Below are 72,089 nucleotides of genomic sequence, written 5' to 3'. Positions count from 1 at the left end.
TATCCAGACTATTGTCATAAACAAGTACCCAGTTACCTTTCTCGATTGCTTTTGGTCTCAATCGATGTTGCTTATCGAATCGCGCCTTGTTTTGTAACCTTGCTCTTTTTAACCTTTCCAATGCTATCTGGACATCTTCCGTTCTTTGCTCCAATTGTCGAATCCTAATAGCCAGAAGTTCTTCTCTTGTCAATCCATCTTCCCATGGTAGCATACTCCAAGTAAGTGTCTTTTCTTCAATCGGCATAATTGGTTTTTGACCTGTCATAAGTTCTACTGGCATATATCCTGTCACCAAACTATGTGTTGTTCGATCAGCCCATAATACAAATGACAAAAGCCGTGGCCACTCTTTAACTTTCCCATTACAAGCTTTAACCAATGCTTTCACAATCGGCGAGTGACCGCGTTCGCTTTTCGCATTCCCTTCCGGATTATAAGCAGTAGTCAGTGATAGTTTAACTCCACATTTTTCAAAGAACTTACGAGCTTCTTGTGTATTTAATTCTCCACGATCTGCAGTGATTTTTCCTACGCACCCGTAACGGAAAATGACATCTTCAAGCAAAAACCTACAAATCCCCTCAGTAGATTTTGTCCTCAATGCTCTTCCTTCTACTAGATTTGATAAATCTTCACGAGCTAAAACCAAATATCTCATCTGCCATAACCCAACCGGCATAATAACCAAATCAACAACCCATTTAAAATGAATAGCCAGAGGATACGTAGGATGAAGACCATCTCGATGTCGGATATTAGAATACGATTGACAGATTTCACATGACTCTACAAATGAGAGCACATCTCGATACATATTTTTCCACCAATATCGTTCCTTGAGTTTAGCAAAAGTAGCCCACATTCCTCTATGCCCTACCCATAAACTATCATGAAACTCCTTTAATAATTTTAGTTTTTCTTTCCTTTTGCCTATCACTCGTTGTGGCATCCCAATTCCTTTCTTTGTTCTCTTCCATAAGAATCCATCTCAAAGTAAAAATCCATATGCTTTTTTTCTTATTTGTTTGAATTTTTCTGTAGACCAATTCCCCTGCTTAGACAAGGTATTCAAATAATGACCAATATCCAATAATTCTCCTTCATAAGATTCTTCAAGAAATAGCTTGTCTTCTCTGTTGAGATTTGATATTGAATAGAATTTCAATCCGACATCATCAATGTCTTCAACCATTTCGTCCTCCCTCTCGTATCTTGCTCGAGATAGCATGTCTGCTACTAAATTGTCCTTTCCAGTGATATGCTTAAATTCTAGATTTAGTGACTTAATATAAGCAATCCATCTCAACATTGCAATATCTGGCGTTGAACAGTTAATAATCATTCCATGCAATGGCAAGCAATCTGTTTCAATTACTACTACTGCCCCAATCAAATAGTCCTTTTCAGCTTTCATAGCCGAAACGACTCCCCAAAGTTCTCTTTTGACTTGCGAATATGCACGCTGACGAATACTTAAAACTTTAGCCCCAAATCGAACTGCAAATCTACTCCCATTCGAATCATCTTAACCCACAGCCCATCCAACGGCAATTGGACTAGCGTCTACAGTAAGAATCACTGGTCTATTGCACTTATAATCAACCTTCCTCAATATTGGAGGTGACATCAATAATTTCTTCAATCTTTGCATTGCCTGAATATGCCTTTCTTTCCATTCAAATCGGTAATCCTTGCGTAATAGTTCATATAATGGATCCGCTATGTGAGCAAAATGAGGGATTTAGATTCGATAAAATACACATGCACCCAAAAACCTGCGAACCTCTGTTAAAGAACCACAATCCTCTTTCATCCTTCCAATTGCATCAACTTTAGTCGGATCTGGTTTTCTTCCCTAAGATCCGCATAAATGTCCAACAATTACAACCTCTCGCACTCCAAATACGGACTTCATACCCGATAATGTAAGATGAACTTCTCCAAGCCAAGTTAAAATCTTTTCACAATCTTGTATATGATCAACAACATATTTGCGACACCCCCTCGTATCTTAAGTTTCATCCTTGTCTCCTTCTCTATACTTTTTTATAGGAACATCATCCAGAAAAGGCATAGTCTTTTTCGGAATAAAATCTCTCAATACCTTATTCATCCCATTCATCATATGCGCAACTGAGTTGGTCGGGCCTTGAGGAAGAGTGCACATTCTAACCAATCCAAGCGGTGTCCTCATCGTTGTCATATCTCTACTTCCTTCAGCAAGTTGAAATTGATCATAACTTGAATATAAATCACCCATTGAATAGATCGCCCTTCCAGCAAACGCCTCAGCAAATTCATCCACAATAGGTCCAATTCCTGCATTCCTGACAGTTACAGCATTCACCGGCTGCATATCTTGAATAAACAGTAGTGACCCATTCTTTTTAGGTACCGTAAACCATCGACTAGAATACGGCGCAAATGAAGGTTCCAATATTTTCATCTTTATCTTTTCTTTTAATAGTTCCACTAATTTAGGTAAATGTGCCCTCGGTACTGGAATCGGTCTTAGATTCCAAGGTACATGCGGTACAGTGAAGATAACCATAGGTGTTATAATATTTGGATCCACACACCCAATTTCATGAGATTCGAAGACAAACGATCTACCTTGTTTAGCCAACATCTTTTTGAAGCAAGTAATTTCCTTCGGCAATAAAGAACCATGAGAACCAATCTTCAATTCTTCAAAAGTCTCTTCAGTAAACTGATGTCCAATACTCATTGGATCTCTTAAACTTGCTTCTTTTGATGCTTCTCCCATTTGTTCTTTAGAATCCTCTGGTAATGGTCCGGCAACAGGCTTTACCTTCTTATCTGCCGTTTTATATCTCGTCTCTACTGTGACTTCTGGTGCTTGAAAAGATTCAAGCATGGTATAAACCTCTCTCGAATGAATCTCAACAATCTTATCATTATCCCCTAACCCAATAGATGTAATCAATTCCAATGAATCTTCCAGTCCATTTTCTTCATAAACACCCAAAATCCTCTCATCATCTTGCAATGTACCTATCTTGTGTAACTGTCCTTCAATATCATATAATCTTTTTCTTTCTTTTCTTTTAAAATCATCAACTTTCTTATACATAATATTTCTATTCTCCAATATACCAATAAAACTCGCATCAAAGGCTCCTTCATCTCGCGAGAGTACCTCCTCTTTTGTACCTCCATAATCTCGCTTTACAGTGGTACCTCCCCAAAATCCTTAAATCCTTCAACAATCTTTGGCAATGGTTTCTCCCTCAACTTATCTCGATTCCGTTCATGGTTAGGAGGTACTGTTAGAAATTGTACAGCTTTCCTCCCATCTTCGCTCCGTACCCTTGTATAAGCAGAACCATCGTCAAGTACCTTTGTTTCCATCCGTGTTGCCGTGATATAAGGTTGTCCTAAAATCAACGGATAAGACGTTGTATCTTGAACGAAGAAATGTTGCTCCGTCGCAACATCCCCAATCCGAATTTTGACATCTGGACAAGCTCCATATAATTCGCCTCGTGTATTATTAGCTGCTCGTATTGCCCATCCATGTTCCATATCAATTGGCCATTTTTGCTTCTTATAAAGATCTTTAGACATGAGATTTATTTCAGAACCATGGTCCACCAAAGCAACTATTAGTTCTTCTATATCTCCTACCTTCACCAATACCTCAGTAGTTGCACTTGCCCAATGCTTTCGAGTATAATGGCTCAAAGTTTCCATTCCCTTGTCACTAGAATCTTTGAAATGTACTCGCTGATTATACCCATTCTTTTCATTTGTTGGTTGCTTGTAACCAATATCAACCTCTTCTTCATCTCTACATATTCTTGCATCAATAGCATGACTCATTCCAGTTTCGCTCATTAATTGCCTCTTTCGCTTAATGTTGTCAATGATATCATCATGAAACTCCTTCTTTGCAATTCCCAAGACTTCTTTCAATGTGAATTCCACCTTAGCGTTTAATATACGTTCTTCCAACACCCCTTTCAAATTTGTTGCCGCTTCAATGTCAGAAAGTAGCTTATAAGCAATTGATTTGCCCTTATCTTTTGTCTTTGTTGTTTTTTCTCCCAATGATGCTGAGGTATCTTTTACAGGCAATTCTTGTGAAGTTGCCTCTGGAGCCTTGTCTCCTCGAGTTTGCCTCTTAAAAGAATTTCCTTCTCTAGTATCATCAAAATTTCCTCGTCTTTTTTCTTCCATCAAAGCTTCATGTTGGCTCTTAGCAATATATGCATGAACTGAAAGAGACTCAACGGGATCCTTCCAACCTGTTCTTCCTCGTATTGTAGCTGCAGTTCTCAATAACGCTTCTCGAGGTAATTTCCCTTCTTGTATTGTAGAAACGGCAGAAGCCCAAAACTCACTAGTTTCCGTACTTCCACCAATTTCATCATCTATTCTAGCACCATAACTTGCACTTTCTCGTACTACTGTTTCATGCTCTTTTAAGTAATCTTGAACCAATGCTCTCATTCCTCCCTTGCCAAAATTGGTTTGAAGAAGATCCTCCCTATCTTCCAATGCTATCTTTCTATCTTTCTAGCAAATAATTCCCTGCCGTATCATATTATTAAATTCATTGCAATCTTTTCTAGTGTGTGAAGCATCATCACACCAAATGCATCTTTGTACATATCCTTGTTTTGAAACATTCTTCGAATTGTTTATAGAAGTATTCTCTTCAAGTCTTGCCAATTTGATTTGAAGATCTCGCATTCCTTGTATAATTTCTTCCATACCCATATCTGCTTTCTTTGACAAGGATGTCGAAGGTTGAACTGTAGGCATTGTCGGTGGTGTTGTACGTACTGGAGCTTTGGGTGCTTGTACTGTTTTCGGAATATTGCTCCTATCCTTCCTCCTTTCTTTTTTTGTAAGCAACCCCACCGCATCTTCAACGTTCTTCCACTTCGTTGTCAATCCTTCATCTTCTTCTTTGTCTTCAAGAAGGGGTTCTAATTTCTCTTGCAATTCTCCATCAGCAGCTTGAAGAAATAGATCAACTTTGTTCGGCTCCAATGTCAATTTTTCTACCTTCGATAATTGAGAGTACTACCTCTCAAATTCTCTTAGTAGCTCTGTTGCTTACAAATTCTTATTGGGCCATTCAATCCATCCCAGAAACAGCTTCTTAGTAACGCGATCAGCATCTTCCAAGAAATATTCGTCTTTCAATGCATGTGAAAAATCCTCCCATGAATTCCCACAACGATCCGTAATCGATGTAATGTGGTCCCTTATCTCCGGTATCGTGGCAAGTCCAAATAGTGCAACCATTTTCTTCTCAGAAACGCGATTTAATTCCATTTCACGAACATAACATCTTAAATACCTTGAAAGATTCCTCCCATCAAATTGATCAATTTTATTGATCACTGCTTGCAATGCTTTGGTTGCCAAAGCTTCCTTTCGATCATTGCTTTGCTGTTGCTGCATTGACAATGAGAAGGCTTGAAACAAACTAGCAATAGACGGATCCATGTGCATACCTTGTCCTTTAGAAGACTCCCCACCAGAAACTTCTCTCAAAAATCCTTCAAAATTTTTATTTTCGTTTTCCATAAAAATAAAGATAAAATCAACCGAAATCCAATACCTTCCACCTCAAGCTTTCACGTCGGCTTCACCACTTATGTCATATTACGTGCTTTCCTGCTCGAGAACGCGCCGGGCGTCTAGCTGTAGAAGGTAGTATGGAGATTCGCCGATAGTCAAGCAGGCTATCAGTTTTTGACTGCTGGAATATAAACGACTGCAACAATGTACCGTAAATCTATACGGATGCTCTTCGACTGCTTGTCGAAGTCTTTTTTTTTTGCCCCAGTCGGTAGGTCTCTAGACATTACAGAGAACCCCGAACAACCCAAACTGTTAATCTTCAATACCCCTTTGTACTTACCATCTTGTATCCACTCACTGTCCTATTAGATTAACCCTATAAATTTCATTCACTCCGCATACTCACTCCTATAGACACCCTTTTAATCCTTCAATCACAGACGTAACTTGATTTTACAAAACAGTCAAGAGTATTCAAACCCACTTCATTTAAAAATCTCGATTCACCATTCCAACATTGACTTCAGCAGCGATTGCCTCAGTCTTCCCAAAACTCTACGAAGAAGAAAAATCCAAATTCTATGTCTTTCCTTCCCCGACCCGAAGCATGAAGCTCCTCTCTCTAATTCCCTTGATCTTCAAAATCCTCCAATGAAAACTGAACTGGTAACCTTTTAAAAGCTTGAAAACTAGCTCCCCCCCCGATTCCCCCAAAAAAAAAATTCCCCTTTCAAAACTATATCCCCCCTAACCTTATCCTCTGAATTTCTTCAATCTTCCGTCTTAGATCCGGAATTGGCTCCCACCTCAAGCTTGGATCCGAAATTGGCTCTCGCCATCAAGCTTGGATTCAAAATTGGCTCTCGCCGTCAAAGCTTTCTCCTCTGTTTTTACCTTTAAGAAATCCATTTACCAAAAATAATGTTCCCTGAAACGGCACAGATAACAAGACAGCCTGAAATAGAATCGAACCCCGTAATCGGGACCACATTGAGTCGCCCGACCAATTCAGGTCCTATATTGGGAAAGATGCCCGTAGTAACCTGGATGTTCCCGTAATTGGGTCAAATTGGTCCTCGCATCAGATTGGCTAAGACCCGTAGTAAGACCTGGATTTCCCGTAATTAGATTGCATTGGGTTGACCGGCCAATTCAGGTCTCATATTGGATAAGAGGACCCGGATTGGATTATCGAAATTGGATCCAATTGGCTCCTCGAACCCGTCGTGTGAATTGGTCCTTCTCTTCCTGCTGACTCCCGTTATTAGAATCGAACGGAGCATTTCAGTATGCCCCGGCTGACTGTAACCGAGTGACTGAACCTGACCACTCAGTATTTGTACTGGAGTTGGTCGATGCTCCCAATATTCGAGGTAACTGAATATTAATAAAATTCCCCTTTCTTTTTATTTTCACTGTATACTCGTGCTACAACACGACACTGTGCGAATGAACAAGATATTCCAGCTTATTTCGGCGCCGCCTTGAGTCTAATATCTCTTCCACCTCAAATTCTTCATTATTATCTACTTCTATAGGAGGCGGTGGCATTTGTCTTCTTTCTTGTATATCCACTGTCTTATATGATTCAAGAAGAGACACGTGGAATACAGGATGGATCTTCATTGACTCCGGTAGATGTAACCGATATGCAACTGGGTTGATCTGTTCAGAAACAGAAAAGGGGCCAAGCCTACAATAGTCCAACTTGTCACAAGGTCGAGTAGTCTTGATATTGCGACGAAGTAGCCATACCTTATCACCCACGTTGAGTTGTGGTTGCTCCTTACGATATAGATCTGCGTTTATCTTTTGTCGTTCTTGAGCTTCCTTCTATTGCGTCTTCATTATTGCATGTAACTCTGACAACCGATTTGCCATATCTTCAGCTGCAGGATTATCAACTTTTGAAAAATCAAAAGTATCAAGTCATGGATGATAGCCATAATTAGCAAAGAAAGGTGTTTGTTGCGTGGAAGAATGTACCGTATTATTATAAGCAAACTTTGCCAATGGCAGAAAGGTTGTCCAATCATCTTGTTGATAGTTGATAGTACACCTTAAATATTGCTCCAAGACTTGGTTTACGCGCTCTGTTTGTCCATCAGTTTGAGGATGGAAAGCCGAAGATAACTTTATGTCCACTTTTAAAATCTTGACAAGGGTCCTCCAGAATCTTGACCCAAATTGAGTTCCCCTATCTGATATGATATCTTTAGGTAATCCATGATAGCGATAGATATTATCAATGAAAAGTTTAGTTGTTTCTTCACCTGTGATAGATTTTGTACATGGCAGAAAATGTGCCATCTTGGTGAAACGATCTACTATCACAAATATAGAATCATAAGATCTTGAGCTTGGAAGATCTGTGATGAAATCCATAGAAACAGAAGACCATGGTTGTTCTGGTATAGGTAATGGCTGAAGAAGTCCGTAAGGTCGATGACGAGGAATTTTTGATCTTGAACAAATATCACATGATTGTACAAAGTCTTTGACTGACTTCCACATTTGTGGCCACCAAAAATCTCTTGATATGAGTTCCAAAGTCTTATTATATCCAAAGTGCCCTGCTGCTGGAAAGTCATGACGTGCTTGAAGAACACGTAAACGTGCTTCTCCTTCTGGAACATATAGGCGTCCTTCAAAATATAATAGATTATTCTTGAACTCGAACTTAGAAGGATCATGAGACTTGAAAGAATTATTCTCGATATCATAAACAAGAGGGTCTGAGGACATACTGGACTGGATTTGCTTGAAAAAAGTTGAATCAACAGTCAATGTTGATTTCATTGCTTGGAGATGAAATTGCTCCGGTTTCAAGAGGACCGTTCTTTGTTGCTCAAAAGTTGCATCTCCTTCTTTTGGTGCAAAATAAGAACGTCTAGATAGGGCATCGGACAAACCTTGTTGTTTTTCTGGCCGATAAGTGATAATGAACTCGAATCTTGACAAAGACATACTCCAACGAGCTTGACGACGATTCAACACGCATGCTGACATGAAATACTCGAGGTTCTTGTGATCTGTATACACAGTGACTGGGCTAGAAGCGCCTTCTAGATAATGACGTCATTCTTGAAAGGAATCCACGATCGCAAGAAGTTCTTTATCGTGGATCTTATAATTGATCTCGGCTGCTGAGAATTTTCTTGAATGAAAAGCTATCAGATGAAGTTTGTCATCTGTTCCCATTTGTGATAAAATTACACCCAAGGCAAAATCTGATGCATCTGTTTCCATAAAAAATGCCTTGGAAAAGTCAACACGATATAAGACTGGTGCAGAGACAAACGATGTCTTCAAGGCTTCAAATGCTGCTTCCGCTTCTTGATTCCATTGAAATTTATCTTTACTAGTCAAGCGTGTAAGTGGAGCTGCAACTTGTGAGAAATCTTTGATGAAGATCCGATAGTAATTGGCAAATCCCAAGAAACATTGGACATCTCTTACGGTCCTTGGAATCTTCCAATCCATGATTGTTTGGACTTTCTTAGAATCCATCATGAGACCATCATTTGAAATGATGTATCCTAAAAAGTCAACTTGAGTAGTGTGAAATACACACTTTTCCATCTTGGCGTACAATCCTGCATCTCTAAGTTTTTGTAATACTTGACGAACATATATTTCATGTTCTTCGACGTTCTTAAAATAGATCAAGATATCGTCTAGATAGTAGACGACAAAATTGTCTAAGAATTGACGAAATACATCATTCATGAGATGTTGAAAAGCAGCTGGTGCATTCGTGAGTCCAAAGGACATGACATTATATTTGAAATGTCCATACCTGGTCCGAAACGCAGTCTTCCATTCATCTTTTTTTTTGATCCATACTAGATTATATGCTCCTTTTAGATCTAGTTTTGTATAGATCTTAGCTTGATTCAACTGGTCAAGGAGTCCTGATATCAAAGGTAATGGATACTTGTTCTTGATTGTGATCTTGTTGAGTCCTCGATAATCAACACACATTCGTAAAGATCCATCTTTTTTCTTTACGAATAGAATTGGAGCTCCTGCTGGAGATTTTGAATGGCGTATGAAATTCTTCGCTAAATTCTCATCAATATATGTCTTGAGTTCAGCCATCTCATCTTGTGATAAACTGTAAATTGGTCCAAATGGTGGCTGAGTTCCTTCCTTGAGGTCGATTGAACAATCATATGGGCGATGCTCAGGAAGAATATCTGTATTCTTTTTCTCAAAAACGTCTTGATACTCCTGATATTGACTTGGAATGCCACTTGAAGTCTTTACGTTTTCAGGAATAGGTGCAGCACAAATAGCAAAAGTTGATCCTTCTTTTGCTGCGTGTATAAATGCTTTTCCACCTATCAGTACGGATTTTACTATACTAGACTTATAATTTTTTACTTGGTTGGTAGAACTATTAATAACGCTTTGGAAAAAGTCAAATTTATGCGAATTCCAATCTATTCGAGGGTTATATTTTTCTAGCCAGGATAAACCTAAAATAACTGGATTGGACGGGGATTTAATTTTGTTAAAAGCTATGTAGCTATCATGACCGTCTATTGTTACTTTTATAGGATGAGTTTCATGAGTGACATCTCCAGAAGACAAGGGACGACCATCTATGACTTCTACATGTACTGGTTTAGGTTTCTGTATAAAGGGTATTTTACGACTTTTAACAAATTGTTCATCTAAAAAACATGCTGAGGCTCCCGAATCTAATAAAGCAGAGGCTTTGTAATTCTTAGGTCCTAAATATAAGTCTATTATAAAACAAGGAGAGGGTTCTGAGGAGAAGATAGGACCTTCATTAGGAATTGTACAAGGTTCCAGCTGCACGGTCCCTATTGTCGCTGGACGAATCCGTTTTCCGACATGTTGTCTTCTTTGACCGTCGTACCCCTCATTTTATAGTTGCGTCGTTTCTTTGGACAATGTTGAGCAATGTGCTTAGGTTCTCCACAATATAATCATAATCCTTCTTGACGACGACAAATCTTTTCTTGCTCAGTTAGGGGTTTAAAACGTATCGCGTCAATTTGCATGTCTTCTACTTCTGAATGTACGTTTGGCAAAGATGTTGATGTTGCCATTGAGTAATAACGTTGAGGTTTCCGTGAATGATTCTCGGATCGAAATTCAAAAAGTCGATTATCACATTTTACTGCAAAATCGATTGCTTGACTCAAAGTTTGAGGATCAGGTAAGTTGAGCATCAATTTCTTTACTTCGTATTGCAATCCATAAAGAAATTGACTGATGAGTGCAGCATCATCCCACTTGATGTCAATTGCAAGTTGTCGAAATTGTGAAGCATACACTGTTACTGAGCGATTTCCTTGTTGCAGAATTCGGATCTTATTTGTTGCAACACGAGTTGCATCGTGTTCACCATACATAGATCAAAACTCCGCCAAAAAAGCTTTCAAATTGTCCAATATTGGATTTCATTGTTTAAGAAAAGACGAAAACCACGATAATGCAGAACCAGAAAGTAGAGTGCCAATAAACCTGACTTGTGATCTTAGAGTTGGATAGCTTTGCGGTTGAAGTTCAATTGCCAATTGTACTTGATTGATGAACCCTCGAAACTTTGATCTCGTACCATCAAATTTCTCGGGTAAGGCAATTCTTGGTTCTCTAGTGCTTATAGGGTGTTGTACAATTGCAGAAGGAACGTGATTTGTTGTAGATGTTGAAGCAGCTCCGATCATCTCTATATCCCCACTTTCTGCCATTCTTGTTCTTTCATGTGTTGGTGAATTGAGTTGATGCATCGCAAGCATTAACTCCCTCATTTGCTCTTGCATTTGTGCCATTGCACTCTTCATTTCAATAAGCTCTGCCATAATGACACTAAGAAAAAAAATTTGTTTGATTTGCTCAAGACAAAAGAAAATAAAGACTTGATAACAAAGAAGATACTAAGAACAATATCAGTTTAGAAGTGGGTAATCCGCAAACTTCTAATACGCTTATGCCTTGTCAAGAGAAAGGGGTAATCCACTCTTACTCAAGAAAAACAAAGCTCTGATATTGTAAGTGCACTCTTGTCAATCTGTCAAGGACAAGAACTCGATGAAAAAATAGTTCAGACAAGTAAGCCTTCACTCAAAGAAAAGTAACAAAATATGAATAATAAGTATGTATATTGAAAAGAGAAACTAGAATGGCTATTGCCAAAAGACAAGAAAACTAGAGACCCTTGAAACTAGACTAGAAGCAAGAAAGGAGTTGACAAGAGTGAAGAGAGCTTCACTCTTGTCTCTATATATACTATCTAATTAGAAGCCACGTGGCGATATTCTATAAGACCTCCATTATGTGTTGACTTTCTAGGCCACATGTCTTTGCTTGCAAGGCAAGTTTTCTATGAGTGGACTACGTAGTTAGCTTGTCCTTCAAGCTACCAACATGTGTGGCACATGGCTAACTTGTTGACCAAGTTTTTAACCTAAAAGTCAACTATGGACTCCTTTAAGATCAAAGCAGCGTCTATGAAGCTTCTAAGAAGCTTCTCTAGAAGATATTGCACGATTAACCTACTTTTATCTACTTTTACATACTTTTATCGACTCTTGTAGGTAATTATATGTATATCCGTGACATCTTTGTTGTAGAGATACGAGCTCAATCTCTACTACCATTTTTCAACCACTTCCAAGAATGAATTCAAATCATAGAATAGTCGTGAATCTTTTTCATCAAAGAAGTAAACTAAAAAAGAATACTTTCAAAGAAAAGTACTCTTATGAATCCAACTTAAATAAATCCATCAAAATATTAAGAAAGATGTAACTTTAAATAGAAATTTATTTATTCTAAAAAACTTTAAAATTTTGATCTTTTTTCATTAAACTTCTCTGATATACTTATTCTTGCTTCTCTTATACTTATAGTAATAAGACTCCTTGGATTTAGTTGTGAACTTGATCTACTTGCTTCTCTTAGTTGTACAACTTTTTAGCTCAAATTTTAAACTTCATTGTTAACTTCTTCCATATAAATAGGAATTGTCAAGGACATGAATTGAAAGAAGATGCATAAACTTGGAAAATTTGTATCAAAAAGAAAGTGGCAAAATAAAAATAAAATAGTATGTATATTAAAAAGAAACTAGAATGGCTATTAATAAATAATAAAGAAACTAGAAACTTTTAAATTTAGACTACAAACAAGAAAGAAATTGACAAGAGTGAAGATGGCTTCACTCTTGCCTCTATATATACTATCTAACTAAGAGCTACGTGGAGATGTTGTATAGGACCTCTAATATGTATTGATTTTGTAGGACATATGCCTGAACTTACAAGACAAGTTTTCTATGTGTGGGCCACATAATTAGCTTGTTCTTCAAGCTATCAACATGTGTGGTACATGGCCAACTTGTTGACGATGTTTCTAATCTAAAAAGTCAATTAAAGACACATATAAAATCAAAGCAGCATCTATGAAGTTTCTAGAAAGCTACTATAAAAGATATTATAGAATTGACCTACTTTTATCTACTATTATCTAAATCATATAAGTAATTATTGATTTACATGTATATATTCATGACATTACCTCTCTTTTCTAGGCATGAGTTCCACAAAGAGCAGTCTTCATATGTTCAAGAAATCCAAGATGTAGTGAATTATATTTGCTACATATTCTAATTTTTTTTTCTCTTCGAAGATAGTTGATATGCCCTCTCAACCATCAATAGTATCCTATACCAAGGCAAGAAGACTACCTTATTATTTGGTTGTTGTTAAAACCTTCATAACTTCTTTCAAATAAAACATTTGAAACACTATCAGGAATTGTTCTTACCTCTAATAAAATCACCAAATATTGAGAGTCTCTTTTGAGGTCGTGATACCAAATCTATTATATCATGCCATCTATTTAAAGAAGGATATGTTATTCTTAAGGATCTTCATCTTCATTTTGTCCTCTTGAAGGTTGTGACAATCGCAATGTCTCATGTGATAAGTTTGCAAATGAAAGCTCTTGAGTTGAATTTGTTGATTGTTGATTTTCCATCTCTACAGCATTATAAATACACAAAAGCTACAAATTAAGATAGAAGATAGAATGTAATCTTCCATGAACCTTGTTTCTTTTATAGCAAAGACTTACTATTTTTCAATTTGATTTAGATAGATGTTGTCGATGAAAAGCCTCCACCACTTTTGCTACATTTACAAGATTTTTTATTGGCTCCTATGTACGTTCATTAATATCATATTTGTACCAATATATAAGATGTTTCAATTTATTTTGGCTTTGCCTTGAGTCTAGAACTTCTTCTACTTCAAATTCTTCATTATTGTTTACTTCTACATGAGGAAGTAGAGTTTGTCTTCTTCTTAGTATGTTTATAGTCTTGTATAGTTCAAGAAGAGATATCTAAAAGACAAAATGGATCTTTATTTCTTCTAGTAGATGTAACAAATAAACAATTGGATTGATTTATCCACAAATAAGAAAAGATCCAAGCCTGCGATAGTCCAACTTCTTACAAGGACAAGTAGTCTTGATATTATGATAAAGTAATCATACCTTGTCACCTACATTGAATTGCAATTGTTCCTTTTGATAGGCATCCGTGTTGATCTTTTATTGTTCTTGAGCTTCTTTTAATTGCATCTTCAATTTTGCATGTAATTGTAACAAACAATTTGCCAAACCTTCTACTGCAAGATTATCAACTTTTAAAAAGTCAAAAAGTATCAAGTCTTAGATAGTAACCATAATTGACAAAGAAAAGTGTTTGTTGCATAGAAGAATGCATCATATTATTATAAGCAAACTCTGCCAATGACAAGAAGGTTCTCTAATTGTCTTATTCATAATTGATGATATACCTTAAATATTGCTTCAAAACTTGATTAACATGCTCTACTTGTCCATTAATTTGACAATTAAAGGCAAAAGAAATTTTTATGTCCACCTTTAAAATCTTAAAAAGAGTTCTTCAAAATCTTGATACAAATTGAATCTCCCTATCAAATATAATATCTTTTGGCAATCTATGATATCAATAGATATTATTAAAGAAAAACTTGATAATTTCTTTACTTTTAATAGATTTTATGTATGATATAAAATGTGCCATCTTGATAAAACAATCTATTATCACAAATATAAAATCACACAATCTTGACATTCAAAGATCCATAATAAAATCCATAGAAATAGAAGGCTAAGATTGTTCTAGAATAGGTAATGGTTAAAGAAGTACATAAGGTCAATGCTCAGGAGTTTTTGACCTTGAACAAATATCACACGATTGAATAAAATCTTTTATAGCCTTCTACATTTGCGAACATCAAAAATCTCTAAATATTAGCTTGAGAGTCTTATTGTATCCATAATGTCTTACTGTTGGAAAGTCGTGACGTACTTGAAGAACATGTAAATGTGCTTTTCTTTCTAGGACATATAGGTGTCCTTCAAAATAAAGTAGGTTGTTTTTGAACTCAAATTTAGAAGTATCACAAGACTTACAAGAAGTATTTTTAATATCATGAATAAGACGATCAGAGGACATATTTGGTTGAATTTGTTTGAAAAAAGTTGAATCAATGGTCAATGTTGATTTCACTGCTCAAAGATGAAATTATTTTGGCTTCAATAAAATTGTCTTTAGTTAATCAAAAGCTATATCTTCTTCGTAAGGTGTAAGATAAGAAGGTTTAGAAGGGACATCATACAAATCTTATTATTTTCTTGGCCAATAAGTGATATTGAATTCAAATCTTGACAAAGACATATTCCAATGAGCCAGGCAATGATTCAAAACACAAGTTGACATGAAATATTCGAGGTTCTTATAATGTGTATATATAATGATTGGACTGAAAGCACCTTCTAGATAGTGATGCCATACATAGAAAGAATCCATAATTGCAAGAAGTTCTTTATTGTAGATCTCATAATTAATCTCGACTATTGAAAATTTCCTTAGAATAAAAAGCTACTAAGTGAAGTTTATCAACTATTTCCATTTGTAATAATATAGCACCTAAAACAAAGTCCGATGCATCTATAAAGAATATCTTACAGAATTCAATATGATATAAGATTGGTAAAGAAACAAAGGTTGATTTTAAAGCTTCAAATATTGCTTCCACTTCTTGATTCCATTGAAGTTTGTCTTTACAAGTTAAACATATAAGTGGAGTTGTAATTTGAAAAGAGTCCTTAATGAAGATCCAATAGTAATTAGCGAATCTCAAAAAACATTAGACATCTCAAACCTTCTTTAGGATCTTTGAATCTATAATCATTTGAACTTTCATAGGATCCATCATAAGTTCATTGTTTAAAATTATATAACCTAAGAAGTCAACTTGAATAGTGTAGAATATACACATATCTATCTTGGTATAGAGTCTTGCATCTCTTAATTTATGTAAGATACAACAAATATGAAGTTTTTGTTCTTTTATATTTTTAAAAAATATTAAGATTTTATTTAGATAATAGACAACAAAATTTTCCAAAAAATCTTAAAAAATATCATTTATAAGATGTTAAAAAGCTGTCGATGCATTTGTAAGTCCAAAATACATGATATTACATTTAGAATGTTTGTACCAGGTTCAAAAAGTAGTCTTCTATTCATCTCTTTCTTTGATGTATATCAAATTGTAAGCTCCTCATAGATCTATTTTTGTATAGATCTTAGCTTTGTTCAATTGATCTAGAAATCCATATATTAAAGGTAATGGATACGTGTTGTTATTGGTGATCTTATTGAATCCTTAATAATCAACACACATCCACAATGATCCATCTTTTTTCTTTACAAATGGAGTTGAGCCTCCTATTGGAGATTTGGAATGGTGTATGAAGTTCTTGGCTAGATTCTCTTTAATATACTCCTTGAATTTGGCCAACTCATTTTGTAAAAAATTATAAATTGGTCCAAATAGTGATTGTGTTCTTTTTTAAAGGTGAATTGAATAGTCATAGGAATGATATTCTAGAAGAGTATGTGCATTCATTTTCTTAAATACATCTTGAAAATCTTGATATTGGCTTAATTAGTACTTGAAGTTTCTGTACTATTAAAAATAGGTGTGACATAAATGATACAAGGTGATCCTTCTTTTGTAGCATGCAAAAAAGCTCTTGCACTTATAAACATAGGATTAATTATACTAGACTTATGATTTTTTACTTGATTAATTATACTCTTAATTATATTTTAAGAAAAGTCAAGAATATGAGAAATCAAATTTGCTCAAGGGTTGTATTTTTTTAATTATGATAAATCTAAAATGATTAGATTAAAAGAGGATCTAATGATATTAAATACCACAAAGCTATTATGACCATTAGTTATTACTTCTATGGAAAGGATTTTGTGAGTAATATCTCTGGAAAACAACAGACGACCATCTATGATTTCTACGTGAATAGGTTTAGTTTTTCTTATTAAAAATATGTTAAGTCTTTTAAATAATTCTTCATCTAAAAAATATGCTGAGGCTTCTGAATCTAACAAGGTAAAGGCTTTGTAATGTATAGGTCCTAAAATAATTTTTAATGTAAAACAAGGAGAGGGTTTTGAAGAGAGAATAGGACCTTCTTTAGGTATTACATAAGGTTCCAGCTGCACAATTTCTATTGTAGTTGAACAAATTCGTTTTTCAAAATATTATCTTCTTTGACATTTGTATTCTTTATTTTATAATTTCATCGCTTCTTTGGATAATATTGAGTAATGTGCTTAGATTATCTACAATGTAAGTACAATCCTTCTTGATGGTGACGAGTCTTTTCTTGCTCAATAAGAAGCTTGAAACATACCGCATTAATTTATATATCTTCTACTTTTGAATGTATATGTTAAAGAAGCATTGGTGTTGCCATTGAATTATAGTAATGTTGAGGCGTACTTTTTTGACTCTAAGATCGAAATTCAAAAAATCAATTTTCACACTTTATAACAAAATCAATTGCTTGATTTAATGTTTGAGGATTAGATAAGTTGAGGATCATTTTTTTTTCTCATATTGTAAACCATAGAGAAATTGGCTAATTAGTGCACTATTATCTCACTTAATATCAGTTGCAAGTTGTCAAAACTATGAAGCATATAATGTTATAAGTCGATTGCTTTGTCATAAAATATGGATCTTGTTGGTTGCAACACGAGTTGCATCATATTTTCTATACATGGATTGAAACTCCATTAAAAAAGCCTCCAAATTATCCAATATTGGATCTTGTCATTCAAAAAAAGATGAAAACCACGATAATGTTGAACTTGAAAGAAATGTATCAATGAATCTAATTTGTGATCCTAAAGTTGGATAGTTTTGGGGTTGAAGTTCATTCACAAGTTGTACTTGATTGATAAATCTTTGAAAATTGGATTTTGTGCCATCAAACTTTTCAAGCAAGGCAAATCTTAGTTCTCTAGTATTGGTGTCATACTTCATGAAGGCTTGCTTGAGAATTCTTTGGATACTTGGCTGTGGAAGGTAGAATAGAAATTGCAACAATAAAATCCTAATTCTAATAGAATACTAACTAAACTCTAATTAGACTATAATAATGCTAAGCAAGCTTTAATCAAATTCAAAGAAACCTCAAAGGAATTACAAAGAAACAATAAGAAATCTTAAAAAAATATTAGAATGATTACAAACATATCTCAAATATATCTCAATTCAATCTTAATTTAATCCTAGTTGAAATCTTATTGGACTTCATTCAAACTTTAGGCGAGAAAATAACTAAATCTTATATCCTAAATAAACTCAAATAAAACCCTAAACTCTAAATCAAATCCTAATCAAATCTTAATCAAATCTTAATCAAATCTTAAATCCTAAATTAAACCCTAAGCAAATCCTAAATCCTAAATCAAATCGTAACCAATCTTAAACCAAATCCTAAATCCTAAATCAAATCTTAACCAATTCTAAATCAAATCCTAAATCCTAAATCAAATCCTAATCCTAAATCAAATCCTAACCAAACCCTAACCCTAAATCAAACCTTAACCAAATCCTAATCCTAAATCAAATCTTAATCAAATCCTAGTAATTTCTACAATAGATTTAAACCTCAATAACTAATGAATGAATTTTTTATCTTAATTCGAATTTTGCAAACTTCTTAAAAAATAAGGTAAAAATAAGCACAAAAAATTTGAAAATGATCGGAATAACCAAATAGACGATAACCTCAAAAACATGCTCAGGTATTGGTCGACCTCCTTCTCCAACCTTAATGCCAATCTCCTAGAGCCAATATCTCTCTTTTTCACCGTTCGATTGATCTCAATATTCTCATATACATAAGAAAATAAGTCTAATATCTTCACACTCAAATTTCACTCCAATCCAACAAGTAGATTACAAGAAATCTTAAAAATCCTTACTAGACCTAATATTCTACTTTCTGAGACCTTGATCCACTTAAACCTCAATAATCCTCAATTCAACCGTTAGATCGAGCTAAGATTCATAATGCATATTAAGCACAACTATGACCATTAAACTACAAAATTTTGCCTATAGATCTGTTACAAAATTCTTGAAATTGCCCAAAACGTCAATCCTATTTTATTTCACAAAACTCAAGTCATCCAAAAACAAACTTAACTTTGTCAAGCTCTTACAAAGTCATTATGAATCTAAATCATCCAAAGCCAATGCTTTTAAAAAAACTATCTAATTTTCTATCAAATTCCACTCTCCGATCTGCAAAAGAACCCCCGAGTTACCGTAGGTGCTCGATTTTGTGCCCCAAGGTCTGATTTTGACTCAGGTTACTAACCGGCCCTCTTTGGATATCAATATCCAATTTTTTTAGGTAATTTTTGCTCGAATTTTCTTTTAACTTGCTCCTAAAGATATTTATATCATTTATTTTTTTAATCTACTTTATTTTGCCTTATTTATGGCCCTATAAAGTAAATAGCGGTCACTTTTGTAAAAAAGTAGTACTACTACTAAAGTTTTATTACCTTCCTATCTTTTATCCATGTTTTTTTACTTTATTTTTTAACTTGGCTCTTATGTAATAAGATCCATATTATCATCTTTCTTCATATAGTCATATTACAATACAACACCGGAAGGATGTTCCACCATAGGAGAAGGCACATGATTGGGCACAGATGTTGAAGCAACTCCAATCATATATATGTCTTCATTTCTTGTCATTCTTATTGCTCATTGTAGTAATAAATTGAATTGATGCATCACAAGTATTGATTCCTTCAATTTCTCTTACATTTGTACCATTTCACTCTTCATTTCAAAAAGCTCTGCCATGATAATACCTAAATAATAAATATCTAATATTTCTCAAGACAAGTAGAAGAAGAGACTTGAGAACAAAGAAGATACTAAGAACAATATTAGTTTAGGAGAGGGTAATCCACAGCTTCTAATATGTTACTGTCTTATCAAGAAAAGGGGATAATCCACTTTTAATTAAGAAAAGATAAAGCTCTAATATTGTAAGTATACTCTTATCAATCTCTCAAAGACATGAATTGGAAGAAGATGCATAAACTTGGAAAATCCGTATCAAAAGAAAAGTGAAAAAATAGAAATAAAATAGTATATATATTAAAAAGAAATTAGAATGGCTATTATTAAATAACAAAGAAACTAGAAACTCTTAAATCTAGACTACAAGTGAGAAAAGAATTGACAAGAGTGAAGATAGCTTCACTCTTGCCTTTATATATATTATCTAACTAAGAGCTACGTGGAGATGTTCTATAGGACCTCTAATATGTGTTGATTTTGCAGGACACATGCCTTAGCTTACAAGACAAGTTTTCTAAATGTGGGCCATATAATTAGCTTGTTCTTTAAGCTACCAACATGTGTGGCACATGGCCAACTTGTTGACAATGTTTCTAACCTAAAAAATCAATTAAAGACACCTATAAAGTCAAAGTAGTGTCTATGAAGCTTTTAAGAAGCTATTATAGAAGATATTATAGAATGACCTACTTTTACCTACTATTATCTAAATCATATAAGTAATTATTGATTTACATGTGTATATCTATGATAGCAATAGTACTTCTATAATTCACATTAAAAATATATGAGATTTCTATCTTAAGAGTGTTAATAAGCTCATGAAGATCTATAATAGATATAAATTTATTCTCACTTATACTAAAAATAGTATCTATAATTTATCTTTCTACAAATAATTCAAATAAATTTAAAAAATTAAATTAAAGAAGGGCAATCCACAATCTCTAGTATCAAATGAAAATTTCTACAAAGATGGGTAATCTACTATCTTTAAAGAAAAAAAATCATGTTAAAAACTCATTAATTAGTTTAAAGGTGGATGGTTGTAAATAATTGAATTGACTCATTTGAATATTCAGTATAAAAAAGAATCTTATTATGCTTTAAAATATAAGTTTTATAAATTAATAGAATAATTCTTAGGAAAATAGAAAAAAAAGATTGTTAATATAAGATATGCACTTTAGGATAGAATTTATTGAAAGAAAATTTTAAGATAATTTTTTTTTTTTTGTGTGAGTATAAAATTTACTTGTTAATTCAATTACAAGATGGCATCAATTAAGAGTTGCTTATAGTGGGTGGTATGAAGTAAAAGTAGCAAAAACGTGAATAAAAGAAGCAAAACACAAAACAAGTAGAACAAGTATAATCAAGCAATTGCATACTACAAAACTAGTCACAATATGCTCAAAATTTTTACTCAATAAAAAATAAAAAATTAATATAAAAAATATATTTTTAAAATTTTAATTTTTTATCTTTTCAATGAAATAAGAAACATATAAATTTGAATTACTATGAGCAAGTTATGAAGGTTTGAAAAATAATAAGTAAATAAGTATAAAATTAAGTAAATAATTTTTACCTCCAGAGTAATTTGTTTAAGTGATGAGGAGTTTGAGCCTCACTAAGGCTCACAAGTAATATATATGGATTCCTAAGAGAGGCCACAAAGCCTTAGTCTTATCTTCCTAACTACCTTTAAGATGCTACAAGCCATATAAGACTTGTGCACCTTCCTTCTTACAATGACTACACTAGCTGCTTGTCTTCCTATTTTCTATTAGTAAACTCCATAATTTTTCATTTTTAAATTTTTTAGGATATTTTAAAATATTGAATTAATATCGGAGCCTTGCGTGGCTTTCAAATATTGTTCCATTTCTTCATAATGTCTCCCGAAGTGATAAAATTCATTTTTACCCAAGTCTTGGAAATTACTCTAAAATTTTCTAAAAAATTATAAATAAATTCTAAATAAATTTTAAAATTCTTATAATGATTCTATAATATTAATATCAATTTAAGAATATAATTTCTTATCTTGATAATTTTTATAGTAATAAAATAAATTTAAATCTATTATAAATCTTACTTTCTACATAACTAACTAAAAAGACATGAGGTTCTTTTTTATGCTTCTTCTAACTACTAACTAATATTTATAGTTTTTCTTATAATTAATATATATAGATAAAAAAAATATAAATATTGACCTTAGTAACTAATCTTCACTACTCAATAATAAGTAAAAATCCTATACCAACTAAAATAATTACCTCCAAGACTTACTAAGACTCCATTTCTTCTTTTGTCCTAAAAAAATTAGTGAGGCAATTTGATGACTCACACATGGCAACCATTGGAAATGACTTATAAAGGAGAAGAACCTAAAATTAACCTCTAAAAAATCTATTGAATAAAAAGAGGCTTTATCTACATAAGGTTTTAATACTATTCAATATAAGAATAAGTGAGTTGCTACTAATCTAAGAAAATTAAAGTAAGTTTTTTTTTATAAATTTAAGTAAAAAAAATAGAAAAAATTCAAATCTAACCTTTAAAAAACTTAAGATTTTAGAAAAAAGAACCTATGCTAAAGATTTAAAAGGTGGTATCTTGGGACTCCTCCTCACATGAAAAGATTTTAGTATCAAGTCTTTAAGGCCTATACATCCATTGAGTGTGCAATATTGGTCTTTCTTAGACTAATACTAGCTCAATAGGATAGCTTGTTTTTTTTCCAACCAGATTTGAATCTGAGATCCTTTTCTAACAATTTTTTACTTGACCAAAAATTCTACAATCCAAAGATGGTTAACGAGAGTTAACCACTATTTCCTATCATCCTAATTTTTTTTATTTTTTTATTTTTTGAAGAACTAAATTAAATAAAAGTCAAGATGAATGAATAGATTAATACTAGTCTTAAATCCTCGAGTTTTAGTTCTCTAAATTCTTCCCAGTTTTGATGATTTGTTACTTAAGGAATGAAATCAAAGTGAATTTAAAGATGAGACATTTGATCATGTGTATGATAAAAATCATACTCAATATTTTTTACCTCTATTTCTAGAAGTTTTGGTAAGAAAATCTTCTCCATTGAGAGTTTGTAACCAAACTGAATTCTTTGAAAAGACTTCTTTGACTAGATATGGTCTCAACCATATAGCATCAAATTTTCTTGAAAAATCTAATCTCCTATCATCTTGTAAAAGGACCAACATGCTAGGCCTAAAGATTTTAATCTGATGTTGTTTATCAAAGGCAATTTTCTTTCTTCTTTGTATTGCCTTCATTAATTGGAATCCCACCTTAATGAATTTTGAATCCTCATTTTTCAAAGTTACATCTATCAATTTGTAATCAAGGTTGTGCACATGAGATTTTCCTATGGATTCTCTATATCAATTGTTTGGCATTTGTGGGTAGATGGCCACATCATTTTCAGCCATAAGACCATTGAAAGTTTGTTTAAATTGTAGAGAGGGATTAAGGCCAAATTCTTCAATTATGTCTTCTAATTCTTAGCCTTGAGTGCCATCAAAGTTCACCCCAAAGACGACTTCAATTTTTATGTCATCTACTAAGGTTGCTAAATCGACTTCTACTTCATTTTTTTGCCAAGTAACAAAATCATCTATATAGTTGACATTCATTACTTCTTTTGCAATTGAAATAGGGTGTTTTGCTAACCATTGGGAAAATTTCTCGTCATCTTTTCAATCGTATAATCTAGGGCCCATGTAATGGAGTGGGATAGGTTTAACTATCTTATATTGAATCCACTCATTTTCCTCCAAATGAACAAATCTTACTTTTTTCTTCCATTCTCTTTTAGGTTGATGAGTGTAAGTTTCATCTTCATCAAAACTAATAGGAACTCTTTCTAATGGTAAACCTAGGAGTTGAATGAAGATTTTTGTAAGATTTTTTGGAAGGCCATAAATGATATGAGATTTTTTTCTACCCCAATCAATTTTTGCTTTAGCCGCCCTCAACTAAAGTCTACCTGATAGTAATGGGTAAGAATTCTTACTCAGATGCATATGAATAATATAAAAAGTGAGAGAATACTCCTCATCACTTGTTATTACTTTACATCCACTAATTTGGCCTAGAGAGGTGTCTTAGCTTTGATTAGCCATGTTAATTACATAGAAAAAAGGACTAATTATAATAAGGCCCAACTTCTCCATCGTTTATAGGAGCATTATATTTAATCTACTATTGCCATCCACAATAGTGTAAGGTATGATTTTATCTACTATAGATACTTCTAATTTTATTGCTCTCACTTCTTAAGCCACTTGAATCATTATAACATGAGTTTGGATTTTTTCTTAGATCTTTGGTATTTTTTTGTAAAAAAATTATTATTTTTTAAATAAATTTCTAAACATCTATGTATATACATATATAAGTTATTGATAATAAATATATATATATATATATATATATATATATATACATACTTAAAACAAGAAGTTGGCACAATATCTTTCAAATTTTAAAGAATTATTTATTTTTTTATTTTTTTTATTCAATATATATATATATATGTATATTTGTAGTATATAAATACTATTAAAAAATATAATTTAGTAGATCTTTATAATAAAGAAAAAATATTAAGAGGTGATAACTTTTAATTTTTTTGATTAGTTAAAAATAAGAAGGCTTATTTAATTGGAAGTTATTTAGAAATTTAATCCAAAGGCTCTAAGAAGAAAACTTTGTGGTACAACAAGTATGTATATATGTATGTGTGTGTATGTGTATTTACATTATTGCAAGAATCTATGCCATTGAGCACAAAAAAACTATATTATATAAATATGTAAAGCCAAATATTAAAAAAAATTATAAAAATATCAACCTAAGAATAAAAATGAAATTCAAATAACAATAGAACCATTTATGTTTTTTTAGTGGTATTAGTAAAGGCAATTCTTACATAATTCAATAGTTTAAATAACTAATTTAATGAGCTTTATAATAAACTATATTTTTTGTGGTGTTTTTTACTTAAATATCTTTGGAATAAAGAATCTTGATTGTATTTGAAAAAGTGCATTGTGAAAAAACAACGTTCAATGAGAAAAATGAAACATATATGATAGTACAACATGTGTTTTTATATTGTAAAAGGACAACATATGTAAAAAGAAAACATACATAAATGAACAACATATGTTGTCACATTGTGAAAGGACAATATATGTTTATGGCCAATGAGAGGGGGGGGTTTTTTTTTTTAAAAAAATCTTGGCCAATAAGAAGGCCTTTTTATATCTTTGTCTTATAACTAAGTTTTCTTATCATATATATATATATATATATATATATATATATATATATTATATTATCTATTTTATTTTTAGTAAGTCCACCTCAAGAGTTGGTTTCAACAAAAATCCACATGAAATTAAAATTTCTAATTACATGATAATTTACACAAAAATTTGCCAAAGTTATATGACAAATTTTAAAACTATTCATATAAAAATAAAAATAAAAATTATATTAATTATTATTATTAGAATCAAGGTACAATATAAAATATTTACACTCATTATAATAATAATAACTTCATGTATTGTATAACCTCTTCTTCCTTTATACCATTCCCAAAAAACCAAGACTTCCAAAGGAATTTTTTTCATCCCTAAACAAAAACATATTTGTAATATTCTTGGATCATGGTCTATCAAAGTGGGCTTCAATAACAATTGTTATAATTATTGTTACTTTTCAATTTATACAATAGCAATCACATCATCATGCTAAAAGATATGTGCAGACACACCATATCGTGTTATGTATATGTTTATTGAATATTCTTCCTTTCTTCAAGAAGCAGAGGGAACAGCCAGGCACCACTTCCAGAATTTTTGCACGTTGGGAACAAGGGTACACGTGTCCGGACGAGATTGGAAGCTGCCAGAGAGCAAGGCAGTTCCGTGTGGAATCCATGTTAGTGGGTGATCCTGAACCAACAGGGCTCCCATGGGAAGAGTTATGTCACGATGTACTTTACACATCTCGTTGGGCTAGGAAAGGGGAGGAAAGCAGGGTTGGGTGAGATTCATAATGGACAGCTAGGCTTGCCACCTCAACCTGAGTAAGATCCACCTCAGCGTCCGACGTGGCCGATGTGAGGTAAGCACCCACGAAGCGTCAGCCGTGACCTCCTGACGACGCCACGCCCCGCCACGGCACGCAAAGCATGCTTCTCATCAGCATCACCACGGTATTCCATTCAATCCATCGTGAAGGAATTGAACGCTCGCAGCGGGGGCTCATTACAATTCCATTTCGCCGATCCGATTCCAACCGCCTCCGAGAGCAAGAATGCGCGGGACCCACCTCGTTGATTTGATCCCACTCCACTCTGCTGTCGTCTTAATTCCGCTCTCTCGACGCCCCACCCTCGTCTTTGGTTTCGACTCTGCCAAACACGTGAATCCCATCTTTGCTGCACCTTCACTGTTGAGTACTTAGCGAGATCTCTTTTACTTTCCTTCTTTTTTGGTAATTGGCAATTTTATGGGAATTTTTTGTGGCAGTTTCTTGGGATGGGCTGCAGATCTGATGAGTGGTCCCCGGCGTTTTACCGTAGTTGTTGCATGGGTTTTGTGATGGAAGTTGTCGTAATTGGCAGGAGGAACGGGGTCTTTGCAAGTGGGTGGGGGGCAATGCAACCCCATGATGTTAGACGCCTGTCCTTTCCTTTCACATGAATGATTCATGGTCTGTGTGTTAGGGCAGCGTCGGGATCTATGCAGTTGTTACCGCTGGTATACCATTTCTTTAGTGCGGCCGTCTGTAACCATTGCCATTCCATCTGGCTCTCTCTCTCTCTCCCTCCCTCTTTGTTCTACTCGATCATTCGTCAATTGCATGTGCCACGTTTGGTTCGTAGCTCATACTTGTCTTCTTGGAGTAACACTGCTGCGCTTGGGCCCAGATTTCAGCAGGTGCTTTGTGAGTGTCAACGGCTGCTGGGTTGAGCTGTCTCTTTGAATGCTCGCCGTGAAACTGCAAGCACTTCTCCACGTCACAGCTTCGAACACCCAAGAACTGTACGTGAAGTGCGGGTCGCTTTCGTAGCATTTCTTTCGATTTCTGGTTTTTGTTGGTTTTCTGTCGTTTGCTGCACTGTGTTGCTCATATTCACGTGTAATGTACAAGGTTTACAGATATGCATCGCGTGTTGCTTGAATTTCCTGCAATCGAATGAATTGTAAAGTCACTCTGCTCCATGTGAATCACCTGAGTCCGCAAAAATTACAATGCGTAGTTAGAAGAATCATGATCATCGTCAAAGTTGATTGCGTATTATGGATTCCTCATGTTGGACAGAAAGTATTAAAAAAAATTGGGATGCTCTCAAAACTCTGTGTTCTCGTTCAATTCGTTATTTTGATGGTTGAAAGGGGTAGCTGACTAACTTAGATCGGCTTGCCTTTAATTTTCTGGAGAAATGATATTTTCGAAGATATTTACGTAGTGGTCTTCATGAATTGGGTGCGAATCGCTCATTGATTGTTTGTGGAGAGATTTTTAGTCAGATGTTTAAGACCTTACTATTCGTCCGCAGGGTCTGTGTTTGCAATCTCGGTTGAAGGGAATGGCAACGAGGGTGTAATCTGAGAAGTATTGGCTCCGCATTGTGAATGTTAGAATTGAATGACTTATCAGAGATGGTACGCTCTTATGTCATGAAATCGATCGAGATTAAAGATTTTGAAATTATTCCCAACTTTTCTCTCTCAGGCTCTTGGACCTAAAAGCATTTATACTGAATTTGCTTGAAGTTCAGTGAGACTTGTTGCGTGTGGAAGAAAGCTTCACAGTTCGCTCTGAAAAGCTAACATCGGTTGGTAGTTCTTGAGGTGAGAGGTCCTGTCTCCATTCATCCTTCACATTGACCCTCTGGATCCAGGTTTGAGCATTGTTATTCTAGTTGTGGTAATTCACTAATTCAACTATATATCGAAGTAATTTGCCACAGGTAGTCTAGACTGACAGAAGATTTTCCAAAAAACGGCCGTCGAACAGAATCACTTTGCTGTTCACAAGGAATCTAGGTCTATATAGCATGTTGGTTATGTGTTTGCTCAATGATTATGAAGTCGGCGGTGAAGTTTTTTCTGATGCAATTAAGTGCGATGTACGTCCCAATCTGTGCTAAGAAGTGTTTACATCTGCTTGTCCTCAAGACTTTCAAGTTCAATGAAAGGAATGACAGATCAAGAACCGCCACCTCAACGAGGTAATGGTGTTGTAGGTGTGCTCAGAGAGCAAAGTAGCATTTGGGAAAGACGCGCCCCTTTATCACCTCACCATTGTGCCAGACTTTTAAAAAGCGGGGTGAAACGGATACTGGTGCAACCGTGTTCTAAACGAATATACCGAGATGCAATTTATAAAGATGCTGGTTGTGACGTCACAGATGATCTCTCAGCTTGTGGCCTCATCCTTGGAGTTAAACAACCCAAGGTACAAACTTTCTCTGCCCTGTTTAGTACAAGGTAAAATGTTGATCAAACTCCCTTTCAAGAATTTTATTCTTGCATGGGAGTGTTGTAGAAATTGGTATTTTAGTTTCTCTTCATGCTGGTATTAAACGTTGCCGTGGTTGTGATGAAGGCTGAAAGCTTGCTACCGGACAGATCTTATGCGTTCTTCTCTCATACGCACAAAGGACAGCCAGAGAACATGCATTTGCTTGACAAGGTTTCCACCTTCACTTCGCGTTCCTGATTTTCTTCAGATTCAGTTGTCGCCAAAAGACGTAGTTATAGAATTCATGAGGGTCATTGTTCCTGGATGCCTTCTGTAACAGGTGCTGGAGAGGAGAATCTCCTTATTCGACTACGAACTCATCAAGGATAGCAATGTGAGGTCTGTGTATTTTGGACAGTTTGCGGGATACGCTGGCATGATTGATGGCCTTCGTGGCCTTGGCGAATGTAAGGGAAAAGAAATATACTTTAGAACCACATTCAACCTCAAGGTTCATCAAATTACTTGCATCACGTGGTGTTTCATTACTGTACGTTTTCTTGTTTTAGGGGCTAGAAAGCGAGTAACACACATTCATCCGAAGCATTTCGCTTACCATGCTTAGCTTTTCTGCTGACAGGGTTATTGAGCCGAGGTTATTCCACTCCGTTCCTGTCCATTGGCTCGACGTATATGTACACGAGCTTGAGCGTGGCCAAGCAGGCTGTGCTTGCAATTGGAGAGGAGATCAAAACTTCCGGACTTCCTCCAGAGATTTGTCCTCTCATATTTGTTTTCACTGGAGCTGGAAATGGTACATTTACTACCACAGCAGAACTTAATTCTCAGTGCTCGAGCATTTCTGAGATCGTTTCTGAGATCGTTTGAGATCATTCCACTCTGTTCAGACGAGATGTGTTTTTCCAGAACCTCCAGCAAAATTATTCCACCAGAAATCTCCCCTACATTTGATGCGCAACTTTCATCATGTCAACTGCAGATTGAGTTCAAATTTGTCAAGTTGTAAATATAGTTTATTCAACGATTCAGGGTTTCGGGACTCACTTGTAATTTGATGGTTCCTTTCATGATTGCAGTCTCACAAGGAGCTCAGGAGATTTTGAACCTGTTACCCCATGAATTCGTACACCCATCCAAGCTTTCCGAACTCACTGATACTTCACCTTCTAAGGTACGATTTGAAATTCTATTTTCAATCTTTTAGGTATTAAGTGAACTGTTCAATTAATCGCTCTGCAAATGTCACAGTGATTACTTATCGTCGGAATAATTCAAGTAAGGTCGAGGAGGTTCAAGCAATTCCTGTAATCTCTTTCAGCCATCAGTTTACTGATAAGAAATGTGATTGGTGGCGCTGCTGTTTGTTGGAATTGTTGAGGAAGGGAGTTCCGTAGACCATTGCACTGATTCAAGAATTGGGTCCACTTCCAGGTGCCAGTCAGAGGAGTTAACTTCAAAGTCTATGGTTGCGTGGTCGCGTCAGAGCACATGGTGGAACGTAAAATTCCTGGCTCTGGTTGTTTTGACAAGGTTTTGCTTCAGACCTTGTTTTAATTTCAACTTCATGCGTTCATCACCTATCATATAATCCGTCAGACGGAAGGAATGTGCTTTTCGATATTGTTTAGGGAAAAAACCTTTGTTTTTGATTATGTCTAGGGGAAGACGATTATTACATGCTAATTTTTGTCATCAGTAAGTGGGGCGCATTCTTAGGTCCCAGTAGTGGATCAAAGGCAGATGTTCAGGTTCCAAGTTTCGTACACGAATGTCTTCAAACTTATATTTTGAAATGCTCGCAGCACCACTACTACGAACACCCAGAGGAGTACTCGCCAGTGTTCGCAAAGAACATCGCTCCTCACGCTTCTGTTCTTGGTAAGTAGATTTCGCACACTTCTTGGAACGTTGATGACCTGCATTCTAAATCTGTATTGGTTAGACTTGGGGTAACTGCCTTTCAAGTCAACGTGATATAAAGTCCCTCTTATTAGGTAGTAAAGTCATTAAACGCGACGGTTCGATGGGATTGATTTGGGTTAGGTTTTTTTGTTATGCCACCAACTACCGTTTTTCTAGGCCAGCTAATGGATAATTACTACAGATGACAATGCATTATTATCATTATTATCATGACAACTATTTTTATTTTCTTTGGGGGTTACCTAAAAAGTTCGATCCCCATGTATCGCTGAGGATTGCATTCGATTATGCAGTGAATTGCATGTACTGGGAGCAAAGGTTTCCAAGACTCCTCACAATCAAAGAATTGTTGGACCTTCGCAGTAGTGGACGGAGCCGACTGCAGGTCGTAGTTGATATTACCTGTGATAAAGGAGGTTCTATTGAGTGCCTGAAGAAGTACAGTTCAATTCAAAAGCCCTTTTTCAGGTTCGTGAGCCGCTAAGCATGATAAAGTCCGTTTCTATCATGCTGGTACAAAAGCTGAATCAAAATCTTTGGTTCGAGAGTTGGTATGGTATAAAGTCCAGTCACACCCACCTTCGCATATGTCAAATTTGACCTCGCAAATTTTTGTTCTTGTTCCTTTTGCAGGTATAACCCCGAGAATGATAGCACCGAAGATGACATGGACGGGGACGGTATTCTATTCATGGCCGTGGACTGCCTCCCAACAGAACTTCCAAGAGAGGTTTGGCTTCTGTTTATGTTTTAGCATGCGATTTTGGGACAAACTTGTGCGTCATGTGCAGGCCTGACATTGTGATCTACTCTACAGTCCACGAAGCATTTTGGAAATGCGTTGTTTCCATTTTTGGTCAACCTCGCAAACGCAAAAACGTTGGCTGAAATTCATGTTCCGGTGCGCGATGCCTGTATTGCTCACGAAGGCAGCCTTACGGAGATGTACAAGTATATCCAGAAATTGCGCGAGGCCAATGCCAGGTATGTCTTCCACGCTCTGCTATGTTGACTTTATCCATCGACCTTTAGGCACGCATTAATGTTTTTATCATAATCTTAAAGAGAGTATACTGTAGGTGTAACTCTTAAGTATAGAAGTGAGCGTGTTAGTTGTGTCAAGGGCAGCTTCGTCCGAGTCTGAATCCAGAGGAATTGGCCCTATTCACTTTCTAGGGCCATTTTGGCCAAAGCCTGCTTGGCTCCGTCTTAACACAGATAGGCCAAAGAGATGAAAAAAACGCAAAGTTAAGTTCGAAAAAAATATAAAGACTGTTTTTGCTATCTATTTAGGCGCGCGGTATAACAGCCCAAGCAACCAAACTTAACATAAACGTAATTACCGGATCAAGGAATGACCTAAGATTAAATTTATTGCTGTACCAACATTTTTGCGACATAGTGTGGTCTACAAGTATCTGCTTAAACAATGGGAGTTACTGTACTGGGATGGAAATCCAATTGTGTAGAGGCGTCTTGATTATAGTTATGTTTCATTGCAGCAAAACGCCACTGCTTCAGGAGAGGGAGGGCATGAGTAATAGTCCGATTTCCACGATTGTAAGCTCTACTACTCCATTAAAGTGGCATGCTACTTCAGATGAAAGTTTCAACCTTGTCAAGTCTCAAATATGGTCTCTTGCTGACCCTTCCGATCCTGTACATTTTGTTATGTGTGCTCAATAATGGACTTTTGAAATCTAGTTCAATGAAATCACCTAAGCTGACATGGATTGCTAAGAGGATGCCTGACTTCCTGATGTCGTAGTTCTTAAGTCACGTCCCAAATCATGGACTATTTATTTCTGATTTGAATGTAGGTATGTTCAGATGTGAAGGTGACTTTTCTTAACATTATCTTGCAATATGTAGCACGACTCTTGCATTGTGATTTGTCAACGGTATCAATGTCAACCTTCTGTGCCATTTTAACTTTTGAACTGAGCTCTAAATGGATGTAGGTGTCATTGAGTGGTCACCTTTTCGACCAACATCTTATCAATGAAGCTCTTGATGTGATCTGCGCTGGAGGGGGGCGTTATCGACTAGCAACTTGCAAGCTTGGCCAGTCAGATGACGAAACCTCCTGTGCAGACCTGGAGGTAACCTGCTATTTGATTTCCTCAGACTTTTCGTAACCGCAACAGTTAGTGCGAAACATACTTCACCAATGTCTAGCTGAGAGCATTAATTGGCTTTGACGAAATTTTGGATCACGTGTTACACTTTCAGTCCTCTTTGATGCCTCGTTGAACCATGTCCTGGACTTTTTGGACTTCTTACTTGTGAAGGCATTTGGGTTTCGACCTCGATTTATTTGAAGCCGTTCATGTGCTCATCCCGAATTACAGGATGGAAATCATCATCAGCTTAATGTATTTCGAATGATGTGCACAGGTTACAGCCGGCAGCCAGGATGCACTGAACTGCATCGTTGACAAGCTGGCTGAAATTGCGGTTAAGGGATCAAACATTCGACATAGAGAATTGGAGGGTTCTAGAGATATATCCGAATCAAATGAAAACGGAATTGCTTTAGAGAAAAATTATCAAGTGCTCATTTTGGGAGCCGGTCGCATGTGTGAACCAGCGGTGAGGCACTTAACATCAACCAAACGACGGTTTCGGTTCAGAGAGGCCTCTTATGTGGACAATGGTTTGGTTGATGAGTGTGTTTCGGTGGTGGTGGCTTCTTTATACATTGAAGATGCTCAGAGGGTACGATTCCTAACTTCACCAATCTCTGGCAGATGTTAACTTTTGCAGCACGATAAGCACGAAGTTATGAATGAGTAGTAATCACTGTGGTTCAAATCAGAGCTTGTGGCTCGGAAGCTCACTATAGCATCCATGTTTGTGGGGTCACAGGTGGTTGCAGGTGTTCCTAACGCTTCGGCCATAGAGCTGGATACATCAGATACTCAGAATCTGGGGGATTGTGTTTCCAAGGTAACGCGAGTAGTGCTTGCTCGAGTCTGTTGTCCTCCACAATTTTGGACATGGCAAGTACTTATGGAAGTGATGTATGCTGAAGTGCTTTAGTCATGAAGTTAACTCCGTTTGCTTCAATTTTGTACTGATGTTCTATTCTCAACTGAGATTTTTGGAAAGCTTTTAGCTCTGTTTTTCTTGGGTTGATATGCGTATGCGTGAAGCAGGCAAATGTGGTGATTAGCTTGCTTCCGGCCGATCTTCATCTCCCCGTGGCGACTGCCTGCATCAAGGTAAGTTTCTCAAGTCCTTGTCTATAGTATAATCTCTTTTCACAACTGATTTTAGACGCCTGGGTCAAAAAACAGTCTCCAAGACAGGATATCCTCTTCTTTAGTTCTCACCAATATTATCAGCCCTTAGTGGAAAATAAATCAATTCTTCTGTAGGGTAGTTTTCTGGAAGGTCGTCAGTCTAAATTATGCTAAGACCCTCTACCAATGCAACTGGTTGAACAATATTCCTGAAATTGTAGCATTATCGAACAGTGTTACCATGACACTTTCACTAACTTCTTTGGAAAAGATTCCATGTGTATTTTTGAGAAGTTTGATGTTATTGTACGAACTTTGAGTTAGAAAGTCTGTGTCAACGTATCGAGACAATGATTTTCTATTAGATTCATGGCTACTTTCGTTTTCCTTCCTAAACAACGCAGTTCAAGAAGCATCTAGTGACAGCAAGTTATGTCAGCGAAGCTATGCAAGCCCTGGATAAGATGGCGAAAGAAGCCGACGTGACTCTACTTTGTGAAATGGGCCTGGATCCTGGCATAGGTATTTTGCCCTACTTAATATTTGCTAGATGACTCTTCTGATTGTTATCTCTGAAGAGGTGCGTAGCAAAATTATTATCTTGCCTACCTCTCATGTTTCTATCACAATTCTGCCTCTAATTATGTATTTATGCGCAGATCACTTGATGGCTATGAAGATGATAGATTCGGCACACAAGAGAGGGGGTCGTGTGCAGTCTTTCGTTTCGTACTGCGGAGGTCTTCCGTCTCCAGAAGCTGCAAACAATCCTCTTGGTTATAAGTTCAGGTCTGCAGATCAGCTCATCAAGAATCGTCATCAATTGCAGTGTTATTTCTTCCTAATTGTATTCAAATTTTTGAATGGTTTCGAACACTGCAAGTCTTGATGCATTGAGGTATAGATTCTGTTACATACAATTGCTGTGATTATAAGGACTAAGATCCATTTAATTTCGCGCTTAGTAGTTTGAAATCTTGAACTGTCTATGGCAGTTGGAATCCTGCTGGAGCAATTAAGGCGGGACGCAACCCTGCCGTGTATTTGATGAATGGTCAAAAGATTGAAGTTCCTGGTGAAGCATTTTTGACCTTATCTTGCCTACCCTTGTCCACCGGTATCATCTTTGCAAAATGTCAGATTTCTTTTAGCTTTCTGTGTCACTGAGGTGATTGGTTTATATGCTTCCGTGCAGGGGAAAAGTTGTTTGCTGCAGCCTTGCCAGTACGGTTACGAGACACACCAGCTTTCGCCCTTGAAAGGTTACCAAACAGAGATTCTCTGAAGTATGGTGAGCTGTATGGCATCTCCAAGGAAGCCTCGACCATATTTCGGGCCACCCTTCGGTATCAAGGGTTTAGTAAGGTTATGGATGCGTTAGGCGAGCTGGGGTACTTTGACACGGATCTTCATCCATTGTTGGATCCCGGTGCTTTACCAGTTCCTGACCAACCGACTTATAATGCCATGCTGGATGCCCTCTTGTTGCAAATGTTTCACAAGATGAATGAGCCAGAGAAGCGAATGATGCTCAATGCTGGTGACAGAAACTCGCTTTCACATGCATTGGCGTATCTTCCTTGCTGCAAGAATAACCCCTCTGCTGTCGAGGATGCTGCTGCATGCATTAGGCAAGTTTCATCGTGCGCCTTTAAGGATTATTACCACATTTTGTCTGTCTCTGTTCTTAAACTCTGATTCCACAAGCAACCACAAGATCGTTGTGAAGGGATTCTCGCGTTCACTATGAATTGGGAGTGATAGCAAGAGGATCAGAATTTAAGGTCATGGGCATCTTTTTGAATTTGTTTGCGCGATCATTAATTCATATATTTGTATTAACAGGTGGCTGGGCCTTGATGCGCTGGAGCAAGTACCCAAATCTTGTAAAAGCATATTTGAAGTGCTCTGTAAACGAATGGAGGAGAAGCTCACATATGGGCCTGAGGAAACGGTACTAAACTTTGTTTTGTGATATTTAATATTTTATAGATTTTTGTCTGGACTTTGATTCAGGTTTTTGTCAATAATGTTCAAACACCTGGATGATTGTTACAGGATATGGTGCTTCTGCACCACGAGTTGGACGTGGAATTAAATGGACAGGTGGAGCGGCACACGGCTACATTATTAGCTTTTGGGGAAACTGCAGAAGGATGCAGTCAAAGAAGGCCCGAGTCAGCTATGGCGCGGACTGTAGGTATACCAGCAGCAATTGCAGCTGAGGTACGTTGTATCGGAATAAATGTACTATTATCTGCATTGTTACGCAACTCCGTGTTTCTGTTGATGATGATGCTTCTGAACTTGGGTTCTGAAAGGCTCATGCTTGTGTAGAAGCTTTCACTGTGAATTAATACAGTCTACTGCGTAGTGAAATGATGTAAAAGTTAATTTGAATTGTAATTTGGCAATATTAGAAGAACTGAAGACCGGCTAGAGTGTAAAACTGAGTCGCGTTGAGAGAGGACTTTATAAGGACCTGGAAACAATACTGGTGGTGATAGATTGGAGTTAGACACCGTCAAGAAAATATCATTCATGATAAAACTCGAGTGGTTAGACCTGGCTAATATCTAACGCTAAAGAGCTCTGACTGGATGAGTTCCTTCGAAAAGTCTCTTCAAAGGTGATGACAATTTGAAGTACACTAATCGTAAATGACTCGAATTGTGCATCTTGGGAGCAGTTACTGCTGTTTGGTGAAGTGAAGACTAGAGGTGTTCTCCGTCCACTGACCGCAGAAATTTATGAACCAGGTACAGCTAGGCAGATTTGGTATTTCATCTTGTTTTCTTGTTTACCGTTGATTATGCTTCATATCTGTTTCTAATTGACTGTCTTGTGCAGCTCTGGAGGTTCTGAAGACCATGAAGTTACCATTGGTTGAGCACGTTGAGTTCTTGTAGGTAAAGGAAGCCATAACACTGGCTCTTATTGAAATGAAACGCACAAGCTGGTAGCCAAAGTTTATTGCCAAATATTATGGTGCTTATTCCAAATATGATAGAACCTAGACAAGGTGAGTACACTGCAGCAGATGAATCTGAACGTGATGACAAATCTGGGTATAGGCCTGCTGACTCGAGTGACGCTCGCTAAGACAGATGAAATGTACATAACAGGCTAATTTTTAGTAAAATAGACCAACTATGAAAGGGATGGAGCTGAGACGCCATTGAAAATTGAAGGGAATCTACTTCCGCCAGATGAATGCAAGCTTAAGTTGACTTAGTGCCAGCCAATTCGACTTAAATTTGTTCTGTGGAATGTCTTAAATTGCCCTATCAAAGGGTGCCTGCATTTCACACATGGTACTTTTCTTGATAACCTCTAGCCTCAACCAAGTTAGGAAGGATATGCAACTTGCCTGTAGCCGTTCTATGCACTCACTAATTCTGACATTGAGAATAAATACCGATTTCTTCTGTCCATGCCCACACCAACAGGAATTTCTAGTGTGTGAAAAGGAATAGAGTCCTGTGTAACGGGTAGTCCGCAGGGTCACAGCCGTGAGTCCGTAACACTTCCAGGTTCAACACGAGCATGTTTCTCTTTGATAGTGAAAAAATTGGGAAAGACATTATTGTCGGTCGTTGAGGATAATGTGTTCAAAGAGGATGATTGTTATAACGTCAAAACCATCCCTGGTCGGTGTGGTCCGCAGGAGTGACTGCTAAGGTGTATGTGTAACTGGCTTCATCACATGATTGCACTCTCGCTACTGTTTTTAAGCTCGTTTCACATTCCGTGGGTACAAGAAAGACCGGCGATTTCAATTGAAGGAAGATGTACAATGAGAAGTTTCAACAAATCCTGTAGATAGCCTTCCACGAAGCAGTATTTGTTATTTCTCGCACTAATTGAGAATGCTCAAGTGTGATTCGTCCATATGTCACAAAAAAACCGTAACGTTTTCGCATTTCTTCCAACAAACCCTTTCAGAAAGTATAATCTTAATCACACACGTAGACTGAACCTTCCGAGGTTCAAGCCCAGAGAACACAGAGCTGATTACGCTAGGCGTGTGTATTTGGTGTAGACCAGACATCAGATGTACCTCAAAAAAGGCATCGAAGTAGAAGCGAAGGGATTAGTTTGAGGATTGGGGTGTTGAGTTCCGGCGTTACGAATGTAGCCGTGGTGGAAAGATTGTCTCATGTTGAGCACGGGAGCGTAATTGCAACTAATTGTACTATTGCGAAGATAAACCCTCAGCTTTCTTGAGATGAACTGGAGTAAAACCAGTCAGGATGATTATTAAATCGATAGGTTGTCGTGTAACAGATATTGCAACTGGATTTGTAACATATACATATATATATTACGAACCAGACAACACACCCACGTCATGAGAGTCTGCACCAAACTCAGTGTGGGTTACAGCTACCAAGGCACATAATTTGGCATGCGGATTTTTGCACCAAAATGTATTAAAAACGACACAGAACGATCCATTTTAGATTTGCCTAAATGACCAAACTCACCAGCCGAAAATGGTAAAAATGCACGAAACTGCTGTCTGTCTCATTTCTCAAAATCGTACTGACGAATCATATCCAACGAACTGCATCCCCCAAAAACAAGACAAAAAGAAACCTACATGTTTTCACACATCAGGACTGAGTCGATTTTCGATCCATCAATACAGTCACTATCCACTGCCAGCACTATTTGCCAGGAAATCTACCGATCTACGATCATATCTATATATATATATATATATAAGTGAGTTATGTGAGTTATTTCCAGGCCTCACAACATCTATACAGTCTTACTACAAGGGATGTTGCAAAATTACGATGAACAAAGTTAAGACACAAGAATATCTTCGCAATCCGTAAATAATCGAGTAGTTTGAAAGAAAAACAAAATTCATTTACATTCCAAAGCCTTTGGCAACAATTTCGACAGATTCCGGAGCAGATCACTCCTCCACACGCAACCATGTTACAAGGATTCTATCCTGTTCTGTAGCTCCTGCCTACACTCTAGTGGATCTTCAGGTTCGTCAGCACGTTGTTGTGCACGGGGTCCGCCAAGTGGTCCAGTAGGTTCTGGAACGGGCCCACGCCTGTGAAGATGGCCTGGGTGAAGTACCCCAACACCGCCATCATCGCCAACCGCCCGTTCTTGACCTCCTTCACCTTCAGCTCCTGCAACTCCTTCTCGTTCTTCCCGAATCCCAAGAAGTTGAAGATGGGCCCTCCTGGGTACGCCGGGTTGCCCGATCCTCCCAAAAACTTCTCCAGCCCCAAAAAGTACTGCTTGCCCATCGATCCGGGCTTGTAGTAGTCCTGCGCGCGTCGGTGCTCCGCGAATCCCATCAACGCCATCTCCAGCACGAACAGCGTGTACGGGTCGGCCCAGTAGCTGTAGTTGCCCACGGGCGGGATCACGCCGCTCTGGAACCACGGGATGGCGGTCTCCTGCGGGATCAGCCCGATTCTCCCCAGCACCTCAGGTGCGATGGCACCGGCCGCTCCCAGCATGGCGAACCGCCCGTTGATGATCTCGGCGTATGGGAGCCACTGGGGGTCGATGAAGCCACCGGCACCCTCGGGGTCCATCAGGCCCAACGGATCAAACCCATAGTCGCCGGGCAAGCTGCATCGGAACCCACAGACGAGCACATTAGGGTGCTACTGGACGGTAATCAAGCACGCATGTAAGTTGAACAATCAGCTGGGATGTGCATGGGCTGGAAAATCCCCTGTAGGACACTGAGTGGCAGATTTACTCACGTGCCATCAAGGTAAGACAGGCTTTGCTTGGAGGCAAAGATCAGGCTCCTCTTGCTCCCACCCTGCAACCAGCGGAGATTAAATTACTAAGATACAGGTGCACCACCCAGATCGCAAGTATGCATTTGAGCGTCGAATCGAACAGCAATGAAATCTTGGATGGCTCACATGCACCTCAATTGTACAGCAAACTGATGGGTTAACGCGAAGAGGGACTTACAGTGGGGCTGAGCTGGGCTTTCGTCACGACAGTCTTGGCGGAGGATGAGGCTTTCTTGGACACAACATAGAAGGTTGATGGCAGGTTAGTTCCGAATACTGCACTTCTCTTCCCCTCCTGCGCAGGTGCATTCCGTATACGTCATTAATTTCAGTCTACCCCAAGGGAGTCGCCTCCAAACTTTTAAGAAGTTCCTCAACCTGAAACTCAGTGATGTGGATCAACTGCTTGCCACTATCTCAACTATGAGGTCAGAGGTTGTGGTCAACTCAGAAGGTTGTGGTCAATTTGCACAACCACCGCAGATGTGAACAAGTGAGGAAAACGAGTCTACGGACTCGATGTTATCAAGAAAGAATTTCTTTATCATGCAGTGGCTGTTCGACATCACATCTCGGCAACTGATCTCTACGCTGGTATGGTATAGTGTGAAGTAGTGCGCAGGAGATCGTCACCAGAATCGCTTGTAATAATATCTTAACCCCAGCATTCAGGGAGGGGGGCTATCGCATCTATAGACCTGAAGAATCATGAATTGAAGCGGCGAGACAGCATTGAATCGGAGTGGTAAATTGAAAACCCTCACATGCTACAAAGAGTCAAATTACAGGCCGTGTGGAGGCGGGGTTGCGCATTGACCACCGCATCCAAGAATTCAGGTTCTTCTTTCAACCACTCACTCAACTCCACAAATTTGAGCACTATAACTTATGAAAAAATGATTGTAAGCTTGATGAACTACACAAGAGACATCGCATTCAACGCCGAAGCCATCAAACGACAGGGCTAAGCAGCGAATTCCACCTTGGTTCCAGTCACGGTTTACGCAAGCCATACATCAGTTCATACGCGTTTCTAGATCGGCACCTCGCAAACGTATCTGTATAGAAAAAGACATGATTCGGCTATTGTGGCAGTCCTTCAGAATACAGCAAACTTACAAAAGCGCTGGGGGAAACTTTCGCAGCGAAGGAGGACACAGCGCATCCTGCAGCCACCCTAGTCGCCATCGCTGAGCACACTTGAACTCCTGCTACCCTCGATTCGATACACGATAATGGGCTCAAAAACACTCCGATCGAGGGAAAAGACAAATGGGTCAGATTGAAGGTTCGCATGTGAGCGGAAGGCAGCACCAGTTGGAGATGTGCCAGTGCAGCCTGGGCAGGCAGAAGAGTAGTCACAACCACACAAATGCCCGAGTTTGGATATTGTAAGATGCTCGTCCAATCCCTGGCCTCGACACGGATCTCAACCCGTTGTGTGGGTCCGTGCTCGGCAATCGACACCAGATTCGACGAAGCGCACAGCTCGTCTCCCGGTTCTCAACCCCCATTCATCATGAACATCGTCACATGCGGGACAAGAGTTTCTTTCTGTGAACAAAATTATTAAAATTTTCTTTAAAAAATACAATATGATTCTATATATATATATATATAGACATATCAATATCATGATAAAAAAAAAGTTTAAAATAAAATATTAAAATATATATATATATATATATATATATAGATGTATATAGATTGGGTATTGCTAATGCCATCAAAATCTATCACCCACTTGACATATTTATTTAGTTTTTTTAATCCCAATCATAAACTTGTAAGTAAATTATAAAATGCAAGTACTATTCAATGGAAAAAATTTGATTGCATTTTTTCTATTTTTAATTAGATAAACATATTGAGTAGGTGGTAGATTGTGGTGGCAATAGCAAAAATTGTAGAGGCATTAGTGATATCTAACATATATATATATATATATATATATATTTATACATATACACTAGGAATTAAGGGCTGGATATCCAAACAAAGAAGTTACAAGAATGTCAAATAGTGAAAACAAAGTTAAATTATTGATTTTATATATGAATAATATACTAAGGCGGTGTTTTTAAATATCAAATATAAGCATATAAAATAAATAAAGAAATCAATGAAATTTAAGGCAATAAAGATTCTTCTATATAATAGGATTCTAAAATACAAGACATGTATTTTAACAAGATAACAAGAACTATTTCAACAATGCAAATCTACATACTATAATATCTTGGCAACAACATATATCCATAAATAACAATTGACATACAATAGACACATTACAAAATTTAATAACTAAACCTTAAATAATAGCTAAAGAAGTCAATAATTTAAAAGAAATAAGCATAGATTATAACAAATCTCTAACATTAAAAAAAATAAAAAAAAATAAATAATAATAAATAAATAAAATAACAACAACAACAACAACAACAATAATAACAATCAAATTATTTATAAACAAGATGTAACAAAATGATGTTATTTTATATGCAACATATTCTAAACATGAATTTTTTGTTATAAATTTTCAAATGTGTGAACTTGTTGAGTGTAGTATCAAATGTCTATTTAGAAGACCTATAATATCATTTAACAAATATAAGTAAAATGATTTTACGAAATAAAATTTTAAAGTATTAAGAATTAGTGACATATTTGATATTTTTAGATTAGAACGTGAGAAAATTATATAATACAATATATATAAAAATAACAAAATAAGAACAAACAAATAAAATATCTCGTGAAATTTGTATCTAATGCAAGTGTAGCAAAAAAAGAATTCTCATAAAGAATTATTTTAAAACAAGAAATATTATAAAGTTACAATATTTTGATGTTTTAAACTACTTATAGATAATCTTTTAAGAAGATTTAGAGATTTTGTTACATTAGTTAGTTACTTTGTAAAAAGAATTTGATGCAATTTCTAAATTACTTATATAGATACTTTTAAAAAATATTGTGCATTTCATAAACAAGCTAAATGATCTAAAAGGAAAAAGAAATAACAATCTTCTGCAGTAAAAAATAAATAATAAAATTAAAAATCTTTAAAAAGTATTAAAAATAATAAATTTATTTGTGTCAATGTTTTTAATAACATTCTCTACCCAAAAACAAAGTTGTTAAACAATAAAATAAAATTCTATTTGATATATTAAAGAACACACTTATAAAAGTAGATGTTTTTACTTTCTTATACAAAAAAGTTAAACAAGTGATTAGAAATCTACATACTTTTTAACTAAGAAACAAAAATCTAGACAATAATTCAAACAAAAAATTACAAGAAAAAGAATTTTAGCCATATATATATATATATATATATATAATTTTTATAAAAAAACTAATATAATAAGAATAAAATAAAGAAAAAAAATATTATATAAAACTAGCCATCATTTATAAGATTTTGAATAATCATTTCTTGATTTGATTGTGGATAAATACCACCTAACAAATTATCATCTACAACAAGTCTTATTTTTATAGAAGACTTCTTTCTTTCTTTCTTTTATTTTTTTTTAATTTGATAAATCTTGTAAAACTTAGAAGAATGTTTATATAATAAAGAGGCTTTGTGGAATGATAAAGGTGGATCTCTATGTTCAATATGTTCTTAATCAAATTTTGCATATGATATTTCTAAGCATTTCATCTCTTGAATTAATTTGACTTTTCAAATAGTGTTCAAATGTTTTGAGGTATCATATCTTTTGTTTGGCTACCCTTTTAGACAATAATCATCACCCTTGAATTATAGACTTCCAAATTAATTAAACTACATAATATTGTTTAGATCTATTCTATTTTTATTCATTTGGATGAACATTAATTTCAAATATTTATCTTTCCATTATCTAGTTTGGAGATTGATTCTTGGTGATCTTATTTGAATGCACACTCATATTAAATAATCAAACTAACAATAAAAACCAATATTTACATAAAAACATACATAATTTATTTTTGATATTTATTAATATTGCTTTCAAATATTAAACCAAGCAATGTTCCGGATATAGCCTTTAAGTGTCAAATATATATATATATATATATACATAAATACAAATATATATATATATATAAATACAAATATATATATATATATATATATGTACATAAATACAAATATATATATATATATATATGTACATAAATAAAAAAAAAATATATATATATATATATATACATAAATACAAATATATATATATATATATATATATACATAAATACATGGGAATGTTAAATAGATCCATGCTTTTACTAAATAGACCCACCCTTGTTGAAAAATATGGTAATCATGATAAATGTGGTTAATTTTCATTGGTTGCCTATCCAATAATAAAGAAATGAAATTAGGATAGATGGGTTGATTTAGTTAAAACTTGGGTGTATTCAACATTCCCATACACCGAAGAAGGGATCATCGACAGCCCTACCGCAGTGGGATTGAACCCCGTCTCAATGGCTGCGGAGCAAAGCGGCTCGGTTTTCTTATCCAGAGCTGCTGCAGGTGCCAATGGAGGCCCGAGGACCAGATAGGATAGCGGATAGGATGCCACCCCCTCCTGTCGCATGCGCTCCCTCTCGCGAAATACAACCGAGAATTTCTCTCCTGTCGGAAGCCATCCACCCCTTCTCGCTGTGTGCTTTTGTGGGTTTCATGCTCAGTCCGAGGTGCTTCGCCATCGTCTCTTCCCTTCTCTTCAATTCCACGGATCCAAGTCGCTCATCTTGCCACATTCTTCCCACCTGTCACTAGCTTCTTGCTACGCCGACACGCCCGCGTGCTTGACTTCCCCGCGATCTCGACAATGGCAGCCGCTGTTGCCACTAGCAGCGCTGTTTCTGCCTTCGCTGCCAAAGTGACTTCGTCTTCCCTTGTAAGCACGCGTTTGACAAACCTGATATCACTTTGGGGTATTTTGTTCCTTTGCTCGGTCTACTCTCACTGAATGATCTGGTCACTCTTTGTGTATCGTGGGGGTGGTACTACTGTACCGGTCGCATTGCCGGCGATGATCATTAGAAGACGCCTTTGCAGATGCTTGACTGTAGTTAGAATCCGGTCAAACTGTAACCATGGTGTATCCATGGAGTCTTCACTTAGGGAATTCTCCAAGTGCATGAGTGCGAGACCCTCAGGAATTTACATAACGCCAAAGACCTTAGTCAACGGAAAATGAATCTGTGAAGGGACACGACGCTTTGAGTGTATCGTCTCACAACTTTGCCGTGTTCAATCCCTTCGTCGGAATTACGAATGAACTCAAATATTTCTTGTACTTCATGAAATGTTTTGCACTTACCGGTGGACACACTGTTGGGCGCACTGTTGGGCGCACTGCTGGGCACAAGGTTGCAATTCCATTGCTGGGTGCTAACTGCTCAATGTATCCCTTTCAGGAGGGAAAGAGGAGCTCTGTATTCGGCGCCAATTTGCCATGCACTGTCGACCTTGTGTCTCAGAACTGTTCATCATCCACCAGGACTGTCATCACCAAGGCTCAGCTTAGTCCCACTGTAATTCTTCTCTCACCCTTAAACCTGCATAGCTGTGCCTGACCATGCTGTGCAATCTAACTAGGTCATGACAATCCTTCAAGCTGGTACAGCTGCACTTGATTGTTATTTCTTACCATCACATCTATTCGCTGGTTGCAGGGTGGGAGCAAGAGGAGCCTGATCTTTGCCTCCAAGCAAAGCCTGTCTTACCTTGATGGCACGTGAGTAAATCTGCCACTCAGTGCCCTACAGGGGATTTTCCAGCCCATGCACATCCCAGCTGATTGTTCAACTTACATGCGTGCTTGATTACCGTCCAGTAGCACCCTAATGTGCTCGTCTGTGGGTTCCGATGCAGCTTGCCCGGCGACTATGGGTTTGATCCGTTGGGCCTGATGGACCCCGAGGGTGCCGGTGGCTTCATCGACCCCCAGTGGCTCCCATACGCCGAGATCATCAACGGGCGGTTCGCCATGCTGGGAGCGGCCGGTGCCATCGCACCTGAGGTGCTGGGGAGAATCGGGCTGATCCCGCAGGAGACCGCCATCCCGTGGTTCCAGAGCGGCGTGATCCCGCCCGTGGGCAACTACAGCTACTGGGCCGACCCGTACACGCTGTTCGTGCTGGAGATGGCGTTGATGGGATTCGCGGAGCACCGACGCGCGCAGGACTACTACAAGCCCGGATCGATGGGCAAGCAGTACTTTTTGGGGCTGGAGAAGTTTTTGGGAGGATCGGGCAACCCGGCGTACCCAGGAGGGCCCATCTTCAACTTCTTGGGATTCGGGAAGAACGAGAAGGAGTTGCAGGAGCTGAAGGTGAAGGAGGTCAAGAACGGGCGGTTGGCGATGATGGCGGTGTTGGGGTACTTCACCCAGGCCATCTTCACAGGCGTGGGCCCGTTCCAGAACCTACTGGACCACTTGGCGGACCCCGTGCACAACAACGTGCTGACGAACCTGAAGATCCACTAGAGTGTAGGCAGGAGCTACAGAACAGGATAGAATCCTTGTAACATGGTTGCGTGTGGAGGAGTGATCTGCTCCGGAATCTGTCGAAATTGTTGCCAAAGGCTTAGGAATGTAAATGAATTTTGTTTTTCTTTCAAGCTACGCTCAATTACGGACTACCACCGTGCTGATTACTTCTGTCTCATACCTGCATTATCCAATGCGCCAACGTTGACTATATCCGTATTGCAGCCAATTTTCAGTCATTCCCTCCTCTGTGTTCTTACTCAACACACAGTATTCCATATGAATGACTTCTGATAACAATGTGCCTTCTGCAATCAAGTTTCGTACACCCTAAATACGACTACGATGAAGAATCCTTTATGCTACGCGTGCACATGTAAAAGAGTGGTTATTGAAGGAACATGTAGGTGTACATCTGATAATGCAAAGTAACAAAAACTCTCATGGCGAGCCATATCGCCCGTTCTGCAACAACGAATCTGATGAAGATCTTGAAAATGAAAGTTTGAGTGGAAAGGAGATCACTGACGCGTGTTGCAATGAAACTCAGAAACCACAAATGCTATTGCTACAGTTACGCTTTCACATGTTCCTCGAGTACGCTTTTGTTCAATCCTTGATCGCAATTTTGCAGCTATTTGTAGTTGGAACTTGGGTGTATTTGTAGTTGGATCTGTACAGGTATGGCCCCAATCAAATAAGTGATTTGGATTAAGAGTTGTAGTTGGGTAGTTGGAGATTTTACAAAATATCATATGTTTGTGAGTAAACTAGATAGAGTTACATCCTTATCCTAATTGTACATAACATCCTAATTGTAGCTCCTAACGTCCCTATTAATCATTACTCCGGTCCCGAAGAACAACACGAACAGGACCAGAGTCCTATCACGTTATTCCATACTAATGTATTCAGACATAGGCTTGCTTTGAGCACTATAATTTTTTCAAAGTAACATCGCCGACTCCGCGTCCCGATTAATTAAAACCAGGAGTGCGTCCCCGGCAAGAAGGCCGAGTGGACCAGTGCACACCCACAAGGGGCGGACCGCTCCCCCCGACCCAAGATCCAACTACGAGCTTTTTAACTGCAACAACTTAAATATACGCTATTGGAGCTGGAATCACCTAATATACGCTAATTGTACATAACACATGTTAGTAGCAAAATATGTAAGGAAGTTGTAGGCCAATATAGAATGTGTGTGTTTGAAAATGATCGGAGGTTATATTAGTTAGAGGTTCCATCCAACATTCAATAAATAAAGAATCTGTTTACAATATTGTAGCTATTACAAACATCTAGCTTATCAATTTGTACAAAAAAGCACTTAAAAAAACATTACCAACTTATTTTTTTGTAGAACTTTTGAGGTTTGCACTTACAAAATTATCTTCCTTGTTTTTGAAATTAATTAATATTGGCATTATTAAGCAACAAATATATTATTTAGAAAAATTTATATTAATTGTATGATTTGTAAGAAATAGTCCTTTAAATTTAGTAATTTAGAAATAATTCTCCAACCTAAAAACAAAGTAGATTATTTTCTAAAAATAATATGAATACTAGATATGAGATATATTTTATTAGAAAAAAATTTCTAATCATAATATAAATACTTTGACTTTTTAATTTTTATAATTCTAATTTTGAAATGTATAAAAATAGACTTTATATTTTAATTCATATAATTCAAGTCCTTTACAAATTTAAGTTAGGATTATAATTTAAATAATATTTTGCAAGTTAATTAATAAATTTAAGACAATGAGTATTGTCTTAGCTAAATAACTTAGAATATTATTAGAAAAATATAAAATAATAAAGTCAATTTAGATATCTTATTTTTTACTATCACAAATTTTAAAAAATAATAAAAATCTTCATATAGAGTATTGAATTCTATAGAAAAAAAAAAAAAAAAAAAAAAAAACCTTAAAAGACTACAATCACTTTTTAATTGAATATAGATATTTCCTTGATACAAATCATAGCACAAAAATTATAATACTGAAAAAAATTAAAAATCTAAAAAAGATACTTAGTACAACAATAATACAATTTTATAACTTATAAATTCAACATCTTTAGATCTATATTTTTATAACATAGATAGATTTGTGGTTGTTTGTAATAAAAATAATAATTGAAATAAAGAATAGATATTCATCATGATATAATAGTAGCTCTCTAAATTAAAGTATATATTATAAACTCAATGATTATTCTGAAAATTAGATTTAAAAATAGGTGAGATTGATTCTAAATAACTTCTTCATAATAGATATTATACAAATTTAATATAATAAAAAAACTCAATTTATCATATAATTATTATTTTAAGATAAATCTAAAAAAAGAAAAATCAAAAACTATTATTATAATATATTTAATCAAAGTATCTCATGGATTAATACTTAAGAATTTTATTTATTTCATGTGCAAGTTGTAATGGTGTCTAAGATAAGAAGAAGAAGAATATAAATAAATAATTGAAATATTTCTTAAAGAAAGATAGAAAAAATAAATATAAGTAAATTTCTATATTCAAGAAGATATTTGAATGACTTTTGTCAAAAGATAAGAAAACTAGAAACTCCTAAAATTAGAATAGAAGAAAGAAAAGAATTAATAAGAGTGAAAAAAGGCCTCACTCTTGTTTTTATATATATTATCTAACTAGGAGCTACCTGACAATATTGTCATGATGTAATACGGCTAATGAATGGAAGAAAGAAGAAAACATTATATTATAGAATATTTTATTTTAAAATATTATAAAAAATTATCTAAGAAATACAGATAATAGTAAAAAAGATACTAAAATTAAAAAGTCCTAATGCTATCTTTTTACAAAATAGGCTTCTATTTATTTTGTAGGGCCATAAAAAGGCACAACAAAGTAGATTGGAAAATTAAATGATATACACTAGTATAGGAGAGAATTAAAAGTAGTTTTTAGCAAAATTTACCTCAAGAAGCTTAGAATTGATACTTAGAGAGGATCAGTTGTCAATCAAGATCAAAATCAGATCCCAAGGCACAAAACCATGTATCTATTATGACTTTGGGGTTCTTGGGTAGATCAAAGAGTAGGATTTGAGAATTTCAATGGAAAAGAGAACAAAGAAAAGCTATGGAAAAATTAAAAGAACTTCTTTTTTCACCTCCAATTTTGAAGAAAGTAAATTATGAATGTGGAAGGTCAATGATATTAACAGTTGATGCAAGTCAAATTGGAATAGATTGGACAGTTAGACAAGATGATGAATAAGAGAATAGATATGTAGTAAGGTTTGAAACAAAGGTTTTTAATGCTAGATAGAGGGTGTATGCACAAATCAAAAGAAAATTATAGAGTATAGTAATAGTTATGAAAAATAAAAATATATATATTTAATTAATAAATCAATAGTTATAAAAATAGATTATTTATCTTTATTAGGCATGATAAGAAGTTATTTAACTCGTGATATTACTATATTAAGATAGATAGCATATATCAAATGTATGAATCTAAAATTTAAATACATTACAAAGAAAAAAAATTCAATTGTAGATATGTTATTAAGAACAAGGTATTACAATAAAGAAGATATGGTTGATTTGGAAGATGATGTGGATACAAATTTTTACATTAATACATTATCAAAGAAAAAGGATGTATGTTTGATTATACCATTGGAAAAATTTCAAGAGATTTATATGAAGGAGAATAAAAAGCTATTGAAAAGTATATTAAAGCGATAAGAGGATTGAACAGATTAAGAATTTAAGAAAATTCATTGTTGTATGGTATGATTTTCTATCTTAGAATATACCAAATACCTTGTTGTAGAGAATTTAGCTTTAACTTATTGAACAAGTTCCAATAAATGATGTATTCTTATTATATAAGCCAAATAAATATAATAATATCAAAAGATATTCTATTGATAAAATACTTTTATATTTAAGAAGCTTTATACATAAGGCTTTTTAAAGTATTTAAAAATATTGTAACATCCTTTGCTATCCCAAATAATAACTAACTAATTGTTGGTGCGTTTGATTTTTCATAAGCTCAAAGAAAATCCATAATCTTCTTACAAAAATCTATCTTTATATCATAATTTTTTCATACCTCCACATCTCTATCTTTAACATATATATAAAGTCTTAACTTCCAAAAATCCCTTTAATTTTCATAAAATACTCAAATTGTTGCAAAATCCTTTCAAAATATTTTTCTAAGGCAAAAGATTTTTTTTCTCCAAACTTTAGAAATTCATATTTCTTGATTTAATCTTTCAATTTTTTTCAAGTTTCTAAATGATATAGACTTTATCTTTAAGTTTTATCACAAAAATATTAATTGTAAATCTACTATGGATTGTTTGGCATCTTAGAAATACTAATAGGTCCTTTAAATTCTAATTTATAAGCATTTAAATATATATATTTTTTTATATCTCAAAAATCCTGATCAAAATGCCAAAAAATTTATATATAAAGTTTAGTAACATGATAACATACATTTTTTAAAAAAAATTAGCTAAAATCTTGTCAAATTTTTGAAGATATAGCTCAAAACACAACCACTAGTAAATCGGATCACTTATTGCCTTTAGATTGCAAGTACTAACTTCAACTTCCTATAATTCCTTCATCTTAGCTTAAAATCATCAAGAAATATGCAAAAAGTGTAATTGAAGAAGTGATTTCTTCAATTCTAATTGTTGATTGTTTATCACTATTCATACACGTGCATTATATCCAAAAGAGTGACAATAGATATAAAACCAACTCCTTAACTTTGAGCGCCTATATCTCTTTTATAAATACTTTTAAATCACTCAAAATTTACACAAAAACCATAGCCAAAAACCTATTTTTTTTTATTTTTAATCTTAGCCTCTCAAGTTCAAATCCTTACAAAAGAGTAATCCTAATCCCTAATAAGGCCTTAAGCAGCTTCTTTGAAGCCCATTGGGCATGCCTTTCAGCCAATAGCAATAGAGATTTTTATCATCTATCTCCATTCATCTATATAGATGCCTTAACTATTCTTTTTGCTACCAAAATCCCTCTCCAAATCTTTTTTGTATAAGATTTATATAATATATGTCCAAAACACCAAATGAAAGAAACAAAATAAGATTTCAAGGATCACCAATGTCAAATAAAGGTGGCTCTAAATATATAAAACTATTATCAATATAAAATTAACTTTAATAATAGTCCTTTTAAACTAATTACTTCAAAATAATAATTTAATTGTATTTTTTGACTAACTAAAATCTAATAATGTGGCTCTTATCACATTATATAATAAATTATATATTAAATATTTATATGTATTATTTTCACATAGTAGCTGAATCATAATATGACATTGTAAGAAAGTCGATGGATATTTTTTTTACATGATGGATATTTATGGAAGCATCCAAAGAATAGAAGAAAACTACTATCACAGATTATATGTAGTTTAGAAGTTCAACAAAAGATTATTAAGGAATTTCATGAAAGTTTATGGATTGGGCATTGAGGTATTTGGACAACATTTACTAAGTTGAAAGAAAAATATTGATAGAAGAGAATATACAAAGACGTAGAAAATTTTGTAGGATCTTGTAAAACTTGCCAAATATATTAAAAAACTTGGCATCAAAATGGATTACATCCAATATATCTTTTAACTTTACATTATAAGTAAATGGTAGATTTAGTGGCAATGCCTATAAAACTTGAAAAAATGAAATATTTGGTACTTGTTACGAAAATTTGATAGTACAGAAATGAAGATATAAGCAAGTGAATTCAGTTATTTAAATAAAAAGATGAAGACATTTGTTTTAATGAAGAACAAAATCTATTACAAGACATTGAGATTGGAGTGGACGAGAAAATTAAAAATAAAAAATTTAACTAAAATGAAGAACATTCTATATCAATATAATGAAGAAAATTTGGCACATGTTAAAAGATGTACAAGTTTAAGGAAGATAGATGTTGTGATGTAATATGGCTAATGAGTAAAAAAAAGAAGAAAAAATTATGTTATAGAAAATCTTATTTTAAAATATTATAGCAAATTATCTTAAAAATATAAATAATAGTCAAAAAGATAATAAAATTAAAAGATGCTATGTTGTTTTTTTTACAAAATAGCCTTCTATTTACTTTGTAGAGCCGTAAATAAGGCAAACAAAGTAGATTGGAAAATTAAATGATATAGGCATGTATAAGAAGGAATTAAGAGTAGATATTAGCAAAATTTATCTCAAGAAGTCAAGAATTGATAACTAAAAAAGACCAGTTGTCAACTAGGATTAAAATTAGATCTTGAGATATAAAACCATATATCTATGGTGATTCTAGGATTTTTTGGTAGATTAAAGAATAGAATTTGAAAGTAAACTTAAAAAGAGATTTTTAGGCATTAGTTTCATATTATTTGAATCAATATTGAAATTTTTAAAGATTTTCAAAAATAATAATATTCTTAATAGGATAGAGATTTGAGAAATAAAAATATATTTATAAATTTATATTTCTTGAGTTTTGTGGTGTGTATATAAGTGAAATTTGGACATAGTATTTTTGTATTAGTTTTGAATGTATATGCAAATTTTGAGGTCAATCAAATAGTTAGATTGAAGAATATAAAGGTTTTTGTAGATTAAAATCTCAAAAAATGGAGTTTTAGGGGTAGCAAGTATTTTTAAGATGTTTAGATGAAATTTGAGAGCAATTCAATGGTTCATAAAGGAGATATTGGTAGTGGAAGTTTAGTATTTAGATTAGAATAGGAGTCCATCCAATACTCAATTGGATTATCTTGCATTTTTTTCAATTAGTAATTACAATTGATTTCATCTTTTTTATGCTTATTTTCAATTAAGTCATCAAGAAGTGTGCAAATTTTGAATTGATATCAACGGTTTGATCATTAGTTCTTGAGGTTCCATTTTGCTATAAGATTTATTAAGAATTTGTTTAAGATCTAAGATTTGATTGGAATTTGTTTTAGGATTTGATCTTAGATTTGGTTAAAATAAGGATTTGGTTGAAATTTGGTTTAAAAATTATCTAAGATTTATCTAGAGTTTAGGATTTTATTAGGATTTCATTAGGATTTGACCTAGGATTTGGATAATATTTAATTAAATTTTCAATTAGGATTTGACATAGAATTTGGTTAAGATTTAATTAGGATTTTAATTAGGATTATATAAGAATTTTTATTTTTAATATTTCTTTAAGATTCATTATGTTTTTTTTGTTATTTTTTAAAAATTTATTTTGATAGGTTAAAATTAGATTGGATTATTAGGGATTACTTGAAGTTTATTTAAGACTTTATTAATCTTGGTAGAATTATTGTTGCATTGTTACTTATCTTCTACAATTAGGTGCTCAATGCATTTTCAAGCAAGAATACATATAATATGACAATATTCTATAAGACTTCTAACACGTATCTAACTTGTAAGTCATGTGGCTAACTTGCAAGACATGCTTCTTGTATGTGTGCCACATGTCCAACTTATACTACAAATAGCCAACTTTTTGGCCAAGTTTTCAACCTATCAAACACCTATAGATGGATATGATGGCAAAATTACATCTATGAAGCTTTTTAAAAGGTTTTCAATAAGATATTATTAAATTTATCTACTTTTACATACTTCTATCTATTCATATTATCTAAATAATTATTGGAGTAAATATGGATGTCCATCACATTATCTCTTCTTCTAAGGACAAATCCTACAAAGAATAGTTATGATATGTTAAAGAAGTCTAAGATGCATGAAACTTTACTTGCAACATAATTTAATCTTTGTTCTTTTTGAAGATGATTGATAGGTCTTCTAAGCCATCAATAGTATCCAATATCAAGGCACAAAGGCCACCTTGATATTTGATCATTGTTGACGCCTTCATAACTCCCTTCAAACAAAATATTTAGAAGACCACTAAGAGTGGTTTCTACTTCCAATAATATCACCAAACATTGAGTGTCTCTTTTAAGGTTGTGATACTAAATGCATTGTATTTCACCATCTATTCAAATAAGAACATGTTTTTAAGATCTTCATTTCTATTAAATTATCTTGAAGGTTGTAACAATTATAATATTTTATCTAATAACTTTGTAAATAATAGCTTTTGAATTGAATCTACTATTTGCTGATTCTTCATCTCTTTAGCATCATAAATACAAAAAAATTACAATCAAGGATAGAAGATGAAATGTAATCTTCATTAAGCTTCATTTCTTTTGTAGCAAGTAATTTTTTGATTCTTTATCTTGATTTTGATGGATTTTTTTGATAAAAAAATTGATCTTTTTTATTGCATTTGTAAGATTCTTAGTTGACTTCCATGTATATTCAGTAATATCATATCTATATTAATAATCATGATATTCTAACTTAAGTTAGTACTGCTTTGAATTTGATATTTTTTTATTTTAAATTCTTGATTATTATTCATTTCTATAGAAATATGTGGTATTTGTCTTCTTTTCAAGATATTCATTATTTTATATGGCTCAAAGAAAGACAAGTAAAATAAAAGATAGATCTTGATAGACTTCTATGCATGAGCCTAAAATGAAACTTAATTAATCTATTTATAATAGAAAATGGTGTAAGTCTATGTTAACCTAACTTGTCATAAGATTGGCTAATTTTAATATAACGACAAAATAATCATACTTTTTTGCCAACATGAAATTGAAGTTGTTTCTTGTAATAGACATCTACATTGATTTTTTGTTGTTTTTGAGCTTCTTTTAATTGTGCATTCAATATTGCATGTAATTTTGATAGATGTTTGCCAAATCTTCTACCATAAGATTGTCAACTTTTAAAAAGTTAAAAATATTAAGTTATAGATGATAACCATAATTGGCATAATTTTTTTTATTGAATAGAAGAATATATTATATTATTATAAAAAAACTTTTCTAATAATAAAAAAATTATTCAATCATTTTGATGGTAATTGATAGTATATCTCAAATACTTCTTTAAAACTTAATTCACTCATTTTATCTTTCCATCAATTTAAGGATGTATAGCAAAAGATAAATTTATATCTACCTTCAATATCTTAATTTTTTTTTTAAAATCTTAATACAAATTGGATTCTTCTATTAGATATAATATCCTTTGATAATCTATGATAGCTATAGATATTGTCAAAGAATATTTTAGCTATTTCCACACATGTGATAGATTTTATATATGGTATAAAATGTGTCATCTTAATGAAACAATCTACTATCACAAAAATATAGTCATATGAACTTGAGGCTAGAAGATTCATGATATAATCTATTGAAACAAAAAACCAAGATTATTTGAATATAAGTAGTGGTTATAAAAGTTTGTAAGATTAATGATAAGGATTTTTTTTTTATTTTAAAAAAATATCATAAGATTGTACAAATTCTTGAATTGCCTTCTATATTTGAGACTACTTAAAATCTCTTGAGATTAATTTTATGATCTTTCTGCATTCAAAATATCATATAGCTAAAATGTTGTGATAAGCTTGAAGAGGAAGTAAGCATGCTTCATCTTCTACAACATAGAAGCATCTCTCAAAACATAATAGATTGTTCTTGAATTTAAATTTAAAAGTATTATGATATTTTAAAGAATAATTTTTAATATTAAAAACAAGAAGATGAAATGAAAAAATTGACCAAAATTACTTAAAATAATTGAATAAATAATTAAAATTGATTTTATCACTTAAAGATGAAATTACTCTTGTTTCAATAGATTTTTTTTTGTTGATGAAAAACTATATTTTTTGATTTTGGCACAAGATAAGAATGTCTAGAAAGGACATTTGACAAAACTTATTATTTCTTTAGCCAATTTATTATCTTAAATTCAAATCTTGACAAAAACATGCTCCAATGCTCTTAGTGACAATTTAGAACATGTGTTGACATAAAATATTTGAGGTTCTTGTGATCTATGTAAAAAATCACCAAACTTGAAGTACCATCTAGATAATGGTGCTATTTTTAAAATAAATCCATAATTATTAAGAAGTTCTTTATTGTGGATCTTATAGTTGATCTTTGAAGTTGAAATTTTTTTCAAATAAAAAGCAATATGGTGAAGTATATCATTTGCTCTCACTTATGACAATATTGCATTCAAAGCAAAGTCTAATGCATGTATTTATATAAAATATGCTTCAAAAAAGTTGATGCAATATTAGATTGGTGCAAAAAGAAAAGTTATCTTTAAAGCTTCAAATAATATTCTAATTTCTTTACTCCACTTAAGTTTGTCTTTATAATTCAAGTACATAAGTAGAATTGTAATTTAAAAAAATTCTTAATAAAAATTTGATAGTAATTGATAAGTTTAAAAAAATATTAAATAATTCTTATTGTTCTTAGAACCTTTTAATCTATAATAATTTGGATCTTCTTAGAATCCATTATAAGCCTTCATTTGAAATCATTCATTCTAAAAAAAAAAACTTAAGTAATATAAAATACATATTTTTTTATATTGGCATAGAATCTTGTATCTCTTAGTTTTTGTAACATACAACAAATATAAAGTTCATGTTTTTTTATGTTCTTAGAATAGATTAAAAAAAAATTTAAATAAAAAATAATAAAATCATTCAAATACTTTAAAAAAACATCATTTATTAGATGTTAAAAAATAATTGGTACATTATTGAATCTAAAAGGTATGATATTGTATTCAAAATATCCATACCTAGTTTGAAACATAGTCTTTCATTCATCTCTTTCTTTAATGCATACCAAATTGTATGCTCTTTTAGATCTATTTTTATATAGAGCTTGGTCTAATTCAATTGATTGAAAAGTCTAGATATCAATTGTAGAAGATACTTATTTTTGTTAATAATCTTCTTATATCTTTAATAATCTTGTTAAATTCTTCATAATCTTGTTTAATAATCTACACATAATAATCTATACATAATAATCTACACATATCCATAATAATCCATCTTTTTTCTCCATAAATAAGATAGGAGCTTATATTCAAGATTTTGAATGGCATATAAAATTCTTGGCTAGATTTTCATCATGTCACGAATATACATATTTATTCTAATAATTATTTAGATAATATGAATATGTAGAAGAAAATTAAAGTAATTAAATTTGATAATATCTTGTAGAAATGCTTCATAGAAGCCTCATAGTCATAATCTTGACTTTACAAGTGTTTGTAGTTGAATAATCAATTAGAAATTTGATCAATAAGTTAGTCACATATTGTGCATGTTAGTAACTTGTGGTACAAGTTAACTATGTAGCACACACAAAGAAAACTTGCCTTGCAAGTTAAGACATGTGTCTTGAAAGTTGGACACATGTTGAGGTCTTGTAGAACATTGCCACATAGCTTTTAGTTAGATAGTATATATGAAGGCAAGAATAAAGCCTTTTTCACTCTTATCAATGCCTTTCTAGTCTTTAATCTTTTTTTAAGTCTTTTTAATTTTTTTGCTTTTAGCAATTGTCATTCTAGTTTCAATACTATATTAATTTTTAAGTAAAAATCTATTCTTTTCAAATGACATAAGAATATATTTAGTTTTTATTTTTTTGAAATTCATGTCCTTAATACATCAATGTAGTCATTGAGTTTAACCAATTCATTTTGTGATACACTATAGATTAATCCAAATGGAAATTGAGTCTCTTTTTAAAGATCAATTGAACAAACAAAGGGACAATTTTTTAGAAGAATATTTGCATTCTTCTTCTCAAAAATATTTTGATACTTTTCATATTAGCTTAAAATACCACTTGAAGTCTTTTCACTATTAAAAACTAATATGGCATAAATAATATAAAGATGATCTTTTTTTAGAATATACAAGTAAGTTCTTACATCTTATTTTTATTTTGTAGACTTTTAATACATAATTTGTTAAATTATTTAAAATTGGAGTAGTTTAGAAAGAACTTTAAATTTATGAGATGTTATTTTAAAAACTATTAAAAGACATTAGAGTAATTAATAGCAAACAAAGATCCATTACTTTCTTAAAGAAAGATTTTTTATATAAAACACTATTATATTTATATTTATATATATATATATATATATATATGTATTATTATTTCTTATATCTCATTGGTTTAAACTTCTGCAATACTTTTATTCAACTATACTTTTATTGTACTACATTATTATTTTTTTTCCAGGTGCTTATATTTAGCAACGACTTTCTTGATCAAGTACTGTAAGTCCTCAAGTATCTTAAGATCTTTAAATACTTGCTTAAATGAAGACTAAAAACTACATATAATCTCTTTAATAATTATTTTTTAATTTAACTTTACTAAATATAATTTATAAAAAAATTAGCTTGCCTTTTTTAATCTTTTATTGATTTCTCTTGATACATAAAAATCCTAAAATTGCAATAAAAAATTACATCATAAATATAAATAGATCTCTTTTTCTAAACTAAAGCTAATAACATATTTCACCAAGTATTACTATAAGCAATAGAAAAAAAAGATGATAAGAAATCTATTTTTAAAAAAGTAAGCAAAAGAAGATATATAAAATAAAACAAAAAATTTAGATACAAATGTGAGTATATTGATTATAAGAAGTATCCTTGAATTTCTTAAATAAGTACTTAAGATAAGTTAAGAATAAATTTTTTGCTTATTCTTTTAATGGTTTTAATTTTAAAATTTAATTATATAAAAGATTTCAAAATGGAAAATTTTACTTTATTTTAGTACTTCTTTATATATATATATTTCTAAATTTCACTTAAATCTCTTAAAATCCAAACCAAGACTTATATTAGATTTGAAAGTTAAAGTAATTTTGGTATCAAGATACTTACAAATAAGAAAGTTCTTATAAACTCAATTACCAAGGATAATCTTTAATTAGTCTTAGTTTTTGGTTAGAAGAATCTTGCCAAATTTTTATAATGGTCTAAGACTAATATATACTAAATATAATAAAAAATAAGAACAATTCTATTGTAGGACCTTGATAAAGACTTGCAAGTGTCATAACCAAGAGCACTTTCAAAACTAAGACCAATGTTACCAAATCTTTTTTCAATATTCCTTTATAAAAAGATAATTTAAAAATTAATTTTTCCATCCTATAAGATAAGATTGAAAGATTGCATATGTTATGAATCTAATAATTTCTTTAAGTTTTTTTTTTTTTTTTTTTTTTTTTTTTTTAATAAGAATAATTTAGCTTTTAAGTATAATATATCTATTCACCATGGCAATGTATTAGTGTGAGGTATTCCAAATCTCTATTCTTAATCAATCAAATAGAATAAATTGTACTACAATAAGTAATAGTGTCTACAACCAATTTTGAATTGACAAAGTTTTAAATATAGATTTGTGACTCTAGGTTATTATTGTGAAGTACTTTGAAACTCTACCTCTAATCAATTGATTAAAATCCTCCATCATATCATATATGGTGGTAAGTACTCTGATTTTTTATTCTTATGTTATTAACTTCTTTCTATTTTAGAATTAATAGACAAAATTTAATTAATCAAATCTTATAAGGCTTACAATCAAACTTTATAGCTAGTTTTAATTTTTAAGCAAAAGTATTTAATGAAATATCATACATTGAAATCCATTTTTATTCAATTCAATATTATTTAAATAATTGAAAAATATTTCTTTTTATCTTTATTAATTAAAAAAAATCTAATGAAGAACTAACTTCTGTATCTCAATATAGATTATAATAAAACCATTCAACCTTAGAACCAAGTCTTGGTGTGGCTGATTGGACTTCTAAATGCCACTACTAGGGCCACCCTATATGTAAGATGGAAATAGATACATTCTAATAAATCTTGAGTTCTTAGTAGTAGCTACCACTTTCTTAGTTGTAGTATAAAGAAAGCTAATCTAATTCATAATTTGAATACTAGTCAATGCCTATATAATTATTATATATATTATCTAAGTATAAAAATATGACTATTGTCTAAATACAAAAAAATGATTTTTAGATTGAAATAGAAGAGTTCCTAATAGAAGTTAAAAGCATCAAATTAAAAAGCAAAATATGTTAAGATAGGTAGAACAAAGATAGTCAAAGTAAGTAGAAAGAAGAAGAAGAAAACATGAAATTCCATAAAAATACTAAGAATCATGTAAAGATGGAATGGAAAATGGGCCCAAATTAGAATACTATTTTGAACCAAATTGATATTAGGGTATTAATCTGAATTCCAAAATGAATGGATTACAAAGAACCAATTTTTAGTAGGCAACTAACATTAATTAGAAGGTCTTTTTGGAGGTGATAAGAAATTCCATCAAGAATATGCAATTAGCTTAAGGATAACTTAATTTAAAATATAATTTTATTAAAATAGAAAATAAATAAAATGCAACTTAGGCTTCAACCATCTTTTTATATATTCCAAGACAAAAGCCAATAGAATGATTATTCTTATTTGGAATATGATTAGATTCAAGAAAATCAAGTCTCAAATTGCTTCAATCATAATTCTTTTTCTTGCCTAATAATTACTAAAAGATTTATACCATTTGTCTTTTATAGATGCCTACACCTTATAATATTTCTTTCTTTGGTGCAAGTAATGGCATTGCCAAAGTAGTTAAGAAAGATTGTTATATTTTTTTTTAATTTTTTTTAAAAATAAAGATTTTTATGAATTCAATTGGACTAAAGAATGGTCTATTAAAGGTGTAGTGGATTAGATAGATTGTAGTATAAAGGTAAGTATAAAAAAAAAGTAATTTTAATAATATTAAGTGGCAAATTTTGGAAGTATTTCGTTTTAAATATTTTTTTGTTACTAGAAGTAAAAGTAACTAGAATGTTATATTGATAGAAAATTATAAGCAAGTTTTATTGATTTTTTTTTTTTTTTTTTTTTTTTTTTTAAGTTGAATGAAAATAAAGTGAAGTTAAGTATTTTAATAAAATATAAATTTTTATAATGTAATATTTTTTTTAAACTAATTTTATTATACTTCATAATAATTTATAAATTATATGTTATTTTATGTTATATTTAATTAATTTTATACCTATATATATATATATATATATATATATATATATATATTAATTAAATATCTAAAAATTATATACATTATATTAATTTTGTGATCATAGTGATGGATTTTAATTTTTTAAGAAAAAATATAAATATAGGTTGAAGAATTATTTGTAAAAAATATATTTATGGTTTTAAAGTATTGATTGGTTGTAACTGATTTTTCTTATTAAAAAAGCATTTGATTTTTTTTGAAAGGTAGATGTATTTGTGCTTGATTTTTGAACTATACAGAAGAATAAACATAGGAATAGTTGCAAAAAAGATTTCTTATTTTTGTAGAAATTAATTTTTTTATTAATTTTATTAATTATATTTTTTAATATTTTTTATGATAAATTAGAATTATAAGAGTGGAGTAATAAGTCAATATGATAAATACTATTAAGTCAAGAAAATGTAGATATTATTTCTTAAATTAATTAGTATAGTATATATATTTTACAAGTTTAAATTTAAAACAACAAAACTATATAGATATACAGGTGACATTAAATCAATTGGACAAATGAATCTCATTTATGATATAATTAATAGAACATTAAAGTTGAAAAGAATATGTAGTAGTTGAAAGTTATTCTTATTAGAATTTGTAGCAAATACATTTGTTTTAGTTGTTTAACTATACAAAATATATAATTTGGTTAAATATTATTTGGATCTTAAGTTGGTTTTTTATACAATTAAAAGAAGGTAGGTATTGGATTTAGATTTAAGGTTTTAAGAAATTTCATATTATAATGTTACATTATTATTATAAAATTTTAAAGCATATTTTTATTTTATTGAAGATTTTATGAGTTGTGCATGAAAGTTTGTGAGGTAGATTTTCTCAAGTAGAAGTTATTGAAATTTAAGGTTATGATATTATATTAGTAGTTTTAATATTAAAATTTTGGATTAAAATGAAATTATTAAAATATATATAAAAAAAAACAAAAAAAAACAAAACAAAAAAAGTATTGATATTAGGATTATTTAAGATTCATGGTTTGCTTTAGAATTATAGATTCAATTTATAAGATGAAAAGTTGTATGATTTGTAGAATAATGTGGTTAAAAGAGTGTTTAATAAACATTCTTGAAATATCAAACAAATCTAATATGTAATTTTTTATTAGTGCTAAAGAGGTGAAATTAAAAATAATACTTATTAATTCATAATAGAATATTTTTTGAAATTATTCAAGTAATATATACTCATAATTTGGAGCTTTTTATATAGTTTTGTCATATAAAAATCTTTAAGCATCATGAAAAAATATGAAAAAATATCAAATACATAAGATATTTGTAGAGATATTTGAAGGAATCTAAAGTCTATATTAGAACATTCAAGATTTTATTGAAAAAATATTTCTTATTGAATAGAAACCAATGTTCTAATTTATGCAAGAAAATTGAACATGTTATAAAGATTTTTGACAAAATGACTTCTATCAATGGTGGATTGGAATTTGGGATATTATTGAGTGAGTTATTTTTTATGATAAATAAATCTTATTTTTTTAGTAAAACATCATAGGTACCAATTGTAATTTTGATTTTTTTATAATAAAAGTATAAAATATATATATATTGAAATTGAATTTATGTAAAAAAAATAAAGAATAAACAACATATTAGAAAAAAAAAGGTATTTTATATTTTTTTATTAACATTATATATCAAATTACAAAAGGAATATATTACTTGTATAATATGTGTATTGCACATTGTGATTTAAAGTATATATATATATATATTTTTTTTTATATTATAGAATCAAAGATTATGAATAAGATTGTTTAACATGCTATTACAAAAGAAATTGACTTTGGAATGTCAAAGATTGAGGTTGAAAGAAATCCAAAAGCTACAAAGAATAATTGCACTAGTATTAGTATTAGTGTCACAATGACATTAGAAAATGTTTTAAATAAAGTCATATTATTAGGAATTATTGCATATGAATACAATTACAAAACAGTAGTAGATTTAATATATTATATTAGTTAAAGCTACTATGGTAATTAGTAGTGGTACTACAATAAAAGTTAGATATTAAGCAATGCATAGAAAAAATTTAGGTACATAAAAAGCCATTAAAGGGACTTCAAGGCTCTCTTAATTCAAGTAATTGGCTATTTGTGTAGTAGTGCCTTGAGTGCCAATAGTTTCATTAAGTCTTCCAGTCACTTCAATTACATATATGGCTATAGATTTTTTTGCTAAAGGAATAAAAGAGTTATTGGTTTTATTAAAATTGATATAAACTTAGTGCCATTCTGTCTTTGTAAAGTATCTCACACTAATTTAAAGATAGCATGTGATTCTCCAAACATGTCAATAAGCCATTGTGACAATTTCTATCATCTATTGATGCATTTTTGACCATCACAATTTAAGGAAAAACATGTAGTCTTAAATATATGATATTAGAATTATTAAAAAATAGATTTTAAAGAATAGCAATATATACATTTAAAGATAATGTTTATTTTTTTATAAGAATATATTCTTAGATTTTTTCAAAAAAGAGGTCCATTTTATGATGTTTGAGAGATAAAAGTGACATTAGAAAGTATTTAAAAAAGATCAAAGACCAAACTTATGGTCAAATTTTCATGACTTGATTGAATATTTTTTAAGAATGTTAGAAATAGAATTCTTTGCATCAATAAAAGTTTTCAAATATTTGTAAAAGATTGAACTTATTAAAGAAAATATTTTTAGTAAGAATAGATGTGACAAATACACTATATTTTGGAGCATCAAAAAATAATTACCATTAAAATATAGAATTTTAGAAAGTAGATAATAAATTGTCATTGATAAGATATGTATATAAATTATATTGAATATATATTGAATTAATTTTATTAATTTTATTTTGTATACATATATATTCTTCTATACCACAAAAATAATTAAATGCTATAGTATGAATTTAAGTAAATAAGAATTTGTTAAAATAGAATATATTCATCATTCTAATTTTTTTTTTGTTCATTTTTTGGTGAATTTTTCATTTCTAAGTTGATTTATATGAGGAAGAAATATTTGATAGAACACAATATTTATTACTAATAAGATAAAAATTTGCAAATAAAGTGAAGGCATTGTATTCTATTAAAATAAGTAAAATAGATAAGACTTCATAATAAAGACTATATTGATTGATATAAAAGACATATATAATATCTTATACTTTGTTAAATACATTGAAAGTAGTGGTGATTGCTATGCAATCTCTTGTAATATTTTAGAATAATTTAGGATATAATCTAAATCAAAGGATATTAGAGAAACTCAAGAAATGTTGAAATAATTTTTTATAGAATACAAAACCATCTTGGCCTTTAAAGAAGTAAAGAATAAAAGTCAAATTGAAGATATTATACCTATACATGATATATTTACTAGTAATAGTAGCACATTGATTGAAATTGAGATGTTAGAAGTAAGCTTTATAAAAGTGGAAAAAGAAAAGAAAGTTGGATGTGAGTGAAAACAATAGTAATTATAAGATTTAGAATAAATTAAGAGTAAGCTTGGAAAATTTGAAAGTTAAAGAGAAGAATATATTTTTGGATATGTGTTGTTATTTTTGCAGTGATATATATCTATAAGGCTCGTCAAAAGAAAAAGCATTGCAAATATGGATAATTAGTCAAAAAAACATATTTAAACTAGAAGTAGAATTTAAGAATAGATAAATTAATATATCAATTAATAAAAAAATAAAAAAAGATAAAATTATAAGAATATATGATCAATTATAAGACATGGATAGAAATATTGTTAAAAAAGAAATAAAATATGAATTCACACAAATATAGAATTTAAATGTACATTAATTTTATAGATTATCAAACAAGATAATTCTACTTAAAAATTATTTAAATGATATGTAAAAAAAATTGTAAAAGTAAATAAATAAATTTATTTAAAGGTTGGAGTTTTTAATTTTATATTATGTAATTTTTAACTTACTTTTTAGATATATATTGATATAAAGTTATAATATAAAAAAGTAATTTTGTATTATGATTCTATTTTGAAATAGATTAAGTTCGTCACTAATGCTGAAATTCTAATCTTTTGTGTATTTATTTTTTTTGATTTATAGTTAAAAGGATAATTTTACAACATCATAAACAACATAATTAAAATAAAAAGTGTTTTTAAATTATAATGTTGATGAATTTGCTTTCAAAATTATATTTAGGATATGAAATGTGAATTATTAAATTTAAAATAAAAAGATGTATTAAAAATACCAAATTATAATTATTAGATGAAGGTTAATTTAGAAGACTCTAAATAAAGGAAAATTAGTATTAGTGCAAGATTCAAGCTTGTATTATCAAAAGAGAACTATGCACACAAATAATAGATTAATAGTTGATTTAATGTTAATCTTTATTATTTATTATTATTTATAGTAATTATTTAATTTAAATTATATTAATAATGATGTCATAAGTAAGTTAGAAGTAATTTAGGAGTAAATTAAATTCAATCCAAATTACCATACTTTTAATCTTCATAAGTATTTCAAATTCCTATGGATTAAGATATGTGAGTAATCAATCTTTATTAGAAAATATGTTTTAAATACAATGGTGAAGTTAGTTTGGCCAAAAAAGTTCTCTTGCTTTGCCAAATTCAAGTGTCAACTTTGAGGAGCAATATTGGAGGCAAAAAACCGAATTTGAAGAAAAAATTTATTAAAAAAGGAGCGGCTTTAAGTCTAGTTTTCAGAAAGCTAAAGCTTGCTTCAAGACAATCTTTATCAAAGTAGTGGTGATCATTTTTGAGGCAGGGAGTTGCTGCTAAGATGTGGGAGGTGACAACTCTTAGTTTTTTTCAATTTTTAGGATGTATTTTAGCTGAACCAATACAATTGGATGAATTTTTTTATATATGATGATTAGATGAATGAATTTTATGAATTTAATTTGGATGAAATTTATGGATAAAAATTTATAGATGAAAAATTATTCTTAGATGAAAATTTATTTGTAGATGAGAAGTTGTTATTGGATGAAATTTTAATTTTGGATGATAATTAATAATAATAATAAATTAAATTAAATTAAATTAAAACCATATAAATTTTTTTCTTTCAATTTTAGTGTAGTTGAATTGTACAAGTATTAGAATTGTTATTTTATGGTTGTTTGAGTGTGATTAACTTACTAGTTTAAGTTCTTTTATAAAGAAGTAAGAGAGAATTTTATGTAATCAACTCACATGTTAATTAATAGTTACAAACTAGAATAAATCACCTAAATTAGAGATTTTTTTGGTTCACAAGTAAGAAATTATTAGATTTATTGGACATAAATTGAATACTTTAGAAAAATTATTAGAAGATTTAGATAATTAAAATCATTGTGAATTAGAATAGAGTCTCAATCAATGGAGGTTTATTTTAGTTCACATGAAGCATATTTTTTGTATTAATAAAGCATTATTTTAATTTGAAAATTTTTCTACTAAATATTTTATGACATGTGATTTAGAAAAATAATTAGCCAAAAAAGCATTGCAAATACTACCTGAAAAAGATACTTGGAAAGATTTTGACAATTTATATGTCTTGTAATGAAGGAATTATTTTTTTATAGAAAAAAAATCTATTTTTTTTTAAAAATTTTTATATTTTTAAAAATTGATTTTAGAAGATACTCAAATAACCATGTTACTAAATAAATTGGAATAATTGACTTTTTTAAAGATACTTAATTAAAAATGTTATGAATAATTAAGATTATTATCAATATTATTCAAGAATCTTGTTGCTTTGACTATCTTACATCTGAATTAGTGCTTAAATTTAATATCATTACCAAATTATTTGAAAAAACTTATATTTTTTACTACCTTTGATAGAAGTTATTGTTCAAGCTTGACATTATTGCCAAATAAATTTTGCAACCTTCAATCTTTGACTATCTTTTATATAAGTTGGTGCTTAAGCTTAGTATTATTTCCAAATGAATTAAGCAACTTAACATCTTTAACTATCTTTTATATTGGAGGGTATAAAGGCTTGATATTATTGCCAAATGAATTAAGCAGCTTCCCAAATTTAACTACTTTTGATATAAGTTATTACTTAAGCTTGAAATTATTAAAAAATGAGTTGAAAAAGTTCATATCTTTGACTATATTTAACAAATATTGGTGCATAAATTTGACATCATTTTAAAATGAATCAAACAACTTCATATCTTTAACTACCTTTAATATGGAAGAATACAAAAGCTTGACATTTTTGCAATATGAAATAAAGAACCTCATATGTTTGACTACCTTTGATATGAAGGGATGTACGAGCTTGACATTCCTACCAAATGAATTAGATAACCTTATATATTTGACTATCTTAGTTATGGAAGAATGCAAAAGCTTGATAATATTACCAAATGAATTAAATAACTTAACATCTTTGACTACCCTCAATATGGATTGATACTTGAGCTTGACATTATTGCTAAATGAATTTAATAACCTCACATCTTTAACTACCTTTGATATAAAAGAATAAAAAAGCTTTATATTATTACCAAATGGATTGAGCAATCTAACAACTTTGACTATTTTTAATATAGATTGGTGCTTAAGATTGACAAAATTTCCAAATGAATTAGACGACCTCATTTCTTTTATTATCTTTAATATGGAGGGATGCAAAAGCTTAATATTACTACCAAATAAATTAAGCAACTTCACAGCTTTCACTACCTTAAGAATAAGTGATTGTTCGAGCTTGACATCATTGCCAATGTCACATCTTTGACTATATTTTATATAAGATAGTGCAAAAGTTCAATACCATTGTCAAAAAGAATGGTCAATGCATCTTTAAAAATATATTCTTTTAATATAGGTTTAAAATCAACCAGGGCATATTTATAAGTTTATAAGAAATGTAGAATCAATCCTTTATAAGATATGTATAAACACAATAGTATATTGATTATATGATTTATATGGATGTGCTTAATTATTTTGATATTTTTATTTTTTAATTTTGATTTGATTTATTTTTAATTCTACCAATGTATATTATTTAGTAAATTTTTTTAAAAAATAAAATTTTTTTAAAAAATAAAATTTTTTTAAAAAATAAAATTTTTTAAGATAAAAATTTATAAAGATAAAAATTTATAAAGATAAAAATTTATTTTAAAATTTTAAAATTTATTAGGATTTAAAATATTTTTTAAGTTATATAATAAGTCATAAAAATTGAAGTCTAAGTAAGTCTTAGATAAAACTATCATATATAGTTTTTTACATTTTTTTAATAATTATTTTTTTTATTAATTACAAAAATTAATAATTAAGAATTTATAATTTAAGATTATATTGATGTTATGAATTCTATAATTATATCTTAATTAGTAGAATTATTATAAATAAAGTTTTAAATTATTTAATTATAAAAATCTTAAGTTTAAATAATTTATTTAATTATTATATTATTTATTAAAATCTAAAAGTTTTCATAAGTTACAAAATTCTTATTAAAAAAATTCATTAATATAGAATCATTAAAACTTATAGAAATAATTATCTTATTTGATTTAGCATATTTTTCTTAATTATAAAAATTAGTATTTAGTTATTAAAATCAATGTCTAAAATGCCTTTTATCCACAATAATTTTTAGGCTAATTGAGTGCCTTTAAATATCATGATGAAGTCAAAGATTTGAAAAAAATATTTATTAGTAGAAAATATGAAGACTAGTAGCTAGTGCACAACTTGTAGGAAAAAAAGTACTGTCATAGACATACATGTTTATCATAATTTATCATATTTATGATATGATTAAGTAGAAGTAGATAAATGTAGATTTATTTTATAATATTTTTTAAAGAAGCTTCTTCGAAACTTCATAGATGATGCTTTGACTTTACATGTGTTTATAGTTGATTAGTAGGTTAGAAACTTGGTCAAGAAGCTAACCATGTATTGGTAGCTTACAAAATAAGCTAACCGTGTGTTGTTAGCTTGCAAAATAAGCTAATTATGTGACGTACATATAGAAAACTTGCCTTGCAAGTTAAGATATGTATTTTACAAAGTCAACACATTTTTGAGGTCTTATAAGACATTGCCATGTAGCTCCTAGTTAAGAATATGTATGGAAGCAAGAATAAACCCTTCTTCACTCTTGTCAATGCCTTTCTTATTGTTAGTCTTATTTCAAGACTTTTTAGTCTTGTTGTTTTTTAAATTCATGTCTTTCAGAGTTTGATAAGAGTACTAATATATTATTTTTGTCTTGTTTTAAAAGTGATTGGATTACCTTACTTTCATTATTATATTTTAAAGGTTGTAGACTATCCACTTTTAAGCAAACAATCTTATTTTTTAACACTAATATTTTCTTAAAAGATAATGGATTATCTTTTTTTATAGAAGTTTTTATTTGATATTAGAGATTATGGATTATCTTCTTTTAATTTAATTTTTTGAATTTATTTAATTTATCTATAAAAAAAAAATTATAGATGCTACTTTTGGTGGAAATAAGAATAGATTTACAATTATTGCAGATCTTCATGAGCTTATCAATATTCTAAAAATAGAAATTTCATCTATTTCTAATGTGAATCATAGAGGTACTATTCCTATGCCTATAGAAGAAGTTCAGAATCTGCATTAAGAAATTATATAATTGAAGAAAGAAAGTACATAGACCTCATAACCAAATATAATAAGTTTTATTTCTATAAGTATGACAAAGATAAGAATTAATATGCTTGAGAAGTTTGATGGAACAAGATCAAAATTTTAAAGATTTTTGTAAAAATTCAAGCTCTATCTAAAGTTATATCTCTTCCAATATCTTGATGGATTTATTTAAGTCACATTCATAAGTGCACTTCTATCAGGAAGTACTCTCTTTTGGTTTGCACCTTTAATGTAAAAAGATTTGTGACTCCTTTATGATTTGAATTCATTCCTAGAAGTGTTTATAGCCACATTTGGAAAAAGTGATAAAAAAAAATATGAAAGACCAAGTTCTTATCTTTATGGCAAAGATTATGATCAACCCCCATATATGCTACTGAATTCCAAAATCTTGCTCATGTCATGGGCTGGAATGTCAAAGCCCTTATCAATAAATTTTGATATAGATTTAAAGATAATGTCAAAAATTTGTTATTGACAATATCAAAGAAAGAATCTTTGAAATAATTTATTACTCAAGCCATTGCATGTGATAATTGATTATTTGAAATATGTCAAGAACAAAGACTTGGTTGAAGAGAAATAAGTCAAATTATGATGGTAGCTTTTAAGTTTTTAGAAACTTATTTATCAAGGCTAAAACCAATGCAAATTGATATGGTACATTTTAAATCTCTCATAGAGAAAAAAAAGATTTGACGATGTTAAGAGTACTTATGCTTACTTTGGACTAATTTATAGCCTATTAAAAATGAGTTGATTGCACTCATAGATTATATAAATAAAAATTTGGCTAAGAATTTTAAATGCCATTTTGAATCTCCAATCGGGCCTCTTATCTAATTTGTGATTAAAAAAGATGAATCTCTGTAAATATCTATGAACTATCAAGGACTCAAAAAAATCATCATCAAGAATATGTATCTTCTATTCTTGATTAACTCAATCAAGCAAAAATCTATACAAAAATAGATCTATAAAGAACATATAATTTGGTATGCATTAAAGAAAGAGATGAATAAAAAATTATATTTTGAATCATGTATGGTCATTTTGAATATAATTTCATACCTTTAGGACTCACAAATATACTTGCTACTTTTCAACATCTAATCAATGATATCTTTTGTGAGTTTCTTGATGATTTTATCATCTATTATTTGGATGATATCTTAATCTATTCTAAGAACATAGAAGAAGATGAAATTCATGTTCGTTGTGTATTATAAAAATTTAGAGATGCAAGATTATATGCAAAATTAAAAAAGTGTGTATTCCACACTACTCAATTTGACTTCCTAAGATACATCATTTCAAACAAAGGATTAATGATAGATCCAAAGAAAGTCTAAACTATCATGGATTGGAAGATTCTAAGAAGAATAAAAAATGTGCAATGCTTTTTGGACTTTGCCAATTACTATCGGATCTTCATCAAGGTTTTTTTTCAAATTGTAGCTCTACTTATATGTTTGACTTGTAAAAAACAATTTAAGTGGAATAAAGAAGTTGAAGCATTGTTTGATGCTTTAAAAAAAGAATTTAGTTTTGTACCAATCTTATATCATATTGACTTCTCCAAGATACTTTTCATGGAAATAGATGCATCACACTTTGCCTTCAATGTGGTATTATCACAAATAGGAGTAGATAACAAATTCCATCTATTAGCTTTTCATTCTATAAAAATTTTAGTAGATGATATTAATTATGAGATCTAAAACAAAGAGCTCCTTATAATTACAGATTCATTTGAAGAATAGTGTCATTATCTAGAAGGCACCTTGAATCCAATCATCATATATATAAATTAGAAGAACCATCAATATTTCATGTTGGTACATATTTTGAATCGTTGCCAAGTCAGTTAGAGCATGTCTTTATCAAGATTACTTATCAATCCAAAAAATAATAAGGTTTGTCGAACACCCTTTCTAAACATTCTTATCTTGCACCAAAAAAAGAAAATAAATCTTTAGATCAACAAACATTGATTTTTTTGAAGTTGGAATATTTTATCTTTGAACAATAAAATCAACATTAATTATTGATTCAACATTTGTTAAGAAAATTCAATTGAGTATGTCCTCTAATCTTCTTATTTATGATATAAAGAATAATTTTTCTAAATCTCATGATACTTCTAAGTTCAAGTTTAAGAACAACCTACTTTATTTCAAAGGATGAATATATATTCTAAGAGATAGGGCATGATTACATGTTCTTCAAACTTGTCATGACTTTCCAACAATCAAACATTTTGGATACAATAAGACTTAGGAGCTAATATCAAGAGATTTTTAGTGGCCTCAAATATAAGAGGCAATTGAACACTATACACTCATATGATATTTGTTCAAAATCCAAAACTCCTCGCCATTGATTTTTTAGACTTCTTTAGCCATTATCTATTTTAGAACAACTATGGTCTTCCATTTTTATAGA

General features: G+C 32.0%; 3 protein-coding genes across 12 annotated transcripts; 2 read left to right on the top strand and 1 right to left on the bottom strand.

The window, feature by feature from the left end:
• The first annotated feature begins 26,256 nt into the window (after positions 1–26,256).
• On the top strand, positions 26,257–36,976 carry LOC112278437 (alpha-aminoadipic semialdehyde synthase). Of its 10 annotated transcripts, none has more exons than XM_073531933.2 (26): positions 26,815–26,929; positions 27,448–27,553; positions 27,670–27,742; positions 28,070–28,349; positions 28,500–28,586; positions 28,696–28,822; positions 28,996–29,169; positions 29,453–29,547; positions 29,808–29,906; positions 30,179–30,254; positions 30,593–30,767; positions 30,933–31,029; positions 31,117–31,283; positions 31,802–31,859; positions 32,261–32,401; positions 32,697–33,017; positions 33,168–33,248; positions 33,458–33,523; positions 33,949–34,066; positions 34,204–34,333; positions 34,540–34,619; positions 34,740–35,175; positions 35,390–35,498; positions 35,603–35,770; positions 36,234–36,303; positions 36,395–36,976. In XM_073531933.2, exons 4-26 carry the CDS (start codon positions 28,083–28,085, stop codon positions 36,451–36,453), a joined length of 3,201 nt encoding a protein of 1,066 aa, XP_073388034.1. In that variant the 5' UTR covers positions 26,815–26,929; positions 27,448–27,553; positions 27,670–27,742; positions 28,070–28,082; the 3' UTR covers positions 36,454–36,976. The 10 variants fall into 10 exon arrangements, with proteins under 10 accessions (XP_090103762.1, XP_073388034.1, XP_090103764.1 ...); XM_073531931.2 differs by having other exon boundaries at positions 26,822–26,929; positions 27,665–27,742; XM_090247639.1 differs by having other exon boundaries at positions 26,825–26,929; positions 27,665–27,742; positions 28,138–28,349.
• Positions 36,977–38,397: 1,421 nt separating this feature from the next.
• LOC112278439 (chlorophyll a-b binding protein 8, chloroplastic) lies at positions 38,398–43,977 on the bottom strand. The gene is made up of 5 exons (XM_024511943.3): positions 43,884–43,977; positions 40,450–40,832; positions 39,509–39,625; positions 39,289–39,350; positions 38,398–39,151 (listed from the first exon to the last, which is right to left on the bottom strand). The coding sequence occupies exons 1-5, from the start codon at positions 43,975–43,977 to the stop codon at positions 38,536–38,538; spliced, it is 1,272 nt and encodes a 423-aa protein (XP_024367711.2). The 3' UTR covers positions 38,398–38,535.
• Positions 43,978–43,987: 10 nt separating this feature from the next.
• Positions 43,988–45,961, top strand: LOC112278430 (chlorophyll a-b binding protein 8, chloroplastic). Its single transcript, XM_024511913.3, has 4 exons — positions 43,988–44,231; positions 44,755–44,871; positions 45,013–45,074; positions 45,212–45,961. Exons 1-4 carry the CDS (start codon positions 44,163–44,165, stop codon positions 45,825–45,827), a joined length of 864 nt encoding a protein of 287 aa, XP_024367681.1. The 5' UTR covers positions 43,988–44,162; the 3' UTR covers positions 45,828–45,961.
• Positions 45,962–72,089: the final 26,128 nt, after the last annotated feature.

This window comes from Physcomitrium patens, chromosome 25 (genome assembly GCF_059467195.1).
Source record: "Physcomitrium patens ecotype Gransden chromosome 25, ASM5946719v1, whole genome shotgun sequence".
Classification (NCBI taxonomy): Eukaryota; Viridiplantae; Streptophyta; class Bryopsida; order Funariales; family Funariaceae; genus Physcomitrium; species Physcomitrium patens.
Note: the sequence above shows the minus strand (reverse complement) of the source record. Positions and strands in the feature narration are given on the sequence as shown.

Excerpts from the sequence above, each read along its gene's own strand:
- LOC112278437 (XM_090247636.1), top strand. The coding sequence starts at position 28,083 with ATGAAAGGAATGACAGATCAAGAACCGCCACCTCAACGAGGTAATGGT. Across the intron at positions 30,768-30,932 it reads ATTCAAAAGCCCTTTTTCAG|GTATAACCCCGAGAATGATA; the intron begins GTTCGTGAGCCG and ends TTCCTTTTGCAG. Across the intron at positions 36,304-36,394 it reads CGCAGAAATTTATGAACCAG|CTCTGGAGGTTCTGAAGACC; the intron begins GTACAGCTAGGC and ends TGTCTTGTGCAG.
- LOC112278439 (XM_024511943.3), bottom strand. The coding sequence starts at position 43,977 with ATGGCTTCCGACAGGAGAGAAATTCTCGGTTGTATTTCGCGAGAGGGA. Across the intron at positions 39,351-39,508 it reads AAGCCCAGCTCAGCCCCACT|GGTGGGAGCAAGAGGAGCCT; the intron begins GTAAGTCCCTCT and ends CGCTGGTTGCAG. Across the intron at positions 39,152-39,288 it reads CTGTCTTACCTTGATGGCAC|CTTGCCCGGCGACTATGGGT; the intron begins GTGAGTAAATCT and ends GTTCCGATGCAG.
- LOC112278430 (XM_024511913.3), top strand. The coding sequence starts at position 44,163 with ATGGCAGCCGCTGTTGCCACTAGCAGCGCTGTTTCTGCCTTCGCTGCC. Across the intron at positions 44,872-45,012 it reads AGGCTCAGCTTAGTCCCACT|GGTGGGAGCAAGAGGAGCCT; the intron begins GTAATTCTTCTC and ends CGCTGGTTGCAG. Across the intron at positions 45,075-45,211 it reads CTGTCTTACCTTGATGGCAC|CTTGCCCGGCGACTATGGGT; the intron begins GTGAGTAAATCT and ends GTTCCGATGCAG.